Here is a 72089-nt window from a genome sequence, read left to right as displayed (position 1 = left end):
TATTTTAGTTTCTTTACTATTTGAACAAGGATTTAAGTACTCTTTTATTGGTATTGCTATTTCTGCCTACTTGAATGATGTCTTTTATTTTGAGGCTAAACCTCGAAATGGTATTTATAAGATTGATGTTCAAATAAACAATAATGTATATAATCTTTCTAAAAATATCAGATCCGGCATCAATGATACATTTCTATGGCATTGAAGAATTGGCCATGTAAGCAACGCACGAGTTAAGAGACTCCAATCCGAAGAGAATCTTGAATCCACAAGACTGGACTCTTTTGATGACTGCGAATCTTGCTTAGCTGGCAAACTCGCCAAAGACTCCTTCACTCATAAGAATGAACGAGTAACGGATCTGCTAGAACTCATTCATACTGATGTTTGCGGCCCCTTTAGAACCATTTCTGGAAATCATGAAAGATACTTCATTTCTTTTATTGATGATTACATTCGATATGCTTATGCGTATCTTATGAAACACAAGCATGAAACTTTTGAAAAGTTCAAAGAGTTTCGAAACGAAGTGGAAAACCAACTAGGGAAAACTATTAAAATGCTTCAATAAAGATCGAGGTGGAGAGTATCTCAGCTTAAAATTCATAAATCACCTATAAGAGCGTGGAATTGTTTCACAGCTCACTCCACATGGCACACCCCAACATAATGGCCTTGAACGAGAGGAGAAATCGAACCTTTCTAAACATGGTCCGATCGATGATGTGTAGAACTAACTTGCCTAACTCCTTTTGGAGCTTTGCCCTTATGACCGTCGCCCGCATTGTTAATCTGGCTCCAACTAAAAAGGTAAGCAAAACCCCATATGAGATATGGTATGGGCATAATCCCAATTTTTCTTTCCTTAGAGTATGGGGATGTGATGCATATGTCACCAGTGAGTGATTCTGATGACAAGCTCTATCCTCGTGATGTAAAAGTTGTTTTCGTCGGATACTATAACCAAAGCAGATATTATTTCTTCTATCATGATACAAATATGAATTCTACCAAAAGGAAGGAACACTTCCTCGAGAAGGAAATTCTTGATCGAGGAATTGTAAATAATATTGTCGTTCATAAAGAAATTCAAGAACCACAAAAAGCTGCTGAGTAAGTTGGAACGTCTGATAAACAAGTTATTTTTGCTAATACATCAGACATAAACATAAGAGTTCGCAGAAGTAATAGGAATCGTGTACCAAATTCTAAATATCTATGGCTTCTAGATGGTCCCAAAGTCCTCTTAGTAGCCGATTCAAGCAACAAACCTGCTAATTACAAATCTGCTATCTTAGATCCGTAATATGAGAAATGGGAAGATGCCATGAACGCCGAGATGAAATCTACGCGCGGCAATCAAGTCTGGAAGTTGGTTGAGCTACCCCCCTAATGTCAGGCAATATGGAGCATGTGGATTTTCAAAAGGAAAACTGACATGCAAGGAAATGTATAGACTTATAAAGCACGGTTAGTCGTGAAAGGTTTTACTCAAACTCAGGGTATTGATTATAATGAAACATTCTCGCCTGTTGCTATGACTAAGTCGATAAGCATATTACTTACCGTACACGTATGATGACTACGAGATATGGCAAATGGATGTCAAAACTGCTTTTCTTAATGGACACCTTTCTGAAGATGTCTATATGGTTTAGCCTGAAGGTTTTATCGATCCTAAATATCCTAACAGGTTGTGCAAACTAAATAAGTCCATTTATAGACTTAAACATGCATCTCGCAGCTGGAATCTTAATTTTGATGAGAAAATAAAATAGTTTAGTTTTATCAAAAATGAAGATGAGCCTTGTGTTTATAGAATGGCTAGTGGGAGCACTATATCATTCCTCATCATGTATGTGGATGATATAATGATAATTGGAAACAACATTCCTATGCTTAAGGAAGTTAATCACTTGTTAGGATCTTGTTTCGCAATGAAAGATTTTGGTGAAGCTGCTTATATTCTTGGAATCAAGATCTACCGATATAGGTCTAAGCGGATCCTAGGGCTAAGTCAAAGTACATACATAGATATGGTAATGGCACGCTTCTCAATGGATAACTCCAAGAAAGGAGCTGTCCCCATGGCTAAAGGAACCCTGTTGAACAAATTGCAATCTCCTACAACGGACATTGAAACTAAGCACATGCAAGAAATTCCATATGCTTTAGCGATTGTTTCTATCATGTATGCTATGTTATGCTTTAAGGAATCATCTCGTATGCTTTAAGCATGACTAGTCATTTTCATCAAAATCCTGGTATTACCCATTGGACTGCAGTAAAGAATATTCTAAGGTCCCGGAAAAAGGATCAAGGATATGTTCTTAGTGTTTGAAAGGGTGGAAGAAGAGCTGACTATAAAGTGTTACACTGATGCTAGCTTCCAGACTGACCGAGATGATTCTCGCTCACAATCAGCATATGTATTCACTCTCAATGGAGGAGCTGTTTACTAGAAAAGCTCCAAGCAGAGTGGGGTGGCGGATTCAACCACCGAATCAGAATACATAGTTGCATCAGATGCTGCTAAGGAGGCTGCTTGGATGAAGAAGTTCATCAATGACCTAGATGTGGTTCGAGTATTCACAAACCAATCAAGGTATTCTGTGATAACACGGGTGCTATTGCTCAGGCCAAAGAGCCCAAATCTCATCACAGAGCCAAGCACATTCTAAGGAAGTTCCACCTTATACGGGAAATACTGGAATGAAGAGACATCATAATAAGCAAAGTAGACACAAATCAAAACCTAGCCGACCCATTCACTAAACTGATGAATCAAGACAAGCATGATCAAAACAGAGATGCTATCGGTCTTAGATTAGCTAGTAGTTTGTTTTGATTTAGGATGTGGATGTGTGAACATTTAAACAGTTATACCTTTGATTTCTCTTTTGATTTAATGTTTAAAAGCAAATGTTGAATACTATGTTCGATTTAATATGTTTAATCCATGAATATTGTATTCTAAATTATTCGTAGTCGGTCAGACTCGTGGGAACGACTCTGAATTAAGACTATTCTGACTTTGGACTTAAGGAGTTGACTTCCAAACTCACATACCTCATTATGAACGACGTTGGATGTAACTCGCATCAAATCATCTTCATGATATTGGTATTGGTATACTCATTTAGTATCCTTAGACCTGAGATACATATTAGAACTTTCGATTACTAAAGGCTATTCTTTGATAAGTATCAAGCGTTGTCGTGTAACTTCCAACTATAAAGGCATTGGTTAGGAATAATCTGAAGTTCAGCGGGAGTTGTATGTAATCAAGATGGAATTCTGCACTCTCACAAAAAATGTAACAGTTAGACATCTTGGCGCCCTTGTTAGTTCAAACCGGTGAAGTGTGAGGCATCACCCAAACTCTCTTCGTGTTTGATTGGACTACCTTGATTCTAGATCGAGAACAATAATGATTGAATGCCATATAAGATTGAATATGATCCATGTTTCATTGTTCAATTGATGTCTTATACGGAAAGGATATGTTGGGTCGGAAAATTACTAAGGAAGATTGGAATCTTCTCAACCTACTCGGAAAATGGCTAAGTATGGAATTCGAGCAAGCTTGGACCTTCGAGCATGAAATTTACTACCACGAGCATGATATCTTATGCTTGTAAGATTATCTTCTGGAATTCTTCTAAGTGTTGAAAGCTTCAAGCAAGCTACACTTCGTCGAGCAAAGATGTTCTTCATCAAGCACAATTTGTTATCCGAGCAAACACTTAGTCTATCCAGCTTAAACCAAGTTGTACGAGCACTTTGTTGGGTCGAGCATGGATACAATAAAGAATGATCTCAATATGTTTTAAGTGAAGCTTCGAGCATGATTCAATTCGAGCAAGTTTCAGCACCCGAGTATGCTGGAGTTGTTCTCAATAAATCCTAACGAAAGATTGAAGAGGTCAAGAAGAATGTGTTTGCTCGTGGGAATTATTCGAGCAAAGTTTGAATATGTCATGAAGATTGAAGTCTTTTGAATTAGAATATTTCCTAAAGAAAATATTCAAAGTAAAGTCTGCTTGAAGACATGTTTCGAGCATACTCTCTATTACAAGGTCTGCTCGACAAGGATGTATCATACTCGAATACCTGTTTTATTCTTGTATTTATTTTCAATGATTATTTAATCATTAGGGTTTCTAGAATGAATGTCTATGGTCCTATAAATAGAATACTAGATTTACCTAATAGGTACGGTGCATATTTGATTAATGAGAGAATAATACCTCATCTATATAACCTAGTACAGCCATCATTGAACACATGAAACCCTAGACATTCCATGCAAATCCTATAAACAATTCCACTGTTCTTGATCGATTCATTATAATATATTGGAATATTTGAGTTTATTATGAGTGTTTGCTTTTACAATCATATAATTAATCCAACACCCTGATTATACTGATTCTGCCGGTATAATCAGAGGGTCTTCATATCTAGATATTGTGTTTTCTTGTCGACTATTATTAGTGTAACACGAGATCCCAGTCCTAATAGGAAAGATGACAACAATTACCCTAAGTTCATTATCTTGCAATAGTGTATTTCAAGATGTTTTGGTTAATGACTTTTAAGTGTCATAACTTGTTGGGGGCAGCCATGTTGAGCTAGAGCACCACTGGCTGTCAGCGTTGAGGAACTTAACCAGAAACCGTCCAAGTGGGAGACTATTAGATTTATGGGCCGGTTCAGTAAAGTCAGCCCGGCTGACTGAGTTTTGAGCCGTTAAAGTTACACTGTGTGCAACGAGCTTGAAACCCGTTTAAGTTAGTTAACCGGGAATGACATAAATTAACGAGATTTTATGGACCGGGCTTTAGGAAAAAAGAGATGGGTTTGGTGGCCAGTATTAGCTTAACTAGTTTATTTATAAACTAGTTAACCTATAATTATAACTAACCCTAGCCACCCTAAGCAATAATCTCTTCCAAGAACTCCACACCACCAGCGCCGCCGGCCCCAAGGTGCCACCTGCTGCTGTCTGTGGAGTTCACACCAGCCACAAGCCTCCTAGCCGTTGCTGCTACTGTCCCGGAGCACCCCACCACCACTGTTGTTTCTTCTTCGCAGCTGCTGTCCATCGGTTGCCACCGCCACCACGCGGTACCACTGCCACTACTCTTCACTGCCGCTTCCTAGTGCACCGTCACTATCGGCTACTGGACATAAACTAGTTAACCTATAATTATAACTAACCCTAGCCACCCTAAGCAATAATCTCTTCCAAGAACTCCACACCACCAGCGCCGCCGGCCCCAAGGTGCCACCTGCTGCTGTCTGTGGAGTTCACACCAGCCACAAGCCTCCTAGCCGTTGCTGCTACTGTCCCGGAGCACCCCACCACCGCTGTTGTTTCTTCTTCGCAGCTGCTGTCCATCGATTGCCACCGCCACCACGCGGTACCACTGCCACTACTCTTCACTGCCGCTTCCTAGTGCACCGTCACTATCGGGTCTCGTTTTTCGCCTATCGTTGCTCATTAAATATCAGCGTGTTGACCGGTTATTAATTAACCGAGGTAAAATTATATATACATACATATATATATACGTATATATACGTATACATATATATATACGTATACGTATATATACGTATACGTATATATATACGTATATATATATATATATATATTGTCGGTTCACATTTATATATGTTTAATTTATTTTGTTGTACCTGTGCTCAATTATTTTGATAATTCGTTAATTGTTTGGCCATTTAAAATACCATGGAATGCTCATGAGAGGCCTAACTCCCAAATTCATATTTTGTTTTTTAGCTGGGCCAATAAAATGCCATGGAAAGCTCATGGAAAGCCCAACCCATAAATTTATTTATTTTGGTATGCTATCAAGTTGGGAAAAGAAAATGCCATGGAAAGCTCAATCCATCGAAAGATATTCCTTTATTCATTTATTTAATTAACTTTACATAATCAAAATTTCATGACATGATGTATTCATTTTACTTCAATTAATCAAAGTATTTTAATTCACATAATCTTACACACTCCTCCAGACACACTTTTCACAGTTTGCTTAGCCAATTATCATTTTTTTATGTTTGTTAAATTATCTTCTCTCAATTATTTCATTTTATCATATTCTCAAATTATAAAACACGTTTCAATCCCCTCAACTTTAACTGCTAAAATTTTAGTACTTCTTGTTTTCATTAATCTCGTGCTACTTCTTATTTTTTTTCACAACTTACATTCCATCTTATAAGTCTTTATTATTAAAATTCAATTATTGTAATTTTAATATTAAATTGAGTTTTTCATCATTTAAATTTAATTTTCCCTATTAAATTAAATCTTTCATTAATTTATTTAATTTTTATTATTAAATTGCCTGTTTCCATTTTGATTGAATTTCCATGGAGATCCATGTATAACTCAATCACTCATTTTATTTATTGATATTTTCACTATTCTTGTTGAAAACCTACGGTGGTTCGTGGGTATCTCAAGGATCTATTTTTATTTTTATTAAATTTCATTATTTAGTTGAAATTACATGGTGGTTCGTAAATATTTCAACTCCAAACTTTGACTTTTTATACATCTTGAGAATTTTGAATGTTTCGATGATGACTTGGGTAGTTGTTAGAATAGTTATGGTGATTTATGCATTTCGAACCCCGCGTTTCTTTTATTTTATTATATTATTTCACATTTCATTTTCATTTTCATTATCACTATTAATTTAATATTCGTTATTTACTTAAACTTTTATGATAAACCATGGATAATTCAATTTATTATTTCATATATTTATAACAATTTTGTAGAAATAGAAAGATTCCTTGTAATTCGTGGATATTCCAATGACACACCTTATATTATATGTAATTTTAAAGATTTATTTGTAATAGGACTATCTCGATGATACAAGAATATTTGCTTCCAATTTAATCTCTTAACTAATTATTGGAATACGTACATTTTCGCAAGTCCATTAATGTCTCAATTATTATTTACCATTTATTTTGATATTTTAATCTTGTAATTTCAATTTATCTTATCTCAAATTCACGACTTGCAATGCTCTAATTTCATACCAATTTTTGACAAGACCCGACGCCCGGTGCGGAAGCGTGAATAGTCAGTATTAACTGTGGAGCTCGGATATGAGCAAGGATCGAATCGTATTCACTCTTCTAAGGTGTTTGTACGGATGAGTAATATTGGGAGAGAGCCTGAATCGATTACAATAAACAATAAACTTGATGAACACATATATGTAATCGAAACACAATCATAAAGAAAGACGTGGCAGTATGATTTCATTAATCAAAAGATTGTCATATAAAACACTCATACATACACACATACATCAAATAAAGATTAGCCACCTCTGGTAGAGCTCACCTATTACACAATACACTCATCCTAGACAAATTAACAAATACATCTATTTACACTAGTCTAGCATGTCTTGGTCTTCAAGGCATCCACCCTTGGTTGAGACAAAAAATAATAATAAATTTTTCACTCATAATAATAATTCGATGCGTCAGTTTAAAATATAAGTCCCAGCAATCTCCCCCTTAGACCGATGCCATCGAATTTCTCTCATGATCACTTCAAAAACCTGTTTTCTTTCATTTAAATTCCCCCCCCCCACGTTAAGATGTCGGACTCGGTATGCCCAAGACACATATTATAATTGATGTGGCTAGTATGTCATGATCCATGTCGGGTCATACCCAATAACAAGCTAGACATAAATCAATAATATTTGTTTATATATGATATGATCATAACAAATAAATATTAACACTTGAGTTATTTAGAAAGGGGTTTCTAAATACAATGTACTTGTGATAAAAATAAATCATATGGATGATTTATATTTTGAGAGATAGCATTCCATAATGTTACTTAAGATGGTTAAGTAACAATATGTGAAAATGGTTACCAAGCATGTTACTTACATTGTGTTATGTTTATTTTAGGAAATAACATATTGTGAGTTTTATGTTATAAAACGTGTTTAAAGGAAAAGAATATATATATATATATATATATATATATATATATATAATATGATTTTGAAAAGGGTGAGAGGGTGGCCGCCCCCCCCCCCCCCCTCTCTCTCTTGATTCTTCATTTTTATATTATTATTTTTTTAGTGGGTACCATTTTTTTGAAAAACATGGGTGGTGCCATTTTTTTGAAAGACTTATTCCTTCTTTCTTTCTTCTCTTATCTCATAACAAAAGGTACACAACACAAGAATAAAGGAAAAATCATCTCCCTCTCTTTTCTGTCTTGGAAGGCCAAGAACAAGGGACAAGGAGGAGTTGTCAAGTGTTACTAAATCCTAGCTACAAGTGGTATTTGTTGGAAAGCTTGGGGTATGCTAGCTTGAGGATCTTCATATTCAAGTTCTTGCCTACCTTATCATCATCTCCATCCTCTTCCTTGGATTTGAAAGGTAATATTGACATGCATGAACTTATAGTGTCATGTATGTGTTTGATAGCATGTATTTCGTATATGGATCCGGGATTGGGTTTTGCATGTGTAAAATTGGGTTTATGCATATCATATTAACAAGATTTAAAACTAATTTTCGCTGCATTTTTCATAAAAATGGGGTTTTATGACTTTGATAATCTTGACAAAACCTAACAATGGCATCAAGAGCCGCTTATACGGATGCATGCTTCATTAGACCCAAAAATTTTCGGGTTTATGGTGGGGTTTTACCATATGGCCGAAAATTTTAGGTGTTTTGGTTACCCCATGGTTATTAAAGATTATACTTTACATGCATGTGGTAATCTTAAAAATTAAGTCATATGGATGATTAATTGTGTTGTTTGGACAAAACCGGGAACTTTCAGTTTTGGTTTGTTTGGCCGAAAGTTTCAAGGGGTTAAGGGGAACCATTTTGGTCATTATGTTATTGCATATTTGGATATGTAATAGATGTTCATAACCTAGTCATGGCCTTGTGTTTGGTCGAATGTTTGTGTTGTTGTGTTTGTTCATTCAAATGGTTGTTTGTTCATTCGATATGGTTGTAATATTTATTTGGGTTTGTAATCTATTTATTCATTTCATTTGGTTCGTAATAATAAGTAGATTAGGTGCATTTCTTTTACTAGAAAAATGTATTAGGATATATTTTGTAAAAGAAGATGCAAGGAGGGAAGCCCAAATAAAATGATGGAGACCACAACATGGGGGTGAACACTTGGAGCATTTGGATGCGGGATCAAGTGGGAGTTCACCGACACAAGCACATCTCCATTTGTGTCCCTTAGGAGAGACTTTTTTGCACACTTGTTTCGATCAACAAGTGTAGTCAACATTAGGACGCTATGGTTATGAACTTGTGTTTGTATGTTTTATACTTGCATAGTTGATTTACTTTGTTTGTGTTATTGCAATGTGGTTTGCTAACAACTTAAAATCAACAACTAGCATAGAATTGGTTCCTTTGAAATCGTTAGGTAATAAAATTGGTTTTATTAAAGCTAATGATTTCATAATAAAATGGGTTTTATTAATAGGAACTTTAAAAATGGGGTTTTCAACTAAGTACCATACATTTGAATGCATGCAAATGAAAGGTACATAAATTATTTTCCAATCTAGAATTTAGAAAACGAAAATCCCTTTTATAAAATAAGTCGGACACCATCCTTTTATACAACACTCGAATCACTTGGGAACTCGATATGGGATAAAGGTCACCTAACCATGTTGGAGGAAACTTGTGAGTTTGAGGTGGGTTTGCCATATTTATGGGATAAGGGTTACCTAACCACTTGTATGTGTAAACTCACATGTGTGTATAAGTAGGACGACTTAAATTGGAAACCACGTGAATAGGGTCACCGAAGCATGGTGTACAATGGTGTTGATGGGATTAAACATGCCAACTAAACATAAGATGTTTAACCGATCCCATAAAACTAGAAGTTGCAAAGGGTTGCAATCGTCAAACATTGACTACCTTGTTAATTTAAATAGTAGGATAAAGGTCACCTAACTACTATTTAGATGTAACGTTGGGTTCTAGATTTTAATCATTAATTGTCTTGGAGACATAAAGGGTATTAACGATTAAAATTAATTGATATCGAAAATACTAAAATTGAGCTGTGTTATATTTGTAGATGACCGCAATCAACAATCCACCTAACATTATTATCCCACCCGTTAAAAAACCTATCACTAAGATTTATTCTCGACAAGGATAGTCTAAACTATACCAACTTTATGGATTGGTATCGAAACTTGAGAATCGTTCTCAAGCAAGAAAAGAAATACTACGTATTAGAGGATCCTATTCCTGATGAACCTATAGTTAATGATGTCCAAGACCATAGTGATTGGGTTAAGCACAATGAGGATTCGGTGCAAGTTTCTTGCCTCATGTTGGGAACTATGATTCCCGAGATTTAAAAGGATTTTGAACTTCATGGGGCATACGACATGATCACCCACCTGAAGGAAATGTTCCTTACACAAGCTAGGGTTGAACGCTTCAAAACGGTTCGAGAGCTTCATGCATGTCGTATGGAAGAAACCCAATCGGTTTCATCTTATGTACTTGAGATGAAAAGCCACATTGATCGTCTCGAGCACCTTAATTGTCCCGTCTCAAAAGAGTTAGCCACGGATTTGATCCTAAATGGGCTAATCAAGAAATTTGAGACCTTTGTAATGAGTTACAATATGAATGGATGGGACAAGAGCATTGGTGAGCTTCATGCAATGCTCAAGACGGCCGAGACGGGAATGGATAAAAAGGTTTTACCCGTTCTCACGATCAATGAAGGAGGAAATAAGAAAAGGAATCACCCGGAACCCAAGGCAAAGGTTGCCAAAGGAAAGGGATAAGTCAAGGGCAAGTTCAAGGGAAAAGAAAACGTGGAACCATCCAAACCAAAGAAGCTAAATGTTAGCTCAGAGGATCCATGCTTTAGATGCGGGGAGATTGGGCATTGGATTAGGAATTGTCCAACCCATCTTAAAGAGTTGAAAGCTAAGAGGGATGCGGGGCAAATCTCGGGTATAACTTTCATGATTCATGTTGATCTTAATATTATTTCCTCTAACACATGGGTATTTGATACCGGATGTGGAACTTATATTTGCAATTTATTGCAGGGTTCAAAGGAAATGAAGGATTTAAGAAAGGAGATATTAGTCTCTTCATGGGCAACGGAGCAAAGGTTGTTGTCGAAGCCCGAGGAGACTACACATTGAAGCTTCCAAATGTTTTGGAAGTTATTTTGAAAGACATTTTGTATGCTCCTAGTTTGACTAGGAACATTATCTTCGTGTCTTTGTTAAGACAATATGGGTTTGATTTTAAATTTGTAGACAATGGTATTTGCGTTTTCATGAATGATGTCTTTTATTTTAAAGCAATGCCGTCTAATGGAATTTATGAATTAGTTCATGAAAACACATCCTTTGATAACACGTACCGATGAAGCACCAAGAGACTCAAAATGGATTTGAGTAAGACTTATCTTTGGCATTGTCGCCTTGGTCATATAAACAAAGATCGCATACAAACACTTCAAAAGAATGGTTTTTTGGAATCAAGTGATGATTCATTTGATAAATGCGAGTCTTGTATGTTATGAAAGATGACCAAGGACCCATTTAGTGGAACAAACAAAAGGGCAAAAGACCACATACATTCAGATGTATGTGGTCCTTTTAAGACAATGACAAGGAATGGTGAAAGATACTTCATTACCTTTATTGACGACTATAGTCGTTATGGGTATGTGTACTTGTTAAGACACAAAGATGAAGCCTTTAAAATGTTCAAAGTCTTCCAAAATGAAGTACAAAATCAACTCGATAAAACAGTCAAAGTACTTCATTCAGATAGAGGAGGTGAATACCTAAGTGGTGCTTTCCGAGATCATCTTAGGAGTTGTGGGATCATCTCACAATTTACTCCACCCTAAACACCACAACACAATGGTGTGTCCGAAAGGAGGAATCGAAGTCTATTGGATATGGTTCGATCTATGATGGCTAGAAGCACATTGCCTCTATCATTTTGGGGTTTTGCTTTGCTCTCCGCGGCCTGTGTTCTAAATATGGCCCCAACAAAGATAGAGGACAAGACAACTTTTGAAATATGGAATGGAAGGGCTCCATCGTTATCATACTTAAAGGTATGGGGTTGTGAGGCTTATGTCAAGAACAACACCCAAAACAAACTTGAAAGTCGATCCACTAAGTGTATCTTTGTAGAATATCCCAAAGATTCTATGGGATATTATTTTTACAACCCCACCGAGCAAAAGGTGTTCGTTGCTCGAAAGGCTGAGTTCATGAAAACTAAGTTCCTTATATAAGGTACTAGTAGAACGGTGGAACTCGAGGAGGATCGAGAACCACAAGCCAATACACGTTTGGTTGATACTAGCAATCAACAAGAGGTTGTTGAAAATTATCAAATGGTTGATCAAAACACACAAAACGTTCGCAAATCCGGTAGAATTAGTCATCCACCAGAAAGATATGGATTTTTCATGGATGGATGCTATGTGGTAGATTCAGATGAACCCACCACATACCACTGATGCAATGTCACAATCCGATCATGACAAATGGCTAGAAGCCATGAACGTTGAGATGCAATCCATGCATGACAACCAAGTATGGGATTTGTTTGTACCACCTCTTAATTCCAAACCGGTTGGAAGTAAGTGGGTTTTCAAGAAGAAAACCAATATGTATGGAAACTTGGATACTTATAAAGCAACACTTGTAGCAAAAGGTTACACTCAAACTCAAGGGGTTGATTATGATGAAACTTTCTCTCCCGTAACAATGCTAAAGTCTATTAGGATATTGTTTGCCATAGCCGCACGTTATGACTATGAGATATGGCAAATGGATGTCAATACCTCTTTTCTAAATGGGCATCTTGAGGAAGATGTCTATATGGTTCAACCCGAAGGTTTTGTCGATCCACAACATCCTAACTAACTATGCAAGTTAAAGAAATCAATCTATGGGTTGAAACAAGCATCTAGAAGTTGGAATCACTGTTTTGATAAAAAAGTTAAGAAATTTGGATTCATCAAAAATGGTGATGAAGCTTGTGTGTATAAGAAAGCTAGTGGGAGCATCATTACCTTCTTAGTATTGTATGTTGATGACATACTACTATTTGGGAATGACATTCCAACCATGGAAGGTGTAAAAGCATGGCTTGGAAGTTGTTTTTTCATCAAAGATCTTGGTGAAGCCGCCTATATTTTGGGAAAAAAGATCTATAGGGATAGATCAAGGCGGTTGATAGGTTTAAACCAAAGTGCATACATTGACAAAATCTTGAAAAGGTTCAAGACAGACAACTCTAAGAGACGTTTGGTACCTATTCAAAGAGGAACGATATTGAGTGTGTCTCAATGTCCAAGCTCGAAGGATGAGCAAGAGAAAATGAATGGAATCCCATACGCATCAGCTATTGGATCCATCATGTATGCAATGGTATGCACTAGACCGGATGGTCATGCGCTTTAAGCATGACAAGTAGATTCCACCATAATCCGGGAAGCAGCCATTGGATGGCAGTTAAGAGTATATTGAAATACCTTAGAAGGACTAAGGACATATTTCTAATATACGGTTCGGGTGAGCAGGAACTCGTTGTAAAGGGTTATACGGATGCGAGTTTCCAAACCGATCGAGATGATTCTCGATCACAATCGGGATATGTTTTCATTATGAATGGTGGGGCAGTCTCTTGGAGGATTTCGAAACAAGATGTGGTAGCTTTGTCCACAACGGAATCGGAATACATCGCCGCCTCATTGGCAGCTCAAGAAGCTGCGTGGATTAGAAAATTCACTGCCGACCTAGGGGTGGTCCGTACCATTCAGCACCCTCTAGAGATTTTTTGTGACAACGAGGGTGCGATTTCTTAAAATCAAGGAACCTCGTGCATATCAAAAGACGAGGCACATTAAGCGGAGATTCAACTATATATGTGATGAAGTTGAAAAGGGAAAGATATGTATCGCAAAGTTCACACCGATCAAAACATTGCGGATCCACTCATGAAGCTCCTTGAATGGCCAAAGCATGAAGGTCACACTTGTGCCTTAGGACTTCAATATTCTAGTGATTGGATATGATCGAATTTTGTATTTGGATATCGGAACAATTGTTATTTTGACTCATTCATATGATGGTTTATGATTATGACATTTTGAGTTATGTTCCATTTTAGCATGTTTAAATCCATGAATAAGTTACTTATTCTAAATGTCCGTAGTCGCTTATATTTGTGGGAGCAAAAATGAAGGTAAGACTATTATGAACTTGAATTGGTGGATATTCATAAGGTATGAATATAGAGCAAGGGTTGCTGCCAAGGTTCATAGATATTTATGGGATATAAATATTGGACTGACCCGCTCTCAAATGTTACTACATGGAATCTTTGTAATTGATCATAAGTAAATTTGAGTAAAGGCGAATATCATAGTATCCTCCAACCTGAGATACATATTGGGTCTTGATATTCACCGAATATTGTACTTTGACTTAGTTCTTCACTGCTCTAGAACATGACAATACATAAGTCTAAGATCAGCTATGGTACAAGGTGATTGTGAGAGACGTATGTAGTCAAAAGGGGATTTGTCCCTCTTATTCGTTGAGAGTAAGATGTCTAAGGCCTGCCAAGTTAAATCAACAGAGAATGATCACTCTGTGTCTCTGGATTTGACATGACATCTGAGACAAAAGGATAAATGATAGATTCACCTAAATCATTTCAAGTAAGGGACTTGAAAGGGATGATGTTATTGAATGGCACTTCGTCATACGTATTAGGGGTAGTAAACCGTAGTTAGGCAGTATTTGCTACTTGCATCAATCTTCTATGTATCTTGAGCAAGTGGGAGATTGTAGGACTCGGTATGCCCAAGACACATATTATAATTGATGTGGCTAGTATGTCATGATCCAAGTCGGGTCATACCTAATAACAAGCTAGACAAACACCAATAATATTTGTTTATATATGATATGATCATAACAAATAAATACTAACACTTGAGTTATTTAGAAAGGGGTTTCTAAATACAATATACTTATGAAATAAATAAATCATATGGATGATTTATATTTTCAGAGATAGCATTCCATAATGTTACTTAATATGGTTAAGTAACAATACGTGAAAATGGTTACCAAGCATGTTACCTAGATTGTGTTATGTTTATTGTAGGAAATAACATATTATGAGTTTTATGTTATAATACTTGTTTAAAGGAAAAGAAAAATATATATATATATATAATATGATTTTGAAAAGGGTGAGAGGTTGGCCGCCCCCCCCCCCCCCCTCTCTCTTGAATCTTCATTTTTATATTATTATTTTTTTTAGTGGGTACATGCATAGAGTTCCATTGGTGGATTTGGGTGGTGCCATTTTTTGAAAAACTTATACCTTCTTTCTTTCTTCTCTTCTCTCAAAACAAAACGTACACAACACAAGAATAGAGGAAAATCCTCTCCCTCTCTTTTCTCTTTTGGACGGCCAAGAACAAGGGACAAGGAGGAGTTGTCAAGTGTTACTAAATCCTAGCTACAAGTGATGTTTGTTAGAAAGCTTGGGGTACGCTAGCTTGAGAAGCTTCATATTCAAGTTCTTGCCTATCTTATCATCATCTCTTTCCTCTTCCTTGGATTTGAAAGGTAATATTGACATGCATGAACTTATAGTGTCATGTATGTGTTTGATAGCATGTATTTCATATATGGATCCAGGATTGGGTTTTGCATGTGTAAAATTGGTTTTATGCATATCATATTAACAAGATTTAAAACTAATTTCCGCTGCGTTTTTCATAAAAATGGGGTTTTATGACTTTAATAATCTTGACAAAACACAACACAAGCTTCTCCCGTTGTTCATTTCATATCATTTCTCCTACATCACATTTGAATACAGTTTTATAGCCGTATGAACGAGGCTTTGAACTTCAAAGATCAACTTCAAGTAACAAGGTCATCACAAAACGAAATAAACTCAATGTGATCATCAAATAATCTTCCATTCTTCATCTGTTTCTTCTCTTATAAATCATCTTCAAACCATTCCCTAAATCAAGATATCATTCAAGTCAACCATAACCCGTTCTTGATTGTCAAGTGACTGTCTTCATAGGAGGTTAAACTCTACTGATCATCCGTTCACACTGTTATTGGCAGTGACTCTATCTTCTCATCCGTATTAGGAGATTTGAAAACTTACAAATAATGGAACATCTCTAAAGAATCTTGGATTATTGATATTGATCAACTTTTATTAACTTGAGTCTTTTCACTTGGTTTGAAGCTAGAAATTTGCAATGAAATTCAAGAATTTTTACTCCCCCAATTTCATTACAATTGTCTTTGAAAATTGTGTCTTCAATGAGATCGAATATGAGCTAGGATCAAAACAACAACATGTATTCACTCTTGAAATATCTATGGACGGATGTAGAGAGTTCGATTCGATTAACAATCAATAATAGGATGAACAATTTTAATCGAAACACAAATAGATAGATGTAGTAGTATGATTTCATTAATCAAAAGATTATCACAAAGAACTCTCATACATACATATATACATACATACATAATCAGAAATGCTCGGCCACCTAGGGAAAAGCTCTTCCCCGGGGACAAAGTCTCAAATAAAACACATAAAAAAAATGAAGCACATGACCTAATCGTCTATTTATAGTGGTCTTGTGCCTTGGTCTTCACTCCATCCGTCTCTTGGATAAGACAAATAATATTAATATATTTTTCACCCATAATAATAATAATTCGATGCGTCGGTCTAAATTATAAGTCCCAACAATTTTTCTCTTTAAATTCCATAAGTTTTTCATCTAACAAAGCTTGATTCATCAAAATCTTTATTAATCTTGTTCAAATCTATACTCTTGATCTTAAGAATTTCTTTTCTAATGTTTGAAATATTTAAAGGTTTCACATGTCATTACGCATATTAAGAATTGTTTTTAATTAAACTATTAATTTAATCTTTCACTTAATTTTTGTTGTTGATATTTTTTTCTACACTTAATAGAAAAAAAAATCTAGTTTGCTATTTTCAGTTATTTGTAAAGTTCATGAAAGTTCGCTGGCTATCTTGAATTCCAATCCTCGTTCATCACTCTCAACGTCTAGGATTTCATTTCCTTTCAATTTTAAGATTTATACAATCATATGAAAAGTTACTTGAAAAAAATTCAAACTCGAAGGTTTACCTCATTGATTTAATTTAAATATTTCATGCATTTATGATCTTTTAATTTTATTTTTAAGATTAATTAAAACCTTTTACTTTCTCACAAAGTTATGTCTTTAAAATGTGTAACTCATACGATGGCACGAATTATGTGGACCATCCGACGATGAAAGTAATTATGGTCCGGAACATAATTATCCAAGTCCTCGTATGGAAATCATAATACGTACAGTTGTGTGTCGTAATCTAGAACCGAAAGTAGTTTGAGTAACTGTACAAATTTAAAAATGATAAGGAATGGTGGATATGTCACTGGTACATCCTATATATAAGTGCTCTTATCGAATTTTCATTTGGAGTGTTGCTCTGGCTATTAGAAGTTTCATGTTATGGTAAATTTTAAATTTTATTCAAAAATATTTTCCTTAAGTTTAATTCTTTATAACATGATAGCGTTTTAGTTTTCCTTAATTACAGGACAAAATTCCCTAAAGTATGGGGAGACTATAACATCTTGGATTTTTTGTATTTGTATCCGTTGATGTTAAAACCGATTCGAGAATGTAATTCGGATATTTTGAACTATTTAAAACTTGTATTTATTGGTATTTAACTTTGTTTAACTTATTTTATAATTTCATAACTTTCAATCATGCCAAATAGTCCTTAGAATCTCTTAAAATCGCTTAAAATGGCAAAAAAAAATGCATTTTCGGGAACTACATGGACTAATTATGCCTATTTTTGATTAAATTAACGAAACTTAAACTCCAAGAAATGTTATTGGAGATCCCAAGTCATTTTCTTGTTGTCCAAGCCGAATTATTTTAGTTAAAGTACCCGATTTTTTCAATAATAACTTACTTTGTTTCCCAATCGAGTGGATTACTTCATAAACAAGTTATAATTCATTATATAATTAATCAAAACACACCTCTAAACCCTAAAACTACTGAAAACATCAGCCATCATCCCCTAATCTTGAAATCCACCTTCTTCTTTATCAATTTCATAAAGATTGTTCAAGTTCTTTTATCTACGGTTTGACTTTGATGTCCAAGACCACTTTTACCTTGATTATCTCTTGTTTCCATTTAATTTTTGGGTAAGTTGTCTTCATGAAAAACATTGGCTTTTATCTAACTAACAAAGGCCCTCAGACAATTTTATTGATTGATGTGGGTTTCGTCAGTAAATTGTTTTTCGACCCATTTAGGGCATAAAAGTCAATTTTAATGATTTTTCAATTACTATATCTTTTGACAGGAATTAGCTTTCGGTCTAGAAAACTTTTAGTTTTATCTCGAGATTTTGAGTGTACTGACCAAAACCTGACTCCCGACTCACTGTTCGGATTCTGGTCACTCCCAGCTCGCTTATTTACTAAAAACCTCATAACCGGAGTTCTATACATTCGTTTGGATTGATTCCAACGGCTATGTTCTTGGTTTTGACTCTATTTTATTTTTTATAAGTCTCAGGTCTAGTTGGATTAGATCAATCATCCCTTTAACTTTGCTCATTTATTCTATATCTCGGTTATTCGCTTAATCGTCAAGGTGAGAAGTCATACCCCTATATTTACATGTTTTCAATGTTTTGGGGACATTTGCGTACTTATCAGTATTTACATATTATATATTATTTTCATACTTTTATAAATACTTATTAGTATTTATATGATCATACTTTTCAATGTTTTAGGGACACTTGCGTACTTATCAGTATTTACATATTATAAATACTTATCAGTATTTATATGATCATACTTTTCAATGTTTTGGGGACACTTGGGTACTTATCAGTATTTACATATTATATATTATTATGTATCTCGGTTATTCGCTTAATCGTGAAGGTGAGAAATCATTCCCCAATATTTACAGCTTTTCAATGTTTTGGGGACACTTGCGTACTTATCAGTATTTACATATTATATATTATTCGCACTAGCAAACTGTGAGTGTTGTGTGTTATCAATTAAATGCTAATTGATAAATTGTTTAATTGTTTACTTTATCGCATTCGGAGAGGTCCATCATAATCACATAATCACATTAAAGTATGATCATACGCCATCCAAGTAGCCAAACCCCGATTCGCAAGGTAATGGTCAACCGACACCCATATTTGCAATTGTTTTGTCATAGTAGCCATAGCCCGTGTTCAAGAGGCATAGTCAACTGACACCTTTTATTTGCTCAAGGTTTGATTGATTTATACTCACAATATCAGTTTTGCTCATTTATATATTATTATTGGTGTCAAAACTAGTGACTTTTCTCACTCAACCTCGTGTTGACAAATCTATATTATTTTGTACGCATTTACAGGTTATCATCTGGTTTGAAGCTAAGACGAATAAACACTTAAAGAGACCTTAGTTAATGAAATAAAAGATAGTTGTGTACTATTTTTAGTTTGGTAATTTGTTAAACTTTGTGTACTTGATTGAAATTTTGAAATAAATAAATAATTAGATATTGTCAAATTTAAATTGTATGATAGTACCTTGTGAGCTGTGAACCAACAGTTCGCACCACGGAATTTTCGCCTTACGTTGGGGTGTGACAACTGTTAGGGTATGTTTGGTCAGAGGTAATGGAATAGAGAAGGAATGGAATGAAATGGAAAAGGGAATGAAATGACTCATTACCGTTCCTTTGTCATGTTTTTTTAACCTATAGGAATGGAATGAATTATTATTTTATGTTATTTTGTAGAAAAATATAAAATAATAAAAAAACGTATGAATGAAATAGAAATGATACAAATACTTATATCTCAAAATAAAAAAAAAGTACAAGAATAAATAAAATTGCAATGGCGATGGTGGCACTGGCGGCGACGGCGATGGTGGTGGTAAGACAGCGATTGTGATGATGGTGGCCGGTGGTGGTACGGCGGTGATGGTGGCGGTGGTCAGGTGGTGGAGGAGGTGCTGTATGGCGATGAAAGTGGTGGTGGTGGCGGCGGTGGTAGTAGTCAGGTGATGGCGGCAGCGGTCGTGGTCAGACGGTGGTGGCCATAGTGGTTGTTGTGGTCAGGCAACGACAGTGATGTGTAGCGTCCTCGTTTCGATAATAATAATAAATAAAGTATTACGAGTTTATTTTAGTTATAGTATCATGTGATGTCGTTAAGTTAATTAAAATAATATGTAGAGCATGGATAATATTAATATGAGGTTATTGGACCTAAGAGTGATTATGGGCCAAAAGCCTTTGGGCTTTGCCTATTTAAACCTCAAAAAGACCCTAAATCCATCCTTATCCTCATCATTCCATCATCATCTTCCAATCATTGTCACACATATCCATACACACACAAACAACCAACCTCTTGTACCAAACATTTCCAAATCCAATTTCATCCATCCTAGATCTAGCTCAATCACATCAAAGAGGTAAATATTATATTCATTTCGTTCATTTACTAGTTAAGATTATTAACATGTAACCGAGTCAAACCGACATAAACAAACTAGGATAAACGAGTTTCAATCAAATAATAATAATAACAAGAAGGTGTTTAAGAAAACAAAAAATGCGAACAATAAATTGGTGCAAACGAGTTCCGTGAAACCCGGATCCCGAAGATGCGGTCAAAACTAGAACCCGAGCCAAATATGCAATATCAAAACCCGAACCACAGAACCCTGAGTTGTTTCTTGTTTTTCACGATGACCACAAACGGCCGAGCTACGGCCGGGATCTGAGTCCGATGAGAGTAGAACCCGGATCTCTGGTGAACAGTAAGCATGCACGAAACCCGAGAAGCATTCTAATTGAACCAGGTGCGACATCAGTGTACCAGATCTGGAAGCTCAAACCCGTGCGAGTTCTTTGGTGTACGATTTGTTGGCCACAAATCCATTCGCACGACACGTGAAATCTCGTGCGAAGTTATGGTATGCGAAGTTCAACATTCGCACGACATGCAAAATCTCGTGCGGAGTTATGGCATGCGAAGTCCAGTGTTCGCACAGCTATGCGAACTATCGTGCAAACATGAGTATGCGCACTTCCTTGCGAATCTTTCTCCGATGCGAATTTCTTGCGATGCAAAGCGACGAGAAGCGAACCAGCCATCCAATATCCTTTGGCAGTGTGTGGCCGTAAGTGGAAGGAAGTGGCGGCGGTGGTTTGCTGTGGGTAAGAAAAAGGAAGAAGAGGATGAGTGGGGTAAGGGGGTCTAGGTTAGGTTGGGTTATATGAAAGGATGAGGGAGGTGTTTTATTATAATAATAATAATAACAATAATAACAGTAATAATAATAATAATAATAATAATAATAATAATAATAATAATAATATGACTTTATTAATTGATAATAATAAAATGATAATGAAGAGAATACTTGGATGCAAAACTTAAACAAAACCCAAGACTCGGCTCGTTAAAGACCTGTAACCCGCCTCAAATAAAGGAAAGAAAATAAAGGTTAGCTTATAAGGAAGCAAATATAACATAAATATACAATATTAATAAATAAGGATTAAAGTATAATAATAGATGTGCATACAATAATAAATATCGTTAAGAGTGCAAACTAAGGAAGTCGGTCCAACAATAAAGTGAGGTTAAAGTATAATAAATTGATATGAACGGATAAAGAAGATTACGTGTCGGTTCGAATAACTTAAAAGTTAACCCCGTTAACTTAGAGAATAATTAATGCACAAATAAAGAGAACTAATATGTGTACGTTATTACAGTTAGTCGAGCTCAGTTGAAGAAAGGAATTACTATTAATTCAGAGAGGAATCGCCTAAATGTGAGTTCTAGCCCCTTTTCAGTGTTATGTTTTCAAGGTTGTGTGCAAACTACGACGTGTTAGATTAATACACTTACCTTAAATGGTAAGTGTATGGTAGATATGATTGTGTATGTATGTGAACGTTATTGGATGATTAATTTAGTATGACGTAGTTATAATTAATTATATTATAATTGAAGAATAAAGGGTTGCGAACCCTACTAATATCTACGAAGAATAAAGTGTTGCGGACCCTACTAATATCTGCGAAGAATAAAGGGTTGCGGACCCTACTAATATCTGCGAAGCATAAAGGGTTGCGGACCCTAATAATATATGCGAAGGTTATAGGGTGAAAGGCTCTTTAAAATATAGAAGGGACGCGTATGTATTAATTAAGAAAAGTGAAATAAATTATGGAAGATTGTATGTATGTATGTATGTATGTATGTATGTATGTATGTATGTATGTATGTATGTATGTATGTATGTATGTATGAATGAATGTTAGAAGAACAGGTAAGTAATTAATACGTATCTTCGGACGCGTATTAATAAGTAAGTGGATGAAATGTATGTTAATTAACTAGAACTCACTCAGCGTACCTGACTTTTAGTATGCACGCAGGTGAGTAGAATGAGGCAGGTTGCTTAGAGTGGGACACGTGGCAAATAAATGAATACTGGCATCAAAGAAAATAATATTCACATGTTATATATGTTTTATGTTTAGACTTATGTCATTTCTGTTTAAGACAAAGTGTTTAAGTTATGTATGATGGCTGACTTTTATTCCGCGAAATGTTTTAATTAACTCTGATTTTCCGAATTATGTGAATGAGTAAATCCAACCAGTGTGAAAGTAGGGTTCCCGGGAACGGGGCCTTACATGATGGTGGTGGTGGTAGGTGGTGGTGGCGACACGGTGGTGGTGGCCAGGTGGTGTTTTCTAGAGAGTGAGGTGGAAGAGGAATGAAATAAAAAAAAAGGAAGGGGATGGGAAGGAATGGATTTGTTGGAATGAGATATCTAGTGTAATCGCCGATTCCATTCCATTGACCAACCAAACACCCCTTTCCTATTCTCTTGAAATAACTAATTCCATTTCTCCTATCATTCATACCTACCAAATGCTACCTTATGGGTATGTTTGGTTGGAAGTAATGGAATGAAGGGGGAATGGAATGGGAGAACGAATGAAATGGACAAGAGAATGAAATAGATCATTACCGTTCCTTTGTCTTGTTTGGTTAACCTATAGGAAGGAAATAACTTATTACTTTATGTTGTTTAGTATCCAAAAAAAATTGTATGAATGAAATAGAAACAATAAAAACATGCATGTCTTAAAATAACTTTTTTTACCAAAATAAAACAAACTACATTGGCGACGGTGCTGGTGGTTGCTCCTGTGACAAAAATGGTGGTGGCGGTGGTGACGGTGTCAGGGTGGCGGTCAGGCGGTAGGGGCAATGGTTTTGGTGGTGGCGTTGGTGGCGGTGGTTAATCGGTGGTAGCGTTGTTAGTAATGGCCATGGTAGGGTGGCGCCAACGGTGGTAGCGGTCAGGCAGCGACAATGGTGGTGGCGGTGATGGCTAAGCGGAGGCGATAACAATGGTTGTGGTGGTTACTGCAACGATGGTGGCGGCAGCGGTGGCGGTGGTAACGCTGGTTGTTAGGTGGTGGCGGCAATGGAGGTGTTAGCATTGTTGGTAAGGTGGTGGTGGTCGCGGTGGCGGTGGTAACGCCGGTTGTAAGGTAGTAGAGGTGGCGATGGTGGCGGCGACGGCGGTGGCGCTGGTGGTAAGGTGGTGGTGGTGACGGCGGCAATGTTGGTGGTGGCGGTCAGGTGTTGGTGGTGCCGATGGTAGTGGTGGTGGTTGTTGTTAAGTGGTGGTGGTGTTGAGAAGGTAAAGTGAAAGAAGAATGGAATGAAAAAAAAAAAAGAGGAGTAGGAAGAAATTTTGATGGAATGGGATTTCATGTGAGCTGGATGATTCCATTTCATTGAGCAACCAAACACCACTTTTTTCATTCCCATGCAATGAATCATTCCACTGAAAGAGCTTGGTTAGGATCTAGAACTTATGATTACGACGATACATGATGTTTAGGTATACGATTAAGGTCGATATACGTTATGATTAATATGAATGACGTGAATTGGGAGAGTAACGAGAGTGAATTGATAAACATACTTGAAAACTTTACATTAATGAATAAGTTACAGCATATAAATAGGGGATGACCACATTCGTTAACTTAACAGTTAACGAATGTGTCATTCGTTACATTAAACCACACGAATGAACTCTTCATTCGTTAATGCATTTAACATATAACGAGTAGCCCTCATTCGTTAACGAATGAGCTTACAGATTAGACGAATGTGTTACATTCGTTACGAGGTAATGAATGTAACTTACATTAGAGCGAATGGCCCATTTAGCCATATTTACATTAAGATCCCTATACTTTAATCTAATTACATTAATGCCCTGATAAAGACTGAGACGTACAAAATGTGTATTAACAAACTCCCACTCGTCTCGAGCTCTTTATCATACTTTAGCGTTGAAACATCTTTGTCTTCCAATCAACGTAGCTATGAATCTTGTACGCGTAGCAGACACGAACAACCCTCTGAAACTGCATTGCAAGATCATAATCCTTTACATTAGCGAATATGATCTGACTTGTGAATAATGCGTCGTTGTCAGACTCAGATAGATTGACCAGCCACATCGGATCAAATACACGTAACGTCTTCGTGCGTGAACCCTGACCATAAACAATAACCGCTTCACTTGTACGATTATCATAATACCAATAATTAAATGAGGTGAATAGACTGAGGGAATATCTTCATCGGAACCCTCTTCATCGTCTTCGGCAGCTTCACTATTAAGATTAACTTCCTCCATCCTGTGCGTGCATCTATTTCATCAATATATTTGTGTGTTGGCACCTAAGGCTGGAAGAATTTGAAACCAAAGCGGGTTTCATGCAATAACTGCCTGTAGAACCAGCTAGCCCATTTATCGTCTCCACGATTAACAAATGGACGATTAGCTAAGGTTCGTACATCCCATCGAGGCATAGATAAAATATCGTGTGGGCGTCTGAAATAATAAATACCATGCTCCCAGTTCACGATATATACCTTAAGTTCTGAATCCTACTGCCAGGCGACCATATCACCTTTAACGTCTTTAGCAGGCTTGTACTTCTTCATCTGGTATGCAGATTCCCGAGCTTTCTCAACTTTCACATCTTCTCGGTCATGATATCTGAAAGTCTCGATCATCTTATTCATCTTCTCAACGTTATGCTCAAACATACCATCAAAAGCACGTTTCCTCTTCTTCTCTGTAGTGGACACATGGCTCGATTCTGTAGCTTTTAACTTATCTTTTTCTTCCTGTAATCGATGCTCTGCTGCATTAAAATGCTCAGTTGTAAAGAACGGAATACCCGAGTCATTGTTATTATCTGTGTAAAACTCTGGATATTCTTCAGCAGTAACATCTTCCACTTCCACTTCTTCAAAATCAGGTACATTCCCGTGAGGAATACCTGTATCAGTACTATCTTCCATATCCACATCCACATTCTTACCCAATTCCTCAATCTCATCATCATTTAGATCCAGAAGCAAGGCAATTTGTTCTTTTGTTAACGAATGATCAACAAATTCACCTTCTTCGATCTCATCAGCATTCACCATACTGTATACAATCCCATTCATTCCTACAAACAGAAGCATGTTAGCCGAAATAACGTCTATTGGCTTGGCTCTCGTGTAATATTTATATGGAACAATCTGTAGATTACTAGCTTCTGACCCACCACCAACACTCGCATCAGTCTTATTACCCGCCGACGGTGTGGAACTTCCGCCCGGTTGCTGATCTACCCCATCCCCTGCACCATCCTGATCGTCTTCATTATTCTTCAACTTCTTTAATTCATCTTCTTTGCATGTTAGTTGAAGAATAATCTCCTCCTGTTTGTCTAACCTCTCCCATGAGCAGCAACTAGGGCTCGAAGTTCTTTATTATCACGCTGAGCCGATAGAAGATGCCTCAGCAAATTTCGTTGTGCCAGCTCATTTACAGCTCGATCTGCTTGCATTTAAGTGTGTTGTAAATGCAGCAGATTCATCATGTGAAACCAATGAGCATGAGGAGCCATGTGATAGAAATTAGGATGCACTGGTTGCATAGGACCCTGAGGACGACTGAATGTCATAAAAGAGTGCTCAGGCCTCGGCAACGGTGTAAGAGTAACAGGTGTAACAAATGTCGTTGGCTGTGGTGTAGGCATCTGAGCCAATACAGTATGTAATATGTCTCCAAAATGAGGATCAGACCTCACAGTAGTAGCCAAAGTCAAAGTTTGAGGCATTGGAGATGTAGGCATCTGCATAGGAGTTGGAGAACGAGGAAAATCTGCCATTGTAATAGGAGTAGGAGATCGTGGAATCTGTGGAACTTGAACTGGAGAAGCGATAGATGAAATAATAGGAGTAGAAGCAGCAGTAGAAGGCACAAACGGCTGACTCGGTATCTCAATACCCGAACCCCTTCTAACTCGTTGTTTCTTGATTTTTCTCCTCTTTGTCCGTCATCGGTTCTTTACCTTTACGCTTACGCTTCTGTTCATAAGTTAACTCGGCTTGTGGTCCTGGACCACCATCACCACCATCATCTCCACCATTATCACCATCACCACCTTCACGTTCTGAATCTGAATCGTCATGAGCCCAACGATCATTAGGTGGCGCGACATAATCAATATTTGCTAGATGACCAATCAAACGTTTAAACCTTGGTTGATCTGCCAAACTCTGACCTCTGTATGATCTCAAACGTCGCATCGTCTCTTCATTCATATGATCGAGCTTCATCACGTCTACTTGATCTTTTTCCAAGTCAGACACCTGATCATTTATCATCATTTGCAAAAATCTGGGATACATTAAGAACTTATGTCTGCTGGTGTTGTTTTCTTTCAAATGATAATAAATCAATTCGGAGAAATTGAATGGTTTATTAAGAACAAGAGCAACAAACGCAGATTGAAGCATCGCTCGGCACTCGTCAAATCCACCCTTACGTCCACCGAGACAATGAATCAATACGTGAAGCAAATACTTGTATTGTTCACACAAGTTCGCTTTGTTGTACATAGATCTGCCCAAATCACCATTATACTTTACGCGACCAAATAACCCTCTGATCAATGTTCGATCGAACTCGATCAATGCTCGATCGAACTCACATCTGTCATCAACTGTGTCATTAAATCCCAGTGAGTCTCTGATCACGCCAATATCAATCACCACTCGTTTGTCCTGAATAACCGCTTCTATATGATTATATTCTTCATTGAACGTAGCAGTATTCCAAAACTTTTGTATTATCTTCTGATAAACAACTGTACGGGTAGAAATGGCCTTGTAGATTCTTGAACGGATGAGAAAACTTATCATACCCCCAAAGATAGGAGTATCTTTAAAGTTTGGCTCTAAAAACGCACAAATGTTGTGGCTTTTATTCCAAGACAGTGCCATATCTGTTTAGAACAAATATACATTAGTAAAATATTCCAAAATAATCAAACTGTTTAACAAATGATAATCACATTCGTTAAAAACTGTAAACGAATGGGACATGCGTTATACATGAAAAGGTTCATTCGTTATATATAACGAATTATCCTTAATCGTTAACCTATTCGTTACAAGTAACGAATCAAATTTAACGAATCACTCTGATTCGTTATATTTTAACGAATCCAATCTGATTCGTAATGACTTTAAACAAGTCATTCGTTACTTTAACGAATCATACAGTCATTCGTTAACTGTTCTTAACGAATCAAGCTACATTCGTTATAAAGATAACGAATCATGCTTCATTTGTTATAAAACTAACGAATCATTCAAGAGTGTCTGGTTGACTAAACTGAGAGTCAAAATACAAACAAGTTTGACTATTTATAGTCAAAATCGTCGTGTTCATGTTAGAATCTGTTGAAATTCCAAACAATCTGTACAATTAACTATTAGTTTGTGTTCAAAAACCAAATGCATGTAAGAATTCATCCATTATCGATTCAAAGTAAACTCATATATGAAGATTATCGATTTTAACTATTCAATTAAGTTTCACATATGTAATGAATCATTTTAACACTTAAACCACCGATGGATCTTCGTGAAACATATATGATGAGTATCGTATTTACCTGCTGATCACAAAATAGCAATCAATCAGGCAAATATGAAAGTAATGGATTTTGAGAAAATTTTGGCAGAGTTTAGTTTAGAGAAGACAATGTAATAGGAATTAGGCGAATAAACCGTCATTTGTCTAACCTTGGGATTATATCCAATAATTTCACGCGAATCGAAGTCATTCGTTCAAAATTTGAACTAACGAATGGCCTCATTCGTTAACTGTTGAATCTCATTCGTTAAAATTTTTAACGAATCTTCTCTCATTTGTTAAATTGTTAACGAATAATACATTAACCATTCTTATTAGTTAAATGTTTAAACGAATGTCTTCCATTCGTTATGCACAACGGAAGCGAATGTCTTTATAACGAATGAGAAACTCATTCGTTATGTTTAAATAACGAATGGCTTTACATTCGTTAAACATTTTAACGAATCACCATGTTCCTTAGCGAATGAGACAAAATTCTCATTTTAAGGAATTAAATAATCATTAAAACCAATTAGGATTTTAATCAATGAATTAAATAAAAAATTAATTCCAAGTTAGGTTTTAATTGCATACATCAAAATACCCGATCACCGTGGATCGGTAATACTTAACTTAAACGGATTTTTACGTTAAAAATATCAATTGTTACCAATTGTAAATACGTTAAACACGATTTAACTTAAACTTTTTCCGGGGTTGTAACTCTTTTGCCTTTTCTCAATGATTTAATTCGTAAGCTTGGCAAATCAAAACTAAAGCAGAAAGAATAGTAAAAAAAATCTTTTTGTATATTTTGAAAATTTTCAAGTAGCAAAGAACTAAACACAGTAAATGAAAAGCAGTACATATTTTTGTGAGTTGAGCAGGGAATCATATTGACTAATAACGTCCTAGACTACACTTCAATTTTGACATTATTATGCACGTAGTCCAAAGGTGATTGCAGATATAATTGTCCACTTTAAACTTTAGACAGATCCGTCCGTAACTTTACGATACTTTATAAGATTCAATTAAGCATAAATCTTATGTGGAACCCACCTGTCAGACACAGTTTCATATCTCTTATACAGTGAATTTCGCATGTACGTTTTTCAGTTTTCTTTTGAATTGATTATCTATGACTCGTACAAAAATAATAAAAAGAAAATAAAGCAGAAAGTTAAAATTTTCCCTTAAGATCGGTATTACTACACACAGATAAGGTTCCATTTTAACAAAAATAAAAAGATAAAAAAATAAGCAGAAGTTGCATAAAATCTTAACTCTAAATTCGGATAATCCCGTATTATCGCGTGGAGAAAGTCCAAGATTTTATACGAAACACCAAGAAAATAAAGCAGAATATCCAAATCTTAGCCCTCAGGTCGGATAATCTTATCGCATAGGAAATGATCCAAGATTTGAATAAAAATAAAGAAAAAATGAAGTTGAATTTCTTTGCAAAATTAAAGATAAAACAAAGCAGAATTTTCTTCAAAAATGAACGTATGCACACACAACAATCTTAAAACTTTTTGATACTTAATACAGATATTTACTATGCATCAAGATGTAACACCACAAGATTTGGCAAGCATTTAGGTTTATATCTTTTCAGCACTTATACGATCTATTAAGCCTATCATACACGTCATGCAATTGATCTTACGGCACTTTTTAGTCTACTTTATTCATGTGTTAGGTCCGCTAAGTCAATGTACTATCATTTTCCCTTTTTTCCTCAAAGCTCATTTTTAAGAAGCATTTTTCAATGTTTTTGGATTTTTCAATATTTGAATGTTTTTGGAGTTTATAGAATTTTTCTGTACAAACAAAAATTTTCAATTTTTTGTATTTTTCAATATTTGAATGTTTTTGGAGTTTATAGAATTTTTCTGTACAAACGAAAACACAATATTTTAGTATTTTTCTATTTTCTCCCCCTAAAAACAGTAAAATTTGAAATAACATAAAAAAAACATGATCTAACCAAGCTTTTGAATTTCTGTGAAAGATTTTAAACCGTTTATACCAAGCAAGTATTGAAAACGCGTTTTGTCAATAGCTTTGGTATAAAGGTCAGCCTTTTGAAAATCCGTATGAATTTTATCAATTGATATTAATTTCTTTTCATAGCAATCACGTATAAAGTGATAACGGATTTCAATATGTTTTGTTTTTGAATTTTGAATCGGATTTTTGGAGATAGAGATTGCAGCAGAATTATCAATAAAAATAGGAGTAGTAAGAAACTTCAAACCATAATCCCGCAAATGTTGCTGGATCCAGAGAACCTGTGAACAGCAACTCGAGACCGCCACATACTCCGCTTCGGCTGTTGAAGTTGAGACTGTTGTCTGCTTCTTACACTGCCAGGAAACAAGCTAGTTTCCTAAGAATTGACATCCCGTCGTTGTCGATTTGAAATTGATCTTGCACCCTCCATAGTCCGAATCAGTAAAGGCGGTGAGATCGAACTTATCGTCTTTGGAGTACCATAACCCGATGTCTGGAGTTCCCCTCAGATAATGTAAGATACGCCTTACTGCCGCCAGGTGAGTCACTCGGGGACTCGATTGATACCTAGCGCACAAACAGACAGCAAACATAATTTCCGGTCGAGAAGCAGTCAAATACATGAGTGATCCAATCATAGCTCGATATAGGGTGGATCTATGGTATCCTCCAATTCATCCGGTGATAAATTGTGACCCACGGGAAGAGGAGTAGAGGGAATTTTGCCATCGGATATCTTGAATCGGCTCAAGACATCGTTCACATATTTTGTTTGATGGATAAAGATCCCGGCGTCAGACTGGTGAACTTGCAAACCCAGAAAGAAACTCATTTCTCCCATCGAACTCATCTAGAATTTTGTCTGCATCGTTTTCTCAAATTCTTTGCATAAACTATCGTTTGTCGAACCAAAAATAATATCGTCCACGTAAATTTGGACAAGGAGCAGATCATCACCCATATTCTTGTAAAATAACGTACAATCCACAGTTCCCTCTTGAATCCACTTTCAATCAGATGGTCAGCCAATGTACTATACCAGGCTCTCGGGGCCTGATGCAAACCATACAGAGCTTTGTTTAAACGATAAACACGCTCAGGAAGGTCTGGATCCTCGAAGCCAGGAGGCTGTTTCACGTATACTTCTTCATGAATTGCTCCATTCAAGAATGCCGATTTCACATCCATTTGATAAATTTTGAAGTTTTTGTAGGCTGCATAGGCAAGAAAGATTCGTATAGCCTCCAGTCGTGCCACCGGAGCATACACTTCTGTATAATCTATGCCTTCCTATTGATTGCAACCAAGAACGACCAATCGCGCCTTATTTCGCACGATAACCCCACGGTCGTCCTTTTTGCACTTAAAAACCCATTTTGTAGGAATCGCCTTTTTAACGCGATCGGGTTTGTCGATTAAGTCCCATACACCCAGTCTAACAAACTGTTGCAGCTCCTCCTGCATAGCTTCAACCCATGATGGTTCCTTGAGTGCCATTGCGACACTTGTCGTTTCTATCTGTGATAGAAAGCAGGTGTATTGTGCGATACTAAGGATACCCAAAGAGTGCAAATCCGCATAAGCACAAACAATCGAATCCTCAGTAGGAGATACATTATGATCAGATTGATCATCACATATGTTAGCTAATTGGTTCCTTGTGCGAACCCCGTCGTTCACATCACCAATTATTTGATCCTGTGGATGTTGCGAGTGAATCCGTAAAGTAGGATTCTCAGGAACAGATACATTATCACCCCAATTGGTGATATTCTCCTCCGCAGTGTCTAAAGAGACAGATGATGAATCATCACTGATTAGAATAGGCTCGGTAGTCTCTTGAGCTTCATCTACCATTACAGATGATGAATCAACAAACTCAGCATCATCGGAGAATTCAGAAACATCGTTTGACGTTTCAGATACATTCGGAGAGTCACTTGCATCAAACGAAGAAAACCTTGGACTTGGGAGACATTGGTCCTCCAAATACGATCTAACGAGATCTTCAGGTATGTCATTAATTGTTGATGTAAATGAATTAAATAATCAATCGTAGTCGAACATCCAATCAGGACCTGTACCAGTTGGTGGAGTCGTATAACTTTGACAATCAACGTGATACCATTCCTCCACGCAACCAGAAGAAAGATTGAAAATCCGCTTCTTTGGAGAGTTATAACCCAAGTAATAACCCTCAAAAGCTTTCTCATCGAACTTTCCAACATCTTTCTTCAACACAGTACATGGACACCCAAATGGTTCCAAATACTTTAAGTTCGGCTTACAATTATGTAGAAGCTCGTAACTAGTCTTCTTGAGCTTCTTCACCGTTAGTACGCGATTCAATGTGTAGCAAGCGGTATTCACAGCTTCGTTCCAAAATTGAACAAGTAGCTTTGAATCAGCCAGCATTGTACGTGCAGCTTCAATCAGCGTACGGTTCTTTCGTTCAGACACCCCATTCTGTTGAGGAACATAAGGTGCACTGAATTCCCGATGAATTCCTTTCTGAATACAGAAGAAATCCAATACATTATTCCTGAACTCAGTTCCATTGTCACTACGAATTCGTCTAACTTTCAGTTTGTAAAGTGATTCGATCTTTGTAATAAGGTTCTGAATTAGCACAGGAGTTTGATCTTTCGATCCCATAAATAATACCCACGAGTAACGAGAGAAATCATCCGTTACAACCAAACAATAAAAATCTCCAGCGATGCTAGCACGGTTCACTGGACCAAAGAGATCCATATGAAGTCGTTCTGGAGGAGTAACGATATCGTTTAGTGATTTGGTCGGGTGAGATTTCTTCTTTTGTTTCCCCTTCTTGCATGCGACGCAATGATCATTAAATTTGAAGTTCTTGAGGGACACTCCATTCACTAAATCATTAGTCATTAAAAAGTTCATTTTTCTTAAGTGAATGTGTCCCATGCGTCTATGCCATAGAATAGAATCTTTCTCTGTTGCTTTAGACACGAAGCAAGTAGATGAGGGCGAAACTTTGACATCATAACTCATGTCAAGTACATAAATATCATTTGATCAAGGTGATCGCATGACAACCATGTCTTCTAGAATTGTGTATCCCGGTTGAAGAATAACACATTCCTTGTCGGTGAATATGGTGGTGAATTTCTTGTCGCAAATCTGTGAAACACTCAACAGATTGTGATCCACTTTTTCACAATAATTAACTTTTTCAAACGTTATTCTACCATTTGAAACTTCCCCTTCTTTTGTAATCATTCCTCCTTGATTACCAGCAAACGCCACATAACCCCCTTGAATATCTTTAATGTTGTTCAGAAGGTCTAGATTGCCGGTTATATGCCGAGAACATCCACTATCTAATATCCATTTTTGACTTGATACGGACCTAGATGTACCCTGCACAAACAAGTAAAATGATTAGTCCAAAAAGGCAGCCCAAGCCTCAGTCTTGGGCGCTCCCTTTGAAACTTTTGGAGAACTTAATAATTTAACACACGTATTTGGTACTTGAGAATAAGTGGTAGTTTTCTTAGTTTTCTTCTTAAGATAACCATCACGGATTCTTTCCGAATTTATGTTTAAACAGATGGGTTGAGCACGATCAACACATGTGTTTAATACTTTAAGAGCATCAACCCGAATTACTTTCCTCGGATTGATGTTTGAATACATTATTATGGAATCATCAACTTGATTTTCCTTTGTGTTTGAAAAAGATTTAGTCTTGCAAGTTGAATAATCTTTGATATTGTTGATCTTTGCCTTGCATCGTCTTGAAACATGACCCGGTTCACCACACTTGAAACACAGTCGAGAGTCTAAACTTTGTTGTGATGATGTACCGGTCGGTAGTGATATCAAAGTTTTAAGATCAACAGATTTAGGTCACAATTGGCCTTCTTCGATGACTCATGTTTTAAACCCTTCTTTGTTTTGTAAAATTCAAGATTTGTCAAATTTGATGAATTTTCCAAACCTGACGATTTTATGAATTTTATAGGTTTGAAAACATTTGTTTTTTGTTTTTGAACATTACTAGTTTTTTATTGAAAAATTTTTTTCTCAAATTCAGTCATTTCAATAGTTTCATCTTGAAATACACTTTCAATCAATTCTGGTTTAAGAAAATTCAATGGAACTTCTTTGCCTGAGAATACTTTTGAGAGACCTTTTAATTTAAATACTTTTCCTATTGAAGTTTTCAGTGGAGGATTAATGAATTGCATTAATTCCTCATCAGACACTGAAGGCGTGTCTGTGGAAGTTACATTAACATGTTTCTTTGGAATTACTTTAAGAATATCCTTAGAAACACGTGAATTGTTTGAAGAAACACTTGAGGATTTTGCACCATAAACAGCTTTTTCAAAATCTTTTGGTTCACAGAGAATGTGATTGTCAATTGGAATGTCCTTATTTTTAACAATCACATCTGTTTCAATCAGCTCCTCAATTGACCCATCCATTTCATTTTTAGTAAACACCTTTTTGCTTTCAATATTAACTGGTTCACGAGTCGGTTCAAATGACTCAACATTTTCAGGTTTATCAGTAGACATATTTAAAGAATTTTCTGCCTTAGGAATGCTACTGTAATCCTGATTAAATGGAGGAGGAATTTCGACGTATCCCAAACCTGCTTTTTCGTTCTTTTTATGTGAATGTTAACCTCGATTATTTCATTCAACAGAAAAGAAGAATCTCCGAATTTACTAAGTTTATGATTTAATTCCATTTTTTCTTGTTCGAGATTGGAAATGCAAGTTCGGAGACGAAGAATCTCCTTTAAATGTTGATCCACTTCAATAATTTTACAATGAACCTTGCTTTAAGATCATGATTACTATCTGATAATTTCTGAATTTTCAGATTAGCTTGCTCAAGCAATTTTGTCTTTTGCTTATAGCATTCCTTGATCGTGAAGTAATCATTAGTAAATGTATTGTTTTGAGTTAATGCTGTTTCAAGTTTGGTTTTTAACACAGCACACTCAGAACAATCCACCATTATTGATGCAGGTTCATTTACATTAATTTGAGGTGTATGACATACCTCATCAATCTTAACCATGTAGGCATAAGATTCAGTTTTCTCAGGAGTTGATTTTGGTTGAGATGACAGAGATTGATCACTGTCAGTCTCCGAGTAAGATGAATCACTACTCTCCAACATATTATCGCTACTGGCATCCTCAAAATTCTCCACAGGCTCAACGATAGCAACGTTTGCCTGGTTTCCCAATAACCACTGAGACCAATCAACTCCGTCATTTACCAATAAAGCTTGAGTAATGAGAGATTTGTCTTGATCACCAGAGCCAGCAGTGTTACTTTTATCTCCTCCAGATGAAGACTTTATAGAAGCACGGTCAAAATTGCTTGAGCCAGAATAATCTTTTTTCGGCTTGTCAGACTCTTTGGCAAAGTGGCCAAATCCACTGCAATTATAACACTTGACTTTTAACTTATCAAACCCAACCCTTTTGTTCAACGTGGGAAGATCTTTTCCCATTCGTTTCATGAACCTTTTAACCTTTCAAACAATCATGGCCATGTTCCACTTCAAATCCATAAGCTCAAAATCATCTGGGTCGATTTGATCATAGTCCTCATCTGTGAGATCGCTCGTAGCAATTTTACTTCCCACCAGTTGTTCATATGAAGTCATGAACGCACATACAAAAGCGAACTGTTGTTCAGCTTCTTGTAGATTAACCTTGGGCAAGCTTGATGTATGAGCATTTGAGTTGCCAGTTGTACCATTTGTCATAAAACATACATTATGAGGACTGTTTACGTTAGGATCCTCTTGGGATTGAGCAAAGAATGCATTAATAGGCACTGAGCTTGTCACATTATTTGCCGGTAACGCACCACCATAAAGTAACGGGTTTTGAGTTGACGACTGCTGATGTTGATTTTCTTTCAAAGTAGATTGACATTTAAGATCGAATTCCCTTTCTTCGATCATATTAATGAATTGTACAGCAGTCAGTTCAAGTTTCTGAAAGAATCATTTCTCTTTAAGCACAAACAGGAAAATTGAATAGTCTGTAGGTAAAGCATTCTTCAAAGTATCAATCTTGTCTTGTTCTGTTGGCTCAAGATCAACAGAAGACATCTCAACAATCAAGTGGCTGAAACGGTTGATCATTTCTTCTACAGTTTCATTTTTCATCAGAATAAAGGTTCTGAATTGGAATTTCACTAAGGTCTTCTTGCTTTCGAGAGTATTGCCCAAACTTCTCGTTTTCAAGGTAGTAAACAATGAAGCACAGACTTTGATTGTACTATATTGATGAAAAATATGTTCCGGTAAAGCCATAGTGAGTGTAGAATATGCTTTCGTCTCACTTTCAAAGTCCTTCAACTCATGTGTCTCATACTCTTTAAACGGTTTCGGAGTCCAACTCGTGTTGTCATTACCGATCAGTGGTGCAACATAAACATCATCAAAAAAACGAACACTGCTAGGATGCACAGATCCCAGATATGCACGGAATCTTGGTTCCCAACGGGCAAAGTCCGATAGTTTCAACAGCTTGGGACATTTATTATGACTGCCTATCTCGTTATCCATCGTCAGCATCTGTTGCAATAAGACGTTCTATGACGCTAACGCATAATAAGATGAATTCTGAGCAGCCATGATAAACCAACTTATAAACTTCAGGTATTAACAAAGTTTACTGTTCACATGATTGAGTCAGTAAGTAACGAATGGGTTCCTTACGAATGACACTCTTCACATTTATTAACCCTTTAATGAATGAGCTAGTAACGAATGGGTTTTAACGAATCTCTTCACATTCGTTAACCCTTTAATGAATGAGCTAATAACGAATAGGTTTTAACGAATGGAATATTCGTTAAACTGAGATACTTTAACGAATTCATTAAAAGTTGATTACTTTAGCGAATGTCTAAGATATTCGTTAACGAATGAAAGTTAACGAATATGGCTTAACGAATTAGGCTTAACGAAGAAGTTTGAACAAATAAGGTTTGATCTTAGCGTGACGAATGAGATTGAAATTGTAACGAATGAGAGGTTAGGTCTTAGCGAATGAGTGTAACGAATCAGTCTTCATCCTAACGAATAAGACTTCATCATAACGAATCAGTCTTCAACGATTCAAACTTCCAATTTCAACTTCAAACTCGTCCGAATCTTGCTGAAACTACTTAAAACTTATACCAAAACAATCCAACACCAAATCCGAACCTATCTAGCCATGTCCGAAGTCACAAACATTCTTCAATCAGGTTCAATTTGACGAATAACCAGTCTCTGGTTTTGAACTTCAATTAAATCACAAAATCAATCAATTCATGTTCGAAATTGATCAATTGATTACGGTTTTAACTCGATTATGTATCGAAGATTAGATCCAAGGCTCTGATACCACTTGAAAGAGCTTGGTTAGGATCTAGAACTTATGATTACGACGATACATGATGTTTAGGTATACGATTAAGGTTGATATACGTTATGATTGATATGAATGATGTGAATTGGTAGAGTAACGAAAGAGAATTGATAAACAAACTTGAAAACTTTACATTAATGAATAAGTTACAGCATATAAATAGGGGATGACCACACTCGTTAACTTAACAGTTAACGAATGTGTCATTCGTTACATTAAACCACACGAATGAACTCTTCATTCGTTAATACATTTAACATATAACTGTAGGCTCCCAGCCGGATCTACACGGAATATCTCGTTCTACGTAGGTGCGGAATCCCTACGTAAGACGATACGAGCGTAGAAGACGATACACGTTAACACGATCAAACACACGTTACAATAAACAAAGACACATTGTATTGCAACTGGAAACACGTGATTCACTGATCACCGGTTACACAACTCGTAAACTCGTTAACTATCTATTCTATCCTAAGCCGTAACCTAAACACTTATAAAGCACGAAAACTTCGCCTAACATGTTTAGGCGAAGTTGTCACTAACTTCGCTTGGTTCACAAGTTCGCCTATATCAGCGAACTTGTGAGCTAACTTCGCTTAAAACAAAATACAAATCCAACTAACTCGATTACAGACACTAGACACTGAATTACTGACATCATGTACCAACAGACTCCTCCTTGGCAGTAGCTTCATATCTCTATCTTCAAGCACGTGTCTTGTAATCTTCAACAATCTTGTATCTTTCATCTTCAAGCATGAACGCCTTCTCGTACACAAACCGAAACAACTCTTTGATATTTCTTCGCTTCTTCTTTCCAAGCAGGAATATAAAATATTTTCTTCTCGTTCAGCACCTGCAGATCAGCTTGAGACAAGTTCACTAAATGCATAGGATCATATACTCTCATCAGCTCTTGTTCATCTTCATCCTCCATTACTGCCTCAGCTGTTTCACAATCAACGTACCACCACTTCAGATCTTTGAGCACATCCTTGGGCATTTGTTTCATCGGCACTTCTTTTAAACACCGGATCGGCTTATACTTCATGATCATCCAAGACTTGCCATCTGTTCTCATCCCTCTATCTTTATCTTCAATAAGTTTTCCTTTCTGTGGTTTCAACAGATCGAACTTTTTCTCCTTTATGCTTTCCTTCCAGACTATCTTTCCAATGACCCTAGCCATGTTATCATCACTCCTGTTTATCAACCCCAATCTGGCTAAGTCCTTCACTTCACACTCAGGCAATGTATTCAACGATCTCAACAGCCTCTTGAAGTACTGAACCCCATCATACCTTTTAATCACAAAGAGCCTCAACTGCTCATCATATAACCAGCATATAATCCCCTTTCTCGATTCAGCATAACCCCTGATGTTGTAACTTTTCTTGAACATAGTAGGGACCGCCGGTTTCTTAGTTTTTACGAACCACTGAGCATAGCCTTCTTTCCATCTTGGCTGCTCTTCCCATTCCGTCTCATCGCTTCCCATATCTTGACCTATATCTGACTTATCAACTTCCGGAATCTCGTGCTCAACGTTTTCCTCTACAATCTCTCCCTCTTCAATCTCACTATCTATGACAATCTCAGCACCAATATTCTCTATCTCTTCAACCGGTAACACATCTTCATCACCTATAACCTCATCATCCATCATCTCCTCAGCATCCACAACCACCACCTCATCACCCCCTGAACCGCCAGCTGCACTGGTTGACTCCCCCTGAGATGTGGAAGTCCCAAGAGCTTGTTCAGTTCTTGGCAACTCTTCACCTGCACCTTTCGATGCATTGGGATCATCGTCTCGATCATTTCGCTTCTTAGTCCTCAGCTCATCGCCTTTACAGCTCATCTCCCCCTGAGATGCCAAGAACTCCTTCAAAGCATCAATGATTTTTCCATGTTCGATCAGCAGGGACGACTGTATCTGATTCTCTGCAACGAGGCGCTGAATAGCATGGGTCTGGATAAGATTTACCCTTGATTGTTCTGCCACAACCCTTTCAAGCGCTGCTATTCTTTCCGAGTCGGATAAGGTTGCATCGAAATCAAACCTCAGATGTGATATATCTTGAGTGTACTGAGAAGGGATTTCCAATGTAACCGGGACCTCAGAAGTAGGTGTAAACGTAACCGCAGGTGGTAGCGTAACCGACAACCCTGTAGTAGCAACAACTGTCGACTCAATAAATCTTGCGACGACCACCGATGGAGTAAGAGTTGGAGGTGGCAAAGATACAATCTCCGGAGCCGATAGGTGGAATGTAGTGGGTGGGAGGCCAAAGGAAGATAAGGTAGCCACCACGGGAACATCCATGGCGCTTGGCCTTGTAACAGGTAACGATGATGGAACTATAGTCATACCGGACAGTGCGGGTGGGGTGAAACGTACCACCCTTGAGCTCTCACCAGCTCCCGAACCTGCACCTGCCCGTTCCCTTCTTGATCTGCGAACCAACTGATGTACTTCTTCCTCATAATCTGACTCGCTGTCATCATCGGTTCTCTTCCTTTTCCCATGAATTCGTTCTTGAGTTACCAAAATTCGTCTCGCTTCCGCCACATCATCATCAGAATCAGAATCAGCCACCGTTGTAGCTGTCCTAGTCACATTCACACTCGAAACCCTTTCAACTGAGACTTGCACATTTTCCTCAGGGTCAACCCTCTCCATATCAAAGAATCCTTGACCGCCAAACGCAGCATTAAGGTCTACATTTTCCTCCGGTGACACAACAGGAGCAGCAGGTATAGCTTGAGGTGCTCCAGCCTGTTGCGGTTGAGGATCCCGAAACTCGTCTCCACGAGCTGGAACATACTCCGGGTTGATCAAGTACCCGAATAATGGAGTATGTCGAGGACGGAGCTCAGGTTTACTCCTCGCACTGGAAGATCTGCACTGGGCGAAAATCCTTTTGCTGACACTTTCTACATATCTGATTGGGCGGCGCTGAGGTAGCGTTGGAGCAGCGTGATTCAAGATCATCTGAATGAATCTTGGATACATAAGAAATCTCTCACGCGCCACCGCTCTTCTCTGACGATCTATCTCGTAGAAGACCATCTGACTAAAGCTGTAACGCTTATTGTAAGTCAGAGCAGTCATCGCCGACTGCATGGTCGCGCCCATCCCATCAGTACCAGCCTTTCTCCCTGACATGCACACTATCATCACATGCATGAGAAAGCGCCACTGGTCGAGCAAGAACCCCTTGCGTCTCTGAGTGTCCCCCAGGGGACCAAAGTATCCCATTCTCAGAAACGCTCCATCTCGGAATGGAGCCACAAAATCTGTCGGATCGTCTCTCGTTTCTTCTCCAAACTGCAAAGCCGCCCGGATCTGTTCAGATGAGAACTGAACTATCTGATTGTTGACCATTGCTCGCATAACCGGGGGCTCTACGCGACAGTCATACTCCACTGTCTGCCAAAAATCCTCAATGTTTGGCAAGGATATCGGCAGTGTTGTGATAATCGCGTGGAATATACACGAGCGTAGTAGAAACGTGATGATCTCGCGGAAATCATCAACACCGCTCGCATCCGGGTCCAATGTGATGTACATGTTATGCCCCGGGAAAAACTGTCGGTTGTTGTCTCCACCTTCATCACCACCTGCCCCGCCTGCTCCAGCTACAGCTGCCATTTCTGCAACAAACAGTCTAAGTTAGAGAAACGTCAAGGCAAATCACAAGTTCGCCTGTTACCATGAGCGAGGTTATGATGTATTCTGTATAGGCGAAGTTAGAGGTGGGGCGAAGTTGGGAACAAGTTCGCCTCAACTTGAACTTCGCCGGATAACAGTTAAGTAACTTCGCCAGGCGAAGTTAATGATAACTTCGCCTAACCACAACATCGCCTCATAAGCTGTTACATAATTAATTGTCAGGCGAAGTTACGGATAACTTCGCCTAAACTGTAACTTCGCCGAATCTGAATCGGCAACAGTTAAGGTTTTCAATTCGACGTGTAGTTGGTGAATTTGGAGATCGCGGACTGTTAAACACAATATTTGATGACGATTTAGACGATTAAGTTGTTTACGACCACGTAATAACAAGTTTAAAAAAAACGGATGTTAAGGTTTCGAAAGTCCGAGGTCACGAAACGGGTCGAAATACACTTTGATTAACGTTAAGGACAGTGATTAGATGATACTATCGACACTACACACCTATAACTCGGATTAGAAACTGAGAAAGAAAACACAGATTGATCGATGCTATATTTTCGCTTAGGGTGACGATAAGTTCGCCGGGTTACCGGAAGACAAGTTTGCTGGTTGTTTGAAAGTAATGAACTGTTTGACCTTAAAAATCCTTTATATAGGGTCAAGGTTATACAGGCGAAGTTATGGATAACTTCGCCGATATTAAACTTTACAAAACAAACCTTTATAATTTGAACAATTTGCAATTAAGTTTTAAAACATCCTTTAAAGAGTTAAATGATACGATCAAGACCAAGTAACCAGATATAAAGTTATAAAACGACATAAGTGGAATAAAACTTAGAAATAAAGTACACGGGATCAAATTTCAGTCTTGACAGGGACTACCACGTTTTAGAAAAGATCCGAACAGGAATCATACTAATTAAGTGACTGTCACACAGATCCATGTTCAGCTGTATTATGACATAAAGAGACAGGTTGTAAGCAGGTAAGTAACTTAAAATGGTTTTCATCGCTTCTGTGATACGGGTTAGGTTCCATTAAGCTCAAAACTTAAATGGGCAACACCTCAGAGATTGTGATGTCTCCTATCTTTTCTCAAAGCTTATTTGGCTTTCCCCAAGTCACCCCGAGTTGACCTCGACTCGTAGTGTCTGATTAAATAGTAAGTACTCGTCGATCTGTAGAGTCTTCTTCCCATTGTCTTTCTTGCATCTTGATTGAGAAGAATTAACATTATAAGCTCTAGAATGTCTCAATAACACAATTTTTTTTTTTATAAACATTTACACAGCTTCAAGTAAACTACTGCAAGTCCCGAATCTGGATCACTGCAGTTTCTTGACACACCATCTTCTCGGGAATCAGAACACTCACGGGCTCGTGTATGACTGGGTAATCGATTTTCTGCCTATCATTCGGAAAGATATATATGGAAACATGCACAACTCTTAAGAAGTTTCCACGTAAAATCGAGGAGATTTAGTTAGTATCACTTCTACTTTTACGCACCATAAAAAGCTACCATGACATACAATGACTGTTCTAAAGTCTTTTAGGCCTAATAACTTCACTAGTTAAGCACACAGAATCAGTATATCTATCACTTTCCAATGTTGGATCAATTTTCTGTTAAACATAGTAAAGGAACTTCTTCGAAGTACTAGACTTGAAAAATAATTTCATCTCCCATAAAAATTTTTAACTTCTATCGCCCCGATCAAGTCGAAGTTTTCTGGTAAACGGCTATCCTGAAGATCCAATGGATCAGCTGGACCGACCACATACGAGTATGTGTCCTTCTAACTAACTATGAACGACTAATTTTCAGCGAAAGAATTAAAAACACATCATAAACCGCCCCGGTCACTTTCAGTCATCTGGTTAATGGCTATCCTTATATTCTACAAGTAGAAATGAGGACCAAACATATCCGAAGATATGTCCTTCAAACTGAGGCAACCGACATAATTCTAAGCGATAGTGACGTTTTTTTTTTTTTTTTTAAAAACAAAGACGAAAAACACGGTTACTCGGGATTGATCATCCCATTCAACTCAACAAGGTTTTGAAAACGAGTTTTGTCAAACGCTTTAGTAAACAAGTCAGCGAAATTATCTAACGTATCAACCTTTTCGAGCACAATCAATTTCTTCTCAGCACAATCCCGTATAAAATGATGACGGATGCCAATGTGTTTAGTTTTGCTATGCTTTACGGGATTGTTAGTTACTGAGATAGCAGCAGTGTTATCTATGCAAATAGAAGTATGAGTGAAATTCAGACCATAATCGTGCAATTGCTGTTGTATCCAAAGAACCTGGGAGCAGCAGTTCGATGCTGCCATGTATTCTGCTTCACAGGTTGAAATGGCGACTGAGGTCTGCTTCTTGCACTGCCATGACACTAATCTGCCTCCAAGAAACTGACATCCACCTGTTGTTGACTTCCGATTCTGATTGCATCCTCCATAATCAGAATCTGTGTAGGCGACCAACTCCAAGTCTCCTCCTCTCGTGTACCACAACCCCAGCTTAGGCATGCCTTTGAGATACCGCAATATCCTCTTCACACCCTTCAACTGAGATTCCTTTGGGTTTGCCTGAAAGCGTGCACAAAGACAAACTGCAAACATAATATCAGGTCTAAAAGCAGTTAAGTACATTAAAGAACCTATGATTGCCCGATATTGGGTGGGGTCCACGTCTGCATCACTGTCTGAATCAGCACCCAATTTATGGTTAACGCAAACTGGAGTATCAAATGGAGTGCTGTCCTCCATCTTGAAGCGTTTGAGAACGTCATGGACATACTTAGTCTGATGAATGAACATCCCATCTTTCTTCTGATCAACCTGCAGTCCTAAAAAGAAAGTTAGTTCACCCATAGCACTCATTTCAAACCTCTTTTTCATGACGGCTTCAAATTCCTGACACATGGCGACTTTTGATGCAGCGAAGATGATGTCGTCCACGTAGACTTGTACCAGAAGAAAGTCGCTTCCTTTTCTCTTAAAGAACAGTGTGCTATCGATCTTTCCCCTTTCAAATTGATTTTCAAGCAAGTAATCGGATAGAGTTGCGTACCAAGCACGAGGGGCCTGATGTAGCCCATACAGTGCTTTACTTAGCTTGTACACGTGATCAGGAAAGTCTGGGTCAGGAAAACCCAGAGGTTGCTCAACGTACACAACCTCATCGACTTTACCGTTAAGAAACGCACTCTTCACGTCTAACTGGAAAACCTTCATCTCCTTGTGTGCAGCAAATGCCAAAAACAGTCGAATCGCTTCCAATCTCGCCACAGGAGCAAATACTTCATTGTAGTCGATCCCCTCTTGCTGATTAAAACCCTTTACAACCAGCCTCTCCTTGTTCCTGATAATTATCCCTTTTTCATCTCTCTTGCATTTGAAAACCCATTTTGTGCCAATCGCATGCACATTTTTCGGTTTTGCAACCAAATTCCATACCTCCATCTTCTTGAACTGGGCTAACTCTTCTTGCATGGCTTCGACCCACGAACTGTCCTTGAGAGCCATTTGATAGTTCTTTGGTTCAATCTGGCTGATGAAGCAGGTGTACAAGCATTCGTTAATGATGCCTGTATCTTTAATGCTTGTGTAAACACAGGTGTGCTCATTCAAGCTTTGTCTTGTTTGTACACCATCGGACAGATCACCTATCACGTTCTCCAAAGGGTGATTTTTGTGAACTCTCGTAGTCGGAACCGAACTGACTTGCAGATTGTCTTCCAGGTTCGAAGGTAGCTCATCAATGGGTGATTGTTGTTGAGAGTGAAACGGATTGAAGAATTCCTCTTCTGTAGAGGCAGCAGGGGTATCGACAGCATTTGACGAGGAAGGTTGACATTCATCGTACAGCGGTCTTTGCACAACATTTTCTTCCTCATCATAAAGCATCTTCGTAGCTATTCTCTCATCAACTTCTGCACAATCCAAGTAAGGCATGTTAAAAGATTTAAAAAGCCTATCATAGTCGAAAGCCCCAGCGGGTCCCGTGCTTGGTTTTGGTGATTTGTAACTTGTGATATCAGTGTTACACACCACCTCAACCTTGCTGGTCGATGTATTAAAGACTCGTCTGTTGGGAGTCCCAACAACATATCCGACTAAAATACCTTCGTCGGCTATTTCACCAAATTTTGAGTTCGTCTTTAATATCGAACAAGGGGACCCGAATGGTTCGAGACCACTCAAGTTAGGCTTTCTCCCATGCATAAGTTCATAACATGTTTTATTCAATCTTTTAACAGTTAAAACTCTATTAAGGATATAACAGGCTGTAGCAACAGCTTCAGCCCAGAACACCACAGGAAGTTTCGAATCAGCCAGCATGGTTCTGGCTCCTTCAATTAGCGTTCTGTTCTTCCTCTCAGCCACCCCATTTTGTTGCGGAGTATACGGAGCGCTGTACTGGTGGTCTATCCCTTTCTGTAAGCAGAAAATCTCCATCTGATAGTTTTTGAACTCTGTCCCATTGTTACTCCTGATGTATTTAACCTTTTTCCCCATAATATTCTCAACCTTGGTAATCAAATTTATTACCATCTGCACCGTTTCATCCTTTGTCTTCAGGAAATATACCCAAGAATATCGAGAGAAATCATCAGTGATCACCAAACAGTATGATGTTCCACCTAGGCTTTTTACATTCACGGGACCGAAGAGATCCATGTGAAGTAGGTCTAGGGTACTGACTATTGAATTAACCTTCTTGGTGTGATGGGATTTCTTGTGTTGCTTTCCCTTTTTGCACGATAAGCATTGGTCTTCAAAGTTGAAATTTTTCAAGGGAACACCCAGCACCAGCCCATTCTTGACAATGTAGTTCATTTTCCGAAGATGAATATGCCCCATTCTTCGATGCCATAACTCGGACTCCGATTCAGTTGCTTTTGACAGAAGACAAGATTCTTCTGTTGCCATCTCAGTCGACCTCATATCCATAACATACGTATTCTTTTCCCTTGGAGCCTTCATTACTATCCAATCCTCTGGTATCTTGAAGCCAGGATACAGTACGATCGCTTCATTCTTGGTAAAGTGCACAGTGTAATCTTTGTCACAGATCTGCGATACACTCAGCAGATTATGCTTCAGTTCTTTAACGAAATTCACTTTCTCTAACGTCATTTTACCATTAGTCACCGTCCCAATTCCAGTAATCCTTCCACCACTCTCTCCAGCAAAACTTACTCTTCCTCCCTGAACAGGTTTCCATTCGTGTAACAAATTCTTGTTACCCGTCATGTGCCGGGAACAGCCGCTATCCACAACCCATAGATTGTTTGCAGCCCTGTTCAACTGTTCCTGCATGATTAAAGCAGAGGATTAAAATCTGGGGACCCAAGACCTATTGGTCTTGGGTCGATACATCCCGTACTTTGGCTGTCCAAAGTTAGTATCAGATAATTTCTGTAAGTCCTAAAAGGATACCTTCTTGTAGATTGACTATGAGGCCATCCAAACCTTCGTGAATTAAATGAATTATTACTTATGGTTTGGTTGTTAGCAGTGAAAAACTGAGATCGTTTTCTTTGAAAACCTGGATTAGTCCAATTTCTGAACTTTGATGAGTTTTCATTTTTAGCATTATTGTACTTACTATTAGTTATGTTCTCAGTTTTTGAAGGCCTCATACCTCTGAATCTCTGCTTCAGAGGGCAATCAGCAATTAGGTGTCCTAATTTATTACATCTGAAACAACTCCTGTGTTCAACTTTCTTTTCAATAGTTGTTTTAGATGTTGAGGCTGCATTACTGCCCGTTTGTCTCACATATGGTGGGACATACGGGTTTAGTGGAGAATTCTTTTCATTTGATATATGTTCCTCTCCACGTTTTGGTAATACTGCCTCTTCTTTTGTCTCACTCGACTCGGATGACTTGTCCGAGTTTGATGAGACAGGACTAGGAACCGAAATCTTAACACTCGAAACAGGCTTACTTGTTTCGCCTTTACAAACTTCTGGTTCTTTAATAGTAACCTAACCGGAATGTCTGACCAAAATCAACATCAACAGATTTCTGATTACTAGGATCATAAGTATAGTTATGATTGTAAGGTGGTGGAACTTCATGATATCCAATTCCTCCCCTTTTAACTGGGGAACCTTGATCACTAACGAGGTGATCAAGTATAGCAGAGGAATTTCTAAATTGCTCAAGTTTTCTGTTTAGTTCCACCACTTTCACCTGGTGATCAGCTATCTGTTTATCCCTTTCAGCTATTACTTTGGTTTTCTCTTCTAACACTTCATAGCTAAGATCAATTACTTGTATTTTTTCAGCTAGACTTACTTTAAGACTTCTGATATCTTTCTCACTAGCTTTTATTTTTACCTTGTAACTATTTTCTCTAGCTTTAGTGAAATGATGATCTTCTTTCAATGTTTTAAATTGAGCATCCAAACTAACAAACTGATCAGTTATAGTTGTCAATTGTTCAGACAGATTTTCACATTTCGTACAAGGGAGTTTAGTACTTACCTCGGTGAGTTGGTCTGCCACTTCTGCCATGAAACCTTCATTTTCTCCAGTTACTTTCTCACTTCCTGCAGTTTCGATGTTCGCTAAATTGGCATGTTCGAACACTTCCTCAACATGCAGATTCCAGTTGTACTCCCCGTTTTGTCTGGATATCATGGCTCTATTCTCATTACCACCCCCACTCTGTTGTGTAGACCTGTTCTGACTACGTTTAACTCGTTCATTTGTGCACTCCTTAGTAAAGTGTCCATTTTGTTGACAGTTATAACATCGCACCTTTGACTTGTCAAAACCTGGTCTTTCACCAACAAACTTTCTACATGTCTTCTTCATAAACCACTTAACTCTTCTCACAATCATCGCCATCTGCCACTGCAGATCCATCTCTTCCAGATCATCAGCATCGATCTGATCATAGTCTTCATCCAAAGTTGCAGGATCAACAATCTTACCCTTAATGTAATTTTCATATGAAGCAATGAAAGATGCATAGAGAGCAAACTGCTGTTCAACAGATTTAACACTCATGGGCATCTTTGAGTAGTTGTTGTTCGAAACACTTGGGGAAAAACTACTCTTGGTTGCTTAAGGTTTAGAAGCATTTGATCCACCAGCTACAAAACACACATCACCATTCATGTTGAGAGATACATGACCTTCATGTGTTGAGTTAGCGCCCGAGTCTCCCTTTGAGTAGTAAGCAGATGATTCAGACTTCGAACTTGAACTTGAGTTAACTTTTGCACCATACATTCCTGGATCCTGAACCTGATCAGTTGGTGTCTCTTTTCGAACCATGTTAAGTTCAAAAGTTCGTAGTTTGTTGACTGCTGTTTCCAAGTCATAGTCGGCAAACTCTTTGTCTTCTCTCATCAAGACAGTGTACATCTCCCATTTCAGTGGGAGAGCATCATGAAGCTTTTCCACGATCTCATCTTCTTTGTAAGCAATGGAATAATTGCTTAGTTCGGTCATCAGATGATAATATCTAGTGATGATATCATCAAGTGATTCACTCTTCAAGTACTTGAACACCGAGAATTGGGTTTTAAGTAGTTTAATCTTTGATGTACGAATCCCCACATTACCCTCAAATCGGCTTTCAAGCGCTTCCCAAAGTTCTCTAGCAGTTTTATACTTCCTGAAGGTGTGAAGAATCTCTTGTGGAAGAGCCATTGTTATCGCTGCATGAGCTTTGCTTTCAGCCTCATACATTTTCTTTTCTTCTTCTTCCATCTTATTGTATTTCTTTATCTTTTCACGACCCTCATACAAGGCAGTTGGTGGAATGTAACCATCTTGAATGCACACCCACATCTTAGCATCTTGGTATTTAACATACTGTTCAAACCGATCTTTTCACGCTACAAAATCGGTTCCCTTAAGCATCTTCGGTGCCTTAGTAGCTGAACCCGCTTCCACTTCCATCTTCACCAGTTCCATAATATTAATAGAAGTCATCTTTTACGAAACGAAAACACAAAGAAACTCGAAAAATAAAAATTTTATTCTTAACAGTACTGTAGGCGAAGTTAAAGTTAACTTCGCTTAAGTTTTATCTTCGCTTGAATTCGTAACGTCGCTCTCTTTTCTAAATTCACCTGATTTGGCGAAGTTGTGGATAACTTCGCTTGAGATAAGCGAACTTGAGAGGTAGGCGAAGTTGTGGGTAACTTCGCTTGAGATAAGCGAACTTGAGAGGTAGGCGAAGTTGTGGATAACTCCGCTTAACCTTATATCTTCGCCGAAACCCTACGAACAGTAGCGGCAACTTCGCCTGATGAACACGATGATTTTGCAGGTTTGATTTCTGGGTTTTGCGAGGTATGTGAAGGTGTAATGGGTTGTTTATGATGGTGGGAGGTGAGTAGGACACAAAAACTCGGTAAACTCGTCCCGCGAATAGTCGAACGGAACGATTTCTACACCCGCGTGATAATCCCGAACCACACAATCACGAGCAAAAGCTCTGATACCAATTGTAGGTTCCCAGCCGGATCTACACGGAATATCTCGTTCTACGTAGGTGCGGAATCCCTACGTAAGACGATACGAGCGTAGATGACGATACACGTTAACACGATCAAACACACGTTACAATAAACAAAGACACGTTGTATTGCAACTGGAAACACGTGATTCACTGATCACCGATTACACAACTCGTAAACTCGTTAACTATCTATTCTATCATAAGCCGTAACCTAAACACTTATAAAGCACGACAACTTCGCCTAACATGTTTAGGCGAAGTTGTCACTAACTTCGCTTGGTTCACAAGTTCGCCTATATCAGCGAACTTGTGAGCTAACTTCGCTTAAAACAAAATACAAATCCAACTAACTCGATTACAGACACTAGACACTGAACTACTGACATCATGTACCAACAATAACGAGTAGCCCTCATTCGTTATCTCATTCGTTAATCTGGGTTAACGAATGTGCTTACAGATTAGACGAATGTGTTACATTCGTTATGGGGTATTGAATGTAACTTACATTAGAGCGAATGGCCCATTTAGCCATATTTACATTAAGATCCCTATACTTTAAACTAATTACATTAATGCCCTGATAAAGACTGGGACGTACAAAACGTGTATTAACACCCCGTGTCATTGTTGCATACCAAACGCCACCTATAGTTATTGAATATTCACCTTCCTGCAGTTTTTAGGTTTTTTCCTTGGATGTTGCCCTACTAGTTTAAATATATAAAATTAACTAGTTTTAGAACCCGTGTCACACACGGGATAATTCAAATTGTAAAATTATAAGTAAAACAAATAATTACATAGCGTATATAAAAAAATATATTACATCTATACTTGTATCTATACAATGTGTATATAAATTGATTTTTATATATCACAAAATGGTTTTTTTAATGAACTTAATAAAAAAATGCCCGTGCAAAATCGTACCCGAGAATGATTCTTTCTATTGAAAAATTCATTTTCAGTGTCATATATGTATAATTGAAAGAATTTTGGTTACGAACCAATTTCGAAAATAAGACTTCTCATACTATAGTAGTTCTAACCACTCAGCCTAAATACAAAAGAGGCGTTACCTTTATTGATATATTTATCAACTTACCACCCATCAAAGAAAAGTAGGATATTAAATTGTAGCAATGGATGTTCTTCAAAAACTATGTTTTTCTGATCTACACCATAAAAAAGATTTTGATAAGTTTCAGAGGGCTTCTCGACTTTGTCATAATGACAACATAAAAAAAACATGCTAACCCATTCAATTCTGTGAGTATTTTATTTTATTTGAGCATAGTTTTGTATGGCATGCTTCCCATACAAAGTTCTGATCACCATTGAAGGAAAAATTAATGTTACCATAAATATTTCAAATTTGATAAAAGTTAGAAGCATTGATAGGCATGGGTGTGGCATGTCGAAAGTGTTCGCAATCTTTTCTTAAATTTTAATAGTTGAGGGAAAAATAGTCAATTTGACAAATCCCGAACCTTTTGATTATTTCAAAAAATGCCCTTAAAAATAAACATGACACCCGAATCATGTTTAAAATTTGAACTTTCATACTTTTGACATAAAGTCAACACTTTAAACCCATAACAAATTTGACGATAAATCTATTTTGCATTCTCAAACTTTTAAAAATACTCAAAATTTTCATTTGTGACCGGTAACAAATTTTGACCTAAATATAGTTAACTTGTATCAAACAATCTATTTACCAACTTTTGACCCATAAAATCAAATTTAACTTTCACAAAAAACCTGAAACAATTTTCATTTGAGAAACATAATTTGTTGTTGATTTTTGGAATTCACCAAGTATTTTGAAATATATAGTAAAATAATATGTTAATATTTATATTTATAAAAATATATAGATATTATATAAATATAGTGTAAAAAGAAAGTGAAGAATTATTGATTTATTACATATATTAGGGCATATTAGTTTTAAAGGGAAAAAAATTGTAAGAATTAACCGAAACATGACAAGTGTCCACATTTATTCTACTTTATTAGAATATAGGTAGATGGAATAGATTATTTCTCACACATCTTTTTTTTTTTTTACTTTGTATTTTAAGCTATCCCTCTTTAGTATAAAAGCGTTAAGAGAGAACTTCAAAAAAATTTTCTATTACATTTGCCATTTCATGTATCGTATTCTGTTAACATTCCTGTAAAGTCAACCATTGTATTAGCAAGGGTTTTTCTTTTTAACTTTGTGGAAGCTAAATTTAAAATGATTTAGAACTTTTTCATAAAATCCTTTTGAGTTTATGCTTTGTTTGTTCTTTCCAAGACTCAAACACTACAAAAAGCGAAAACTTCCATTTCTATTTAGGTTGTTGATAGCCATGATTATCTATCAAGATCAAAAATATGTTGGTTATTAAGTGACCATTACTCCATTTGATCATTTCCATTCTATCTTTAGAAGGAAACCCATCATAAATAATAAAATCATCTGGCCCAACTTTGACCCCTCTTATTATTATTATTATTATTATTATTATTATTATTGTTAATAATATTTTGTCATAGTTGTGACTTGAACTCAGTATCTTCCTGTTTTAAAATTGAAGTCTTTAGATATCTCATATTCTACTCTTCAAATATATGTTAGAAAAAACAGGATATTAAGTGAAATCAATCAAATAAAATAAATATGATACATAACCAAACATATGAAATTAATTTAATTGCCGCTTAATATATTACAAAATTACATTTAAGTTAATACACCAGGTCTATTCTAGTTAAATGTTACATGGGTAGCCCTTCCTACATTCTTAACACCAAAAATAACTGCAAGTAACAAACTACTTAATTAAAGACAAGAACAGTATGCTTGTTGATGTTTAGGCTCCAAAACAACAATAAACCCATGTCGCCTTTATTGTTAATTTGTTATTTGGTCTTTTTTTAGGCCGCGTGTGGCGCCTTGACTCTCCCGCTTATGACAGTGGTCACCATTTTTGTCCTGCATAGACTCACTAGAAGAGCGACATAAGCTTTTGACCAATGGTGCCTTCAACGTGTAAACACATCTAGACACATACACTTTACAATCACTTAGGTCGTCCCGGTGAGAACCGAACTAACGAGTAAACCCAAACGTATTAGGTACAAAACAAGCAAAAATGATCTTCAAATATTTGGTATTGATTTGCGTGATTAAAGAATCTCCTAAATCATGGTTGTAAAAATCCCGCATAGGTGCCTATAGATCCCTAATTAATCGATATTTGGCCAAAATCGGTCAACTTTGAAAATAAGTTACATAAATTTTGTATATATGTATATTTAAAAAAGTACATATAAATTCCAATACGATCAATCCTGATTAATCACTACTCGTTAACTCACTCCCGACTAGCGCCTAGCCGTTAACTCACTCCCAACTAGCGCCTAGTCGTTAACTCTCTCCCGACTAGCGCCGCATAGTCATGATCCTTAGTACTCATGCTCTTACCAATCACTGCTAATGCCTCATAATCCTACATATGGTACCATGCGTGATGTATGATGTGTAAGTTCCTTGCGAAAAGGTATACCAAGATACAGTGCACGAGATGGGTCGTAAATTGGTATAAGGTTAGACGGTGGTAGTCTTTGGTAAAGGTGTACCACAAGGGTGTATCATTCTTAGTCGTAGGAAGTGGAATCAAGGGTATACCGGGTCATGGTTCACTAATGTGTCCCAAGTGTCTTATCCTTAAGAGCTTATGTAAAGAAAGTATTATGTTTTCTTAAATTTTAAATATATATCATTGTGACGTTCTTAATTTTATTTTCGTTCTAGGATATGTTTCGTTTGAAGCTCTAATCCAGGGCAAATATAACATATTTTAACTTTTTTTTTCACAATGTAATGTTACTTGATTAATCCAGGTCAAATATTACATATTTTAACTTTTTTTTATCACACTGTAATGTTACATGATTTAAATTTTGAATACAAACTTCAATGTTTACATGTATACCTTTTATTCAATACCTAGATTACGTAGTGCGCGGCCAAACTTGTGTCAAATATAATATAATATTTTTGTTATCTTTATTACAAGTTACAACTTAGCTTTTTATAAAGACAACCTTATTTCTATGTATGTTTCAATATAAATTTTATTTAAAATCGAGCCGCCGTAGCAAGCGGATAAACTTATTTATGTTTTATCAACGTTTCTATTGCGATGCACGGACCAACATGTATCAACGCTCCCGCTGCAACACACAAAAACGTTACTAGTTTAATCAATTACTAAACCTATCTAACCCTTTCCATTGTATGATATCAACCAATGTGTTGAAGATAACTTAAGTGCAGTGTTTTCTTCAATTTATTGTCCCATCACTACAACTAATGTCTTTGCCTTATGCTAAAAGTGCTGCTCGTCAAATTCAGCCATCAACAGTCAATGAACTAAAACATCATAACATCGTTTTTATTTAAAAGTTAGAAAGGAAATAAAGACGAAAAATGGTTGAAATGGACGTAGTCGAACCATGTTTCATTCAAATGAGCAACCGTATGTTATTAATGCTTAAAGTTGTGGGCTTACATACCAATAATGCAAAAGAAATGAAATGATAATACTTTCTCGTCAAGATAAAAAGCCATGACAACCATATTCGACGGTAGCGAGTGACTCCTAAAGAGTAACACAAGAAAAACGATATGACTTGACTTCCTAGCTACCGATAATACGTGCATGAAACCGAAAATCAAACAAGCTTATTTTGTGTCGGCTGAACCTTTTTGAAGCCCCTAAGCGAACTATAAAAATGGGACCCTCTTAGGGTCACATAATCCTGACAAAACGGGTGGGTCGGGTTGGGTAATATGTTATATTGGGTTTAGTGTTTTTTTTTTCTGTTTTCCGTAACTTTTAGTATTTATGTAAATTATTTTCCTTATTTGAATAAGTCGATTAAACCGAAATTTGACCTGATTCGAAATAATTTTTCGAACTTTTATTCGAATTCGAGTACAGTTTTTAAATCTTCAAATTCGAATAACCCAAACTTTAGCGTATTTTAAATCGATGAACATCCCAACCTTATAGGTAAAACATGAATAAACGTTGTTGCTAGGATTCAACCTTGGATGGGGAGGAAGCCCACACAGAAACTTTTTCATGTTAACTCATTTATAAAAATCTAATTCGGCTACAAGAATAACATCATGGATATGAGAGAAAATCAATAAGCCTAAACGTCTAACCATTATTCGTAATGATATCGATATCAAAAGTGAAATTCAGGTTTATAACCTAAACAAGTCGAATACAACTTGGTCCTCTGGTTTAACAACGTAAGCTTTAACGTACGCAACCGTACAAAAGAATTAACTTGGCAGCTTATGTACGCAATTAATAAACGTATTTACTTGTATATTTAAATAAAAGCCATAAAAGTGTTGTAAAATATGAAGATAAGGCATCTATCTACTAGGATATCAAAAGTTAATGGGCACTTAGCTATGTTACGATATAAAGAATGTAATCTCTAAGCTCTTTTGGTCATCAATACCTATGCCTTCATGGGTCATTTCCAACGCTAAAATGTAACCTTTTTAAGATAAAGGAGGAGGACTTTTTTTACTTCAACCGAGGAAGACTCGCACCCGCGTCTTTGTTTAAATCACTGGCAGTTCGGGCAGGCCCGCAGGACTGGAATTCTGAAAAGAAGGAATGTCTGGCTTTTCCTATTCTAGTGCAGGTTCTTGCTCGGTATAAATCGCTTCACTTTGAGTGGGCTTGGCCCGCGCCTTGACAAGGCTGTTGCCCTTCCTTCCACCCGTAGAGAGAGCCAGAGTTAGGCCTTTGTATGACGGATTTCTTGATAGTAGGATCAATGATCTTTAGTTTCATTCAGGATCGACATGCCCCAGGTTTGAAGAATTCGATGACAGGCCTTCGCTGCAAAAGATCCCGGAATTGGTCGATTCGGAATCGGCTGGATTGGATAATAAGACCCGATCTTCCCTGCATCCCTTAACTTGTTCCTTATGCCATCTTAATTTAGGAGTGTGAATATCTGCACAACACCTATTTAACATGAAATTTATGGGTTTAGGTTTAGTGACTGGGCTTAAACCATCAAATTTTGTGAAAATTTTGTGGGTTTACGTGTATATGAGTTGACTTGTTTAATTCTCTACTTCACTTTTTTAGAATGTATTTTACGTCCTAACTTAAGGGTTGTTTGGTAGCCTTCATAATCTCTAAAAGGTTAAGAGGTAGCCTTAAGTTTGAATGGTTAAGAGGTAACTATTTACACAACACGACATCATTAATCCCAAAAATATATGCACGCTAACTTGGTTTTAAAAGTGAGTGTGAGATGACCATTATAGTTTAAAAACAATTCTTTTATATGTGTTTATATTTTTAGTCGTAATATGCAACTTTAGCGTATTAATATGAAAAAAAAAACAAAAATTAAATTAAATAGCATGTGGGTTAAGGTGTTCTTATTCGGGTTCATTTGTCTAACAATACTTTCTGGTTCATGTTCAACACTCAGGTTCAACTTGTCAACCCGTGAACATTAACAGCCCATTGAGCTCCATTATGCCAATATGCATGCAATTTTAAGCAGATAAGTGTGACTAGATAAAGGCAGACATAAATTGATAATTTGCATGTTCGAAGATCATGCAGATTAAGAATGAGTAGCCTTGATGGCGATTCCAAACATCTGTGTCATCGATCTCATCTAAAACTAGCTGAAAACGACTCCCTTTCACCACCACTACTAGTTCCAATCGGTGGAATCGAGTCATGCAAAATGACAAATAGAATCAAGATTATTTGTGGAAAAAGTAGAGAAAAAAAGTAGAGAAAAGCATGTTCAAGACCATCTGTATGGGAATTGTCTTTTCGAATAAAAACTGATAAGAAAGACTTGTTTAGCCATTGCAGACGAAGATTGGTTCGTCAACGTCGACTTTTGTTAATGACAACTAGCAACTTGTATATCTAGACATCTCCAGCTCATTAAGGATTGAATATATCGCAAACTTTACTTTACAAAAATACATCATCAAGTCAATGATAAGAATCATTAAAGTAAAGCTGCCATCCATCACCATCCACTATTTGGTGACACTAAACTAATTGTATATACATACAAAAATACATCAACTGTTCGTGTAATGAACCAGGGCATTAGAATATATTAGTTAGCGTTTATTGTAATTATTTGAAACATAATTAAGAGGGTTGTTTTGGTTAAGTTTCTTTTGTAATTATCCTCATCTGTTGATTAATTATCTTCAAAGCATCTATGGATATAGATGATTAATTTAATCTAATCTAACTTACTATTAAAATAAAACATATTGTCTACATGGCATTTATCTAGCCCCTCTACATAGGATGCCAATTCTTCAATTACCAATAATACAATTTCCAGATAATTAATCTTTAAATAAAATATAAATTGCTAAGGAACACAGACCCGTCATGTTTCTAATAACCCGATTTGCTCACAATTAATATATTATGACCCGTTTGATTTTGAAGTTAGCATACCCTAATCTTATGCACGTTGCTATTTAGTTTCCCACTCCACACTCTCAAATGTCGGTCATCTCAATCACCAACCATCTTCGTATCGTTCACGGTAATTCGGTTTTCTGTAATCTTGAATCATTAAATTACGTAAAATTCAGTTGAGCTCAAATAAATATAGGGGCATTTACATATAATTGTAAAAGGGTAAAATGGTAATTCAATACTACAGTAGAAACTCTATAAAATAATACACTTGGGACCACCAAAATTTATTAATTAAAAGAGTTATTAATTAATCGATAAATTAATAATTATTAATTTATATATTAATTAATATTTTATTAATTTATAGTAGAATGTTCTGACTCACTCAGAAGAAAATGTAGTTGCACAGTTGTTGACTGATGAAGAAATTATTGAAAGCGTTATTGGAATTAATAAAGATGATATCGATGAAGAAGATGATGAAAGTTCTACAATGGAGCCCCCTTCGCGAAACGAAGCTATTAAAGCGGCAATCACATTGAACAATTTCTTGTTGAGCTATGAGAAAACAACACCAGAAGTTCTTACCATGCTAAGGAAAATTAGAGACGAGATTCAAGGGAAAATTGATTTCAACAAAAAACAAAAGACAATTGAGTCATTTTTCAAAAAACCTTCATAAATCATTCATGTAATATGCTATATATAAGGAATTATTAATTTATATTTTATATAGGGTCTAAAAAAATTATCAAAAATGTATTATCTTATAATTTAGCGAATTATTAATTTAGCACCCTATCCTCGAGTCGGGACTGGCAAAAAATATTATCTTAGAGAGTTTATTAAATAATCGAGTATTAATTTATCAAGTTTTTACTGTGTAAGAGGAAATATGTAATTTAAGGTTTAACATCGGAGAAATATGTAACAAAGGAATAAAAATCCCATAATAATAATAGTTTGAACTTTTACTAAGCATTTTCTATTGAAAAAGGCAAACTTGGAAATACTATGTAGCCTTATTATAATAAGTAACGTATGGAATTCCCCCTACTTTCACTCCCTAACCGCCCGACATAAAATTTGTATTGTACAATCAAAATGATACGCACAATCGTAGAGCTGAAAGGGTTTTGATTATGTTTGTGAATGTATAAAAAGCCATCGATGTATCGATGTGTTCTGAAGCTCGATTGGGGGTTTTCTCGTTTATTATAGTCACCGATCCGTAAGCAAGAAATTAAAGGTGTGTTATACAATTTTGTAGAAACTAGAAAATAGAATTTAAAGCTGATAATGCATAAACTTGGATGTAGTTTAACTTAACTTCCAACACCAGTTGGGTTGAAAGGCCACACCGAGTAATTGTAAGTTTGTGTGTGCATAATAAGTGACTGCTCATCTTGGTTGTGTAGCTTTCTATTTTGAATCTTAATTGGGGATTTTTGCACATGTTACAGTGATCGTACCCCTAGGCAATAATAATTTATGGTATTTTTTAGAATGAAATTTTCATACAAGTGATATTTTAGTATACTTACTTTCGTGTTTGCTAAAACCAGATATGATGTTAAAATGTGCAGTGAAGATCTTCCCAACAAAAAGTTCAAGTGTGTTTTTACAAAGATTGAATGGATGTAGCTCGTAATATATGTGGTGTAATGTAACTAGTTGATGCTACTTTAAACCTTCATTATGGTGTATGATTCGAACTAGAGTACCATAAACATGCCTCGTAAGGATGCCATGAGTTTAGGGCATATACAAATTCTATATGTGTGTTTTCTTTGTGCTTGGTAAGGATTTAATTATTGATTGTGATTTAAATTTGCAGGCCGTACACGCAAATGCGTTCCATCACAATGCCTGGAGTAAGTTTAATACAATGCTATTTTCTTAGTGTTTCTTGAGTGTTGTGTTGTATACACAAGCATGCAGTTTGTTATAAATAATTTTTTTTTTTGTTATTTGTGTTTGATAGAGAGGAAGAGTGAAAGGATGGCGAAGAAAACAAGCTTTTGTAGGTTTAGAAATGATGCTTCGAACCTAGTTGATGTTGACGAAGAAGACGAGAATATAAACCAGAAAAAGGTTTGTTTTTTTAACACATTATGACCATCTTTTATTGATGGTTGGTTATAAGTTGTGGGTATTAGCCAACATCAAAGTGTTAGCAAACTATAAAAAATGACAATGTTGGATGTTGTTTAGGATGTGTAGCAGGTAAAAGCTGTGTCGATGTAAACTTTGGTGCAATACTATTTAAACCGGTATGTTGGTGGTTCCATTTGTTTATTGATGTTTACAAAGATACTGGATGGTTTTATGCATCATACATATTTCAAATAACTTTATGTCTTCCTTGTGTTGTATGTACTAGATGTGCATAACATATGTACATATGAAGTGATGAATAAAGGACAGTTGACACCGTTGAAAAAGAAAAGTAAAGGTAATTAGGTTTCGTTGAATTTGTATAATATACTTAATTACTAATAAACGTGAATGACTTGTTGAGATATGTGGTATCTAATTGTAGGGGAATTACAATACGGTGAAGGGGGATTAAATTTAGTGGTCAGGTCTCCTAAAAAGGTAATGGACTACAATGATGACTTTGTGAAGCAGCCTGGTGTGGTGGTGGATAATGCTAAAATGGTGATACCTAATAAAGAGATGTTTAAGAGAAGGCTAAATATGGAGACTACAATGTTCCAAGTCCTAGGTCAAGGTCATCGCCGCAATCATTATGGAAGACAATGAAAAAACTGTCTGATCCACAAAAGGAGTTTGTGAAAGAGATGGGTTTCGGTAAATTTCTTTCTCTCAAATTGATGGAATCCCTGGTTATTTGGGATATTCTGTCCTTGACAATCTTGATTCCACAATGATGACACTAAAATTGAACCAAGGTGGACTAAGGATAACCAAGGAAGGGATTCACCGTTTGACGGGGTTGCCATTGAGAAATTTGATGATGCGAGATCGGATCAAGTTGTTAGTAAAGCATGGAGAGCTGCTCACGGTAAAGGTGATTTCAGTGCACCAGATATATACAAAAGACTCTTGAAATATGATCAAGTTGATTGGATGCTTAAGGTTGATTTTGTGATGTTATTCCTCACAACCATAGTAGAATGCACCGAAAAATGGGAAATGTTTAATGTCATTTCTACCGTTCTTAAAAGAGGAGATTGATTTCAACAGGATTAATTGGTGTGAGACGGTGTACCAAAGTTTAAGTGAGTGTACAGAGAAATGGAAGTCTGATGGTCGAAAGAACTACTTTTTGGGGCCACCAACCATACTGACTGTAAGTTATTTATGGTATAAACTAGTATGATTTGTATACTAGTGTTTGGTTTGTTTTATTATTTTATTTGAAGTGGGATCGTTTTGTATTTAAGTGTTTGTGTATTTGCTATGTCTAATAAAGTTGTGTACGATGTAAATGTTTTTTTGTTTACAGTTATATTATGTTGACTCGACAACATACCATGCACAGTATCAAATGTGGGTTTAGCGGGCTGGACCTTGGTTAAGTTGAAGGAAAGGCAGCATTACAAAATTGTAGGTGGTGGGTTTGGTAGAGGGACAATTAGAGACTTGGCCGGTGAGGGAGACAAAGTGTATGGTGATGATGGAGTTGGCAATAATAATCATCCAAGCTTACTAGCTGGTTTAAAGGTGAGTAGTAGCAAAAATCTTATATAATTTCGAATTATGGTGTATTAATAATATGTCAATTTGAATATATTATTTATTGTACCTTCATTTATTGATGTAGGAAAAGTTGAAACATTTGGATCATCTGGTTACATTGATTAGCACTAGCAGGAAGGAATTTGAGGACATAATTCAGGGAGCATTTATTGAGTACTCAGGTAATCGTGAGCTAAACTAGTTGCTGACAAGTACAACAAAATGCTCCAAACTCCATTAGAAGGGGTGTCTGATGTAGAAGGTTATAGAGGAAAATAGAATAGTGATGAAAGGGCGAGAGATTTAGAAGGTGACAGAGCAAAACAAAATATTATTGAAGTCCCTAGTGTTGAATTATATGGTACAAGAAAGGAAGGCACAAAGTTAAAGGAAGTAGGGGGGTTAAGAACTTGGTGTAGGGATTTGCTCAGAGTGTTAGAATTTAGACTGATCCAGAGATTATGAAAGAGTTGTGCGATAGTGAAGATAAGGCGACTGGCATAGAAATCGGTGGAAAGGATAAATCAGCTTGTGTTGGGCCTTCATTAAGTTTGGGGCTGACACAAGACTTCGACAGGTCTCTTTTGAAGACACCAACCACAACAAAATTGGTAGTTATTCCTGACATTTTTGGTCTGGAATTGACCACACCAGTGAATGCAAAGAACCAAGGAGAGATAATGATACGGAAGACGTACTGCTCATTGTGATGGCAAGAATGGTGACTGGAAAAGGAAAAGGAAAAGGAAAAGAAAAAAATCATGAATAAGAGAAAAGAACAACACATCTAAGCTATCATCGCAGATCACCTCATATGCATAGACCAGTTGATATTACAAAAAAGAACAAAAGGAAGAAACCAAAGTATGGAGATATATTCATAGGTTTGGCGGACCGTTAACGTAATTGTTTTGTCAGAAATGTTTTTTTGTTTTTTTATGTTTAGTTATATTAGGCAACAATGAATTTTAAAACTTAATGTAGTGAGAATATTTTTGTAACAAAAGAGGGACTCTTTAGAGAAAGAGGCATGTTTGAGAGTCTGCATCCCTGCATGAATGTTGATAGCAATATCATCTCTTGTTTGGCTTTCGGATTGAATGTTGCAGAGGCAAAAAGAGGTAGTTCATCGCCGTATCGTTTGTATCTGGGAACCACCAAGCTTGTAAGTCATTATTTTTAATATGGTCTAGATAGGATGTATGCGTTTAAAGAATGTGTGTAAGGTATAATACATCGAATTGGTTTAGCGTAGACAATAATATATATTTTGATAATATAATGTGGTCTTGAGTGTTAGGATGGTTACTCTGGAGTCTGCTTAGTTATTTATGTGCTGATAAAAAATTGGGGTGATGACAATCGGGACTTAGTTTCCAATGGTCTGCCAATGTTAGTTGAATCAATGTGTAAGTAAAATTTGGACTGTAAGTTAGATGCAAAGTAAACATGTATATGTAACGTTGTGTGTTGGTGTATAAGTGGTGTAATGATTGCATGAGTTGATGTAGGTGTAGTGTTTACATTTCAAGTGCAAAGCTATGTTTTGCAATAAGTATTTGAAAATACTAATTCTCTTAACTTTCATGGTTTGTTGTTTTTCGATGACTATAAAAGAATGAAAGTAATTTTGCATTTAATGATTACAACTTTACCAGATGCGTGTCCTTATTTAAGGCGCAATTTTTTAACAAACTGAACAACGATGCAACAAAAATCAAATTAAGACCATATGATATGTTTTTCTTCTCGATTTTGTCATTTGATCACTATTATTTGGTGTGTTTTGATATAAAGAACCTCTCAGTTGTTGTGGTAGACAACGTTGATATATCAAGAAAGACTCGTAGGTTGAAAGCAATAAAGAAGAAAGACTACGTGTATAATGGTGTTTGCATTAGTACAGTCGAGACACTGATAAGTCCATTTATGAGTTGAATACAGATTGGTTATTTTTTATATGTAGCTGAAGTGTTCATGTTGTAAACTAACTGATGCATGATGGTCGCATAAGGAATTTTATGTGACTTAAGACTTATTGATCATCTGGAGACGGTATCTCCAAAGTGGCTAAATTTAAAATGTGCCACAAAAGATGATTATGCAGAGTCTTTGCTCTTTACCAGGAGGCATATGGAGACATTCATTAGGGTTGGGGGGGATGTGAATGTGACCTAGGAGATAAGATCAGATTAAGGTCTTAGTCAGTTTTGTTGGAATACCGTATGCCCGAGACACATAATTAAGTTAATGTGGCTAGCCGTGTTTGATCCAAGTCGGGTCATACCCAATAACGAGTTAGACACACACCAATTATGTATTTGTTAAGATAAGATCTATATGACAAATACAGAACACGACACATTCAGAAAATCGGGTTTCTGAATACTTACTTGAAAGTGTTAAATAAATTAATTGGTTAATTTATTTATTCAAATAATTATTATTGGAATGATTATTTAACTATATGTTCTTTTATAAAATGGTTTATAAAAGATGGGGTGTTTATATATTTTATAATGTATAAAATAAATAAAATAAAAAAAAAAAAATAATAATAATAATAATATTGGGGCCGGTTTTGGGTGGGCCCCACACCCCAATGTATTGGTCAAATCTTGTCATGTATTTGGTATAGATTGAGTATTATTTACTTAACCTAATACCTAACATCATGGATGATGGATATGATGATAAAAAGGATAATGATCAAGAATATAAAAAACTTTCAAGTAACCAAAAAGACCACCACTCTTTCTTTTTCTTTTCTTGTAATCGGCCAAAAAGGAAGAGGCTCGGGTCTCGGGTTTTTCGTGTTCAAGCTTCCTAACCTAGCTCGGTGTGTGTTGGAGGCTCGGGGTATATTCCATTTGAGGATTTTCCTTTGAAAGTCTAGCATCAACATCATCATCTTCTTCAACATCAACTACAATCTTAAAGGGTTAAGAGTGTAAGTGTTTATAGCTTTGATAGTTTAGCTTTTCCGTATCATTTGATCCTTGCTTCGGGTTTCTAATAAATAGATTATTGGTAATCTTAATACTTGAATGAACAAGGTTGTTCATGAACATATCTTATATAAACTTGTAAGATATACATATATAAACATATGGATAGATATGTTTAGTTTGTAAATATCACGCTTCCGCCTTAATTGTGACTAGAAAAATGGTTAACTAAGTGTTAATTATCCCTAGAAACCCAACAAATGGTATCAGAGCCGGGATACGGGAAACTAAGCTTCGGGTTTTCGGTTTTATATTTTCCCCTTGAAAGATTTTATACAAAAAAAATTAACATGCATAATTTTTTTTTTGTATTTAATCTTGTTATATTTTTGGCTTTTTTCAAAAAAAAAAAAATATATATAAAACCGATTATATGGGCCAAAGCCCAAATCGGGTGATTTTGGGCCGAAGCCCACTTGGATATGGTTATTGGGCTAACCGGAAATAAAAGGGAAAAAGCTTTATGGGCCGAAGCCCATTTTTGGTTAAATGGGCCGAAGCCCGTGAGTTTTTTTAATTGGGCCGAAGCCCATGTGTTTTGCACATGTGGGCCGAAGCCCATAATCATGTTATTGGGTCAAGCCCAAATTGGGTTGGGCTAGGCCCGATAAAGTCAAGGGGTTTTTGGAACGGGTTCCTAAAACATAACGGGTTATGTTTGTTAAAACTAGACCGAGCCGTAGACCAAAGTGGATGTTTGTTTGTGGTTGATGTTGTGATTGTAGTTAATTATTCAAGTTTCGGTTTGTAATAATTAATTAGGGGCAATTTTGTAATTTTGTAATTATTTATTCATATGGGTATGTAATAAATAGGTTATTTGTAATATCTTTATTTTATAGAAAAAATGTATTAGGACATTTGATTTTGTAAAATTAAAGAAGATTGCAAAATTGGAAGTTTGGGCCTAATTGGGCCGGGTATGGTGATAATGGGTCTCACAAGCCCATTAAAGGGATTCAAGCCCAAAAGGACCTAAGCCCACCAATTGAGCCCAAATGGAAGCTTATGGAAGCTAAGGCCCAAGTTCAAGCCCAATCGATCACAACGGGGTTGAAGAAGATGCTCGAAGCATTTGGATGCGGGATCGAGTGGGAGCTACAACATCCATGTGTCATGTGTCCCTTAGGATTGGACCTAAGACACACACTTGTTTCGGCTAACAAGTGTGGTCTAAATTAGTGGCTCGTGTCTAGTATAATTATGTATGCTTGTTAATTGATTGTTTGATTGTGTGGTTGTTAGATATTAGGATATCAACTTCGTCACTTAGAATTAATTAACAAAGCATAAAACGGGTTCTAATAATTATCGGTAATTACGTGACACATAGTTTAATAAAATGGATTTATTAACTAGCCGTCTCACGCCCATAATAAAATGGTTTTATTATAAATTAGAATTTTGAAAAATGGTTTCAAAATAATCATGTTACTAAATGCATGTTAGAACATGATTTAAAGTTTTATAACTAGAATTATTAAAACTAAAAATCCCTTTTTGAAATTAAGGATAACAAGTTAAACACCATCCTTTTGTATTAACGCTTAACATATTAGTAAGCTCTTAGTGGGAAAAAGGTCACCTAACCGCGTAGAGTAAATTAATATGTTGAGGTAATATTAGCATATAAATGGGAAAAAGGTCACCTAACCGTTTGTATGTTAATATTACAAGTTGATACAAGTAGGACAACTTAAATTAGAACCATGTGAAGAGGGTCACCCAAGCATGGGGTCTAATAGGTGTTGATGGGATAAACATGCCGACACGAAATATGATTTCGAACCGGTCCCATAAACTCTAGAAGTTGCAAAAGGGTTTGCAATTGTTATGAATAACTACCTTGATAAACCGACAATGGGAAAAAGGTCACCTAACCGGAGTCGGGTTTATCGTTGGATTCTAGATTTTAATTATTAATTATATTTGGTATATATATAAAAGGGTATTAATAATTAAAATATGTAAAACACTAAAATGAACTTAATTAAAATTCTGCAGATGGCCGCACACGTCGACGACAACATAATCCCTAACGTCCAAAACGTATCTCTCCGATCTATTCTCGCTAAAGACCGTCTTAACCACAATAACTTTTCGGATTGGTTCCGAAATTTAAGGATTGTTCTAAAACAAGAAAAATTATATCATGTTTTGGAAACACCTATCCCCGAAGAACCGGAAGAGGGAAGTGAGGTCGAATATATGAATTGGGTCAAACTTACGGAAGATTCCATTCAAGTGTCATGCCTCATGTTGGCGACTATGGTTCCCGAAATCCAAAAGGATTTCGAAAACCATAATGCGTACGACATGATTACTCAACTTAAGGAAATGTTCCTTAAGCAATCAAGAGTTGAAAGGTTCGAAACGGTTCGAGCCTTGCATGCATGTAGAATGGATGATAATCAACCAGTTTCAGCTTATGTACTTAAGATGAAAAGTTACATTGATCGCCTCGCTAAGCTCAATTGTCCCATCTCAAAAGAGTTAGCAACGGATTTGATCCTTAACTCTTTGTCGAAAAGGTTCGACACTTTCGTGTTAAATTATAACATGAACGGGTGGGACAAAAACATTGGAGAACTTCACTCAATGCTTAAAACAGCCGAGGCGAGCATGGGTAAAAGGGTTTTACCCGTGTTTGCGATCAATGAAGGTAGATCCAAGAATCGATCTCAACCCAATCCTAAGGCTAAGGTAGCAAAAAGAAAGGGTCCTCATGTGCATCTTAAGGGTAAGGGCAAATCACCGGTTGTGGCAAAGAAACAAAAGGTTATGGAACCGAGGGGTCATAAGGATGATCCTTGTTTTGGTTGTGGGGAGACCGGACATTGGAAACGCAATTGCCCGGTCTACCTAAAGGAGCTAAGAGACAAGAGGAATGCGGGGCATACCTCGGGTAATGTCTTTATGATTAATATTGAGCTAAATCTTATTTCTTCTAACACATGGGTATTGGATACCGGATGTGGAACTCATATTTGCAATTGGTTGCAGGGGTTCAAAAGGAATGAAGACTTAAAGAAGGGCGAAGTGAGTCTTTTCATGGGCAACGGTGCAAGGGTGCACGTGGTCGCTAGAGGAGACTTCACTTTATCGCTTCCAAGTGGTTTGGAAGTTGTTTTGAGAAATGTTTTGTATGCTCCTAGTTTGACTAGGAACATTATTTCTGTGCACCTTCTTAGACAATGTAACTTTGACTTTAAATTTGTAAAATCAGAAATGCATGTATCATCTAATGGTATCTTTTATTTTAAAGCTGTACCAAACAACGGTATTTATGAATTGGTTCATGACAATACCTTAAATAGCTCATTATATCAAACTTCCACTAAAAGACTCAAAAAGGATTTGAGTGATTCCTACATTTGGCATTGTCGTCTTGGACACATAAACAAGAATCGTGTAAATACTCTCCAAAAGAATGGTCTTTTGAAAACAAATGAGTTAGGTTCGTTTGATGAGTGTGAATCTTGTATTCAAGGCAAGATGACCAAAGAGCCTTTCAAAGGTACAAATGAAAGGGCTAAGGACTTGTTGGGTATCATACATACGGATGTATGCGGACCCTTCAAGCCAACTAGTAGGAATAGTGAAAGGTACTTCATTACCTTTACCGACGATTTTAGTCGATATGGGTATGTGTATTTAATGAAACACAAACATGAAGCCTTTGAAATGTTCAAGGAATTTCAAAATGAAGTACAAAATCAGCTCGACCGAACAATCAAGGTACTCCGCTCCGATAGAGGAGGCGAATACCTAAGTGATGTTTTTCAAAGTCATCTTAGAGATTGTGGAATTATTTCACAGCTTACTCCTCCTGGTACTCCTCAACATAACGGAGTATCCGAGAGGAGGAATCGAACACTGTTGGACATGGTTCGATCAATGATGGCACGAAGCTCACTACCGCCATCATTTTGGGGATATGCGCTACTTACAGCGGCTCGTATTTTGAATATGGCCCCGACCAAAAAGGTGGATCGAATACCCTATGAAGTGTGGCATGGAAAGGTTCCATCCTTTTCATATTTAAGGGTATGGGGATGCATAGTTTATGTTAAACGTGACACCCCAAATAAGCTTGAGGCTCGATCCATCAGGTGTATCTTCATAGGATACCCAAAGGATGATATAGGATATATATTCTATGATCCTAGTGAACAAAAGGTGTTTGTTTCACGCAAAGGATACTTCTTAGAAACTAAGTTCCTTATGGAAGGACCTAGTGAAAAGAGAGTGGAACTTGAAGAGGTTCAAGAATCACTGGATGATACACAGTTGGTCGATACTAGCTTTCAACACGAGGATGTTGAAGGTGATCAAATGGTTGATCATACACACGTTGCTCGCAGATCTAATAGGATTAGTCGACCTCCCAAGAAATATGGATTTCTTGTGGATGATTGTTACTTGGTCGATTCGGATGAACTGATCTCCTACAAAGATGCTATGTCACAACCTGATTGTGACAAGTGGCTTGAAGCCATGAGCGCCGAGATGCAATCCATGCACGATAACCAAGTTTGGGAATTGGTTGATCGTCCACTTAACTCCAAACTGGTTGGATGTAAGTGGGTCTTCAAAAGGAAGACCGACATGCATGGAAATTTAGAAACTTACAAAGCACGACTTGTAGCAAAAGGTTTCACGCAAACTCAAGGGATTGATTATGATGAAACCTTCTCGCCGGTCGCGATGCTTAAGTCGATCAGGATATTATTTGCCATTGCAGCTCATTTTGATTATGAGATATGGCAAATGGATGTCAAGACCGCTTTTCTTAATGGATATCTTGAGGAAGATGTCCATATGGTTCAGCCTGAAGGTTTTGTCGATCCATCTAATCCTGATAAAGTTTGTAAGTTAAGGAAATCAATCTACGGGTTGAAACAAGCATCACGGATGTGGAATCATCGTTTTAATGAAGAAATCAAAGCGTTTGGTTTCGTCCAAAACGGTGATGAGGCGTGTGTGTATAAATGGGCTAGTGGGAGTATAATCATTTTCCTTATTTTGTATGTCGATGATATACTTTTATTTGGAAATGATATACCAAGTATGGAAAACGTTAAAGCGTGGTTAAGTAGTCGTTTCTCAATTAAGGATCTTGGAGAAGCGACATATATCTTGGGAATAAAGGTCTATAGGGATAGACAAAGGAAATTGATCGGACTCAATCAAAGTGCGTACATTGATAAAATCCTGAAAAGGTTCAGGATGGAAAACTCTAAGAAAGGTTTGGTACCTATTCCTAGAGGAACCGTGTTAAGCTCATCCCAAAGTCCTAGCTCTAAGGAAGAGCAGGATAGGATGAAGCATGTTCCTTATGCTTCGGCAATAGGATCTATTATGTATGCAATGATGTGCACTAGACCGGACGTCTCGTATGCTTTAAGCATAACGAGTAGATACCAGCACAACCCAGGTGACAGTCATTGGATGGCTGTCAAGAATATATTAAAATACCTTAGAAGGACTAAGGATATGTTTTTAATATATGGGTCTGGTGAGGAGGAACTCGTCGTAAAGGGTTACGTGGATGCGAGTTTCCAAACTGATCGAGATGATTCTCGGTCACAGTCGGGATATGTCTTCATTTTGAATGGAGGCGCTATCTCTTGGAAGAGTTCGAAGCAGGATGTTGTCGCGTTATCCACTACAGAATCTGAGTACATCGCCGCTTCAATGGCAGCCCAAGAGGCTGCATGGATGAAAAAGTTCATCATGGATCTAGGGATTATCTCTACCATTCAGGAGCCCCTAGAGATATTCTGTGACAATGAAGGTGCTATTGCACAGATCAAGGAGCCTCGTGCTCATCAGAAAACGAGGCACATTGAGCGCAGATTCAACTACATAAGGGATGAAGTTGAAAAGAGAAAGATATGTATTCATAAAGTTCATACCGATCAAAATATTGCGGACCCACTCACGAAGCTCCTCGATAGGCCAAAGCATGAGGGTCATGTTTGTGCATTAGGACTTCGGTATTCTAGTGAGTGGATTTAATCTGTGTTTAGTGTTTGTATAAGAACGAATATAATGGGTATCTCATGAAAATTAATTATGTTTAATTATTCAATGAGTTATGTTCTATATTTGCATGTTTAATCCATGAATGACTTATGTTGTTCTAAACGTCCGTAGTCGATCATGCTTGTGGGAACAGGCATGAAGGTAAGACTATTATGAACTGGGATTGGTTGATATTCATGTGATGAATATAGGGCATAGGTTTGCCACCAAGGTTTATAAATATTTGTGGGATACAAATATTGGACATGATCCGCTCTCAAGGATCACTGCATAGAGTTAGTGCAACTGATCATAAGTAATCCTTGAGTAAAGGCGAGTATTATTGTGTCCTTTGACCTGAGATGCATATTGGATCTGGTTTTTCATCAAGTCTGATAACTTGACTCTCTTCTTTGTTTTTCGGTAACACGATGACGTAAAAGAAAGAGCTCAGATATCATACAAGATGTCAACAAGGATGTATGCAGTCAAGATGGGATTTGTTCCTCTTATGTGTTGAGAGTTTAGATGTCTAAGGCCTGTTAAGTTAAATCGTTGAGAGAATGATCACTCTGTGTCTCTTCGATTTGACAGGACATCTAGTAACAAAGGGATGTAATGATAAGACTTACCTATATCATATCAAGTATGGACTTGAAGGGGATGATGTTATTGAATGGCACTTAGTCAAACACACTAGGGATGGTGACCTGTTGTTAGGCGGTATTCACCATTAGCATTAACTTCTTATGAGTCACGTGCAAGTGGGAGATTGTTGGAATACCGTATGCCCGAGACACATAATTAAGTTAATGTGGCTAGCCGTGTTTGATCCAAGTCGGGTCATACCCAATAACGAGTTAGACACACACCAATTATGTATTTGTTAAGATAAGATCTATATGACAAATACAGAACACGACACATTCAGAAAATCGGGTTTCTGAATACTTACTTGAAAGTGTTAAATAAATTAATTGGTTAATTTATTTATTCAAATAATTATTATTGGAATGATTATTTAACTATATGTTCTTTTATAAAATGGTTTATAAAAGATGGGGTGTTTATATATTTTATAATGTATAAAATAAATAAAATAAAATAAAAAAAATAATAATAATAATAATAATATTGGGGCCGGTTTTGGGTGGGCCCCACACCCCAATGTATTGGTCAAATCTTGTCATGTATTTGGTATAGATTGAGTATTATTTACTTAACCTAATACCTAACATCATGGATGATGGATATGATGATAAAAAGGATAATGATCAAGAATATAAAAAACTTTCAAGTAACCAAAAAGACCACCACTCTTTCTTTTTCTTTTCTTGTAATCGGCCAAAAAGGAAGAGGCTCGGGTCTCGGGTTTTTCGTGTTCAAGCTTCCTAACCTAGCTCGGTGTGTGTTGGAGGCTCGGGGTATATTCCATTTGAGGATTTTCCTTTGAAAGTCTAGCATCAACATCATCATCTTCTTCAACATCAACTACAATCTTAAAGGGTTAAGAGTGTAAGTGTTTATAGCTTTGATAGTTTAGCTTTTCCGTATCATTTGATCCTTGCTTCGGGTTTCTAATAAATAGATTATTGGTAATCTTAATACTTGAATGAACAAGGTTGTTCATGAACATATCTTATATAAACTTGTAAGATATACATATATAAACATATGGATAGATATGTTTAGTTTGTAAATATCACGCTTCCGCCTTAATTGTGACTAGAAAAATGGTTAACTAAGTGTTAATTATCCCTAGAAACCCAACAAGTTTAAGGATGAAATACACATGCAAGATTCTGCTAGCTGATATAAACATCTATAAAAAAAAGGCATAATGGAAGCTCTCATGAAGGAATGACATTTTGGTGTTTGAAGGATTTTATAGTTATATTAAATGATATTAGGTTTTGGTAGTCGTTAAACATTATTTTT

Source organism: Bidens hawaiensis, unplaced genomic scaffold (genome assembly GCF_021521415.1).
Source record: "Bidens hawaiensis isolate Kalapana, Puna unplaced genomic scaffold, B.hawaiensis_p1.1 tig00419426_1, whole genome shotgun sequence".
In the NCBI taxonomy this organism is placed as follows: domain Eukaryota; kingdom Viridiplantae; phylum Streptophyta; class Magnoliopsida; order Asterales; family Asteraceae; genus Bidens; species Bidens hawaiensis.
Note: the sequence above shows the minus strand (reverse complement) of the source record.